A 72,089-nucleotide genomic window follows, 5' to 3' on the forward strand; every position below is an offset into this window, starting at 1 on the left:
ATTTGGCAAAAGGTGTAAAACGAAACTCCCATTCTAGTCAGCAATAGCTCTATGCACTGAGTGCAGTCCTCTGGGATTGTCCATAATGTCTTTTCAAGTCTTCTAAATGTTTATGCTTTGACAATTACCAACAATAAAAAGGTGAATGACCACCAAGAAAGAATAAGATACTACTTTACTTTTGGTTTGGATAGGAGGACAATCCATTCTACTACTGTTGCAGGGACAAATCTGCACAAACAGAACTATGGACACTAAATAGTGCATTGTTTATCAATTATAATAGGTGCAGGTAGACTTTCCACATACCTCAGTGATATCAGACTTTGAAGAACCCCCAATCTCCTTACTGACTAGATAGTGTGGCATAGTCATTTAGCTCCCGAATTCATTGATGATTGATCCCCAATGATGATTATCCAACGCAGGACAAGAGTACGGAGTCAGAGTCCAGAAGTGTCAGAGGCACAGACTCATGCTTGCAAATTGCAAAACCTTTTGCTCATTCACTCATGACCAAAAACCACAGAGTCTATTTAAGTTTTAAAGCTTTATTAAAAGTAAAAATATTTATTAAAATCAAGCTTGTCATAAAACATAAACGGTTGATTAAAAATGGAAAAGTGCTTATAGTCATTTTTTATTTCACACATTTATTGTGGGCGAGCCGAGCCCTCACCTGGTTTGAACTTTCATTTTTCTTTTTGGTGCTGAATCATTGGTCATTCCCTTCGTCCTAATGATTTGTTCTTAGAAGTGAAGCTTCTGTCTGTTACGAGGAAAATGGTGCATGTTAAAAAGCAAGCATTCATCAGTTGTGCCAAAAAGTGCAGCAAGACAACACCCTTCCCTGGAAAAAGGGACATTTTTACTTTAGAGTAGACAGTCACAAATTATTAGATTGGTTTCTGTATTCACATTTCTTCATTCCTAGGCAAAATACTAGTGAGTGGTGTATGTCTATGACATCTAACATTCTTAAATGTACTTTGTAGGTGGAACATCTGGTGCTGGGCCCAGCGCGGAGGTGGAGGGAAGCTCTGGGGAGGAGGCAGAGCAAGTGCCAGACCAAACTGCTGTGCGGGTTGCCACGGTAGTGGCGGGCAGTGGTAAGCTCTTATATTCCTTACTTATTGAGATTGCAGACGGCAGTGGATTGGTCCCCGTGAGAAAACGTAAGGTTTATCCAGATGAGAGACATGAAGAATAATGATTGACATTTAGGGCCCTATTATGATGGTGGATGGACCTGAGTCCGTCCGCCACCACAGAGTAGGAGGGACCGTCCGCAGGGGCAGCGGCGGTCCCTCTTTGGTAATTAGGATGTGACCACCACCCTGGCGGTCACATCCTGTATTTTTATCATTGCGGGGGGTGCTGCTTGAAGCAGCACCCGCCGCAATGATAAAAATGTAAGCTGTGCATTTGCATGCACAAAGCGGCAGGCAAATGTAGGGGGGTACTATAGGTACCCCCCATGTGCACCCCCACCCTGCCCTTCACCCCTGGGGCCCGCAACGGGCCCCCAAACAAAAATCCGTATGCCTTTGTACGGTGGAAATGCCGCCGTGTAAAGGCATGTTCCTCCAGAAATCCTAATATGGCTGGCGGTGTCTGGTAGACACCGCCAGCCATGTTAGTGCTTTTCCGCCGCGGACGGGAGGCGACCGCGGCGGAAAATCTGCGAACTGAAAAACGATCCCCCAGCCATCCTAATCTGGCGGGGGTCTTTTTCAGTCCGCTGCGGATTTCCCGCATCCTCCAGGCTGGCGGTGGATTCCGCTGGCCCGGAGGATGCGGGAAATCCGCAATCCTAATCTACCCCATAGTTTGAATGGATGGATTCCTGGATCATGGTACTATCTGACTCTTAGATAGCATATTTGTATCTAGAGAGAGTAGACGGTCACTGGATGAACTAAGTGTTGCTTTGAAGAGCTTATAACACCGCACACGCATGTCCGTCCCAGTGTAGGAAAGGCAAGGAAAAGAAGTTATAATTTTGTCCGAATACTACCATGAATAGTAGCAGTAGTTTGTATTGCAAGCACAGCATATATCCGGCTATTACGATGGCCACTCACTACTACCTCTGTTAATAAGTTTAGTAGAACTCGGTCATTCATGTGTGGATGTATCACTGTTCACTCAATAAAAAGCAAAGCACCTAAAGTCATCCCATATGTAAGCAAATACATACCATGTGCAGTGATGGATAATCAGAATATTTATCTTCTTCATTTTCCTTTTCTAGTATTCATTGGCACTGTAGGGTGAAAGTTAAATTAATTAAGCAGTAGCCCTTGTAACAGAGTTTTCTCAGTGCCACTCGTAATAGAAAAGTAAGAGCATCACCACCTGCATGTACTGGACTGGTACAGTAACGCAAGTCTGTCTCACTCATCATGGCGGGCGTCTGTTTTTCTCGGGTGCAAGTTGACTGCGCTGGCATTATGCCGGCTTGCAGAAGTTAACGTACCAATTTTGCTAAACAAGAGAGAAGAAGAAGAAGAAGACTGGTGTATACTGTCATAGTCGACTCTAATGGAGTGAGTCCATAGTGCTCATAGAATTGATTCCTTAAACTCCCACTAATGTTAGAGCAAGGGTGAAGAAGTGGGAGGTTAGATAGATACTGGCCACAATAGTTATGTACTGCACTTGCAAGTTGCTAGTTCTCCTGTGACACAACTTTCTGCTGAATCATTTTGTGTTAATCTTAAAAAGCATTGGTTACAGACTATGTCTTTCTTTCTTCATATAGATGCTCCTTCCAAACCAACCCGGAAAGAGCTGGCTAGACGGGCCCGGCAATGGAGGCTGGAGGCCTCTGTCGCTGAATATCGGCGGCTGGTGCCCCAGGAGGAGGGGGACACGCAGTCTACAACAACATCTACCGGCACAGCTGCATCCTCCTCTGCGCTCCCTGGGTCACCCAGTCAGCGCAGCAGGTCTCCAGCGGTACGGAGCCGGGGTACCGCAGCCACCCGCCACCGCCGAGCAGCAAAGAAATCAGCTGCCCCCACAGCAGTTGCAAAAAACGGATGCACCGCCTTTCCCTGAGGGTTTCCTACCTCGAGCAGGAGCTGCTCAACACGAAAACCCTGCTCGAGACCCTCCGCAAGGAGCATTCCGACCTGGCCCGGAAAGTCAACAGCAGCAGCCAGCAGTAGGAGGAGACTGTCCCTTGCCCCTTTTTTAAAGAATTCTGGGGGGTGGGAATTGGGAGTTGGGTTTTTTCACTTTTTTGGACTTTTCACGGACAATCGTTGGGGTTAGGGAGTGGGGGTGGGTTGGGTCTTATGGGAGATTATTTTTGTCAGGGATATAAATATACTTTAAAATTTATCTTAGCATACGTGTTTTTTTACTGCTTTTGAGGCTGGTGGGTGGGGGTTTAACAGTAACTTTGTTTTCGTGAAACCTAAGTGGCATCTTGATGCAAGTTGTGTAATTAATTGCCCAAATGTTTTCAAAACTAAGTGCCTCTCGCAGAGTAAGTGAATTCAATAGTCCTAGGACTTTACTAGTACTAGCGTCAGTCTCTCGTCTCTCCTAATACTCCATTATACTTCCTCCCCCCAAACGCTTATCTTACCTGTAGTTTGTGTTTGGAAACAGGGCTAGGCACAGGGCTGGCTGCACGGCAAATGGCGATTAAGGTTGGCAATCCTGGGTGGATGAAATGTCATCATTGCGTTGGTACTAGTGGTGTTACACAGTGGCAGTTGCAGCATCTGAAAAAAAAGAAAATGAAACCTTGTTTGTCCTTACCGTAGCATTAGAACGGTACGATAGAGAATATAGCAGGTGACAGTACACTAGAACAGTGCCACAATGTAGCCTAACAAATGGTAACGTATTGAAAGTATAACTAGTACTTGCGTTGAATTTCTTTGACATTGGCTACTACTACAAGAAATAGTACCGAAGGTGAAGGACACAGCAGCATTATAATTTGCCACGTCTAGGAGGAGGATGTTCTAATCTTGATGACCTATCAAGTTGATGGTACACATGAAATTCTGCTTTCCTTTGCCAATAGTGACTGAGTATCAAGCTGAGTAAGAATAGAATATATCCTCGGATTCCTTCACCAGCCTGTTGCTATGACCTTATTCTCCCAAGCAAGTGTGTGGAATTATAGCTGTCATTTAGTCACACATCAATCAAAACCACATGCCCGGGGGAAGAGGGTTAGGGTTTAGAAAATGGATGGGAATGGGGGATTTTGGGAAAGTTTTGTTGAGAGAAGAAAAAAAAAGCACAGCATGGACAAACAATAATTGAAGATAAAGAAATCTTTGGGTACAAAGCTAACCATAAATCTTTTAAGTGACATAAAGGAAGTGCATGCACTACTGCATGCATGGTTACTGAAAAGTAAGTAGTACTTTCGACAACCGTGAATGACAGAATGCGACAGTACAGGGCTGCAGCGTTTTCACTTGCCTATCTCTGCACTCAGAGAAACACTTCTTACATTAAATTAGGTTTAAAAAATAGCAGAAGTAAAACCCATAGAATGGCTGTAGGGATGAATTTAAAAGCAAAGATCCAAGAAATGCAGACTCACACTCATAGAAGTTCACAGCAATAACATTACTTTAATTAGAAAAGAACGGATACTGTATCTGTATGTTGTTGTAGTTGTCCTGTAGAATTTGGTAAGTTGCATGCATCAAACCATTCCTCTTATTAGCGGGACTCCTCCATTCCAGCTCACGCTCCGTCCATCAATGTTGATGACCAGAAGACACCCTGTCCACTGCCTGCCTGGTGGATGCTGAATTGCGGCTCGCTAATGTGAAGCCTGACTTCATCCTTTTTTTCCCATTGCACAGACTGAAACCCGGCCTGTAATTATTGATGGAAAAACAGGAAGTGATATTAGAACACCACTGACAAATAAATATAAGGTATGTACGCTGTGTAGTGCAAAAAGTCACACTTTGAGTTTCCTAATAGACAGTGCAATATTTTTGAAAGTGCGTACTCTGTCTGAGTCTCATTTTGAAGGATAAATAAGTATGGGCAAATTAATTTAGCGGATCTTTCCCTTAAGCTAGGTGCACTGTAAACTGTGTTTTAGAACAAAATAAGACCTTCCCATCAGTGCTCCCACCCAGACCCTTACTAAAGCCAGTCGCAAAAATGTTGAAGACCCCCAATCAGATCTCAAAAAACAAGGCCTAGTAGAAAACTGGTGACAAAACGTACTTTGAAAGTAAAAGTAGGCCCAAATACCCTTTCCCACTGTAGATTGTATTCAAACCACTTGCAAGCAAGCAAAAGTATCCATACCCAGCATCGCTCCAAGACTCGCAAACCCCCCCACAAACAGTCCCCCGCCCAAACACATGCAATACAAATACTGCTAACCCTAACGGGTCCTAAGTTAGGAATAGTGGCAAACGCTTTCTTTAACTATGCCAAATCCCCCCTTTCCCACCATGGATTTTCTTCAAATCACTTGCAACCAAAGTTACACATTCCCACGAGTGCTGTAAGACCCCAGAACTCAGTTGCAAAAATGTAGAACACCCCGAAACACATGCAATCCTGCTGCTAGTGCTAACCCTAACGAACCCTAAGTTACAAAAAGTGCCAAAAGGCTTTTCCGCATGGATTTTCTCCAAACCAGTTTTATCAGGTATTAGACCTTCCCAGCAATGCCCCAAGACCCGCCAACCCACCCGCAAAAAAGCACAACACCCCCAAACAGCCAAAAAGCAAAAATGGAAAATCTCATACTTACAATATTTTTCGGCCTTCTTTCAATTCTGTCCAAACGCGCTGTGCAGCTAGGCCATAACTCCCGTTTTATACCATGGATTTTCTGAAAAGCAAATGCAATCAAAATTATACTGTGCCAGCAGTGCTCCCAGACCCCAAAACCCACCCACAAACACCCGGAACCCCCCCCCAAAGAGCACCTCAAAGACAAGCAAGTCAGCAAAAACGCAAAACACATTTTGCCTCCGATTTGGTCCAAAACAGTTTTATCCGGTATTAGACCATCCTAGCAATGGCCACAGAGCCGTCAACCCACCCGCACAAAAGCACTACACCCCCAAACAGCAAAAAAGCAAAAATGGAAAATCTCATACTTACAATATTTTTCGGCCTTCTGTCCAAATGCGCTGTGCAGCTAGGTCATGACTCCACTTTTCCACCATGGATGTCCTAGAAAACAAATGCAAACAACATTAGACTGTGCCAGCAGTGGTCCCAGACAACGAAACCCACCCACAAACACCAGGAAGCCCCCCAAACAGGCCCCAGAAAACATGATAGTGAGCAAAAAGGCAAAAATGTTTTCAAGTCTGATTATGTCCAAACCAGTTTTATCCGGTATTAGACCTTCCCAGCAATGCCCCAAGAACCGCCAACTCACCCTCAAAGAAGTAGAACACCCCACAAGTGCAGAGTATTTCTTCATTGGGCGTAATCCAGCCCTCTGCTTTGAGGGAAATAGGAGTCTGGAGGAGGAGGTTAGAGGTGCATGTTCTTGTGAACTTGTGAACCTGAGGAATGCAGACTGCGGCACCTTCAAATCAATAAGCAAATAAGTGAAGACAGTTCTGCTGATGGGCTTGTTTTTGTGATTAGGTGATTAAAGTTTTAATTATATTAACTGTGCAAAACAAAGAAAGACAGACACACAGGAATAAAAGTGAATAAGGACGAAAAAGAAAGGTATTGATTCATTGGATCATTTTCAGGGCTCGGTGTCAGGGAATAAGAGTTCGTCCTCATACTCTGCGATTTCAAGCAGGAGTAGGTCACCTAACAGAGAAGAAATTCCCTCATCCAAGTTGCTGTCCTCCTCGTCTTCTTCCGGCGTGTATTCTCGTACTTTGTAATCTGGTGGTATGAGGTGCTGATTCATCTTGATCATTGTTAACCTCTCCACATTTTTTGGCGAGAGGCGGGTCCTTTTGCAAGTTACAATGCCACCAGCTGCACTGAAAACACGTTCAGAAGACACGCTTGCGAGTGGGCAAGACAAGTAGTTTATAGCCAGGTTGGAGATCTCTGGCCACAATTCTCTTTTCCCATGCCAAAACGCCAATGGGTCAGCATTAACATAGACCTCTGTTGAGTCATTCAGATAGTCCTGCACCATCGACTCAAGGTTCGCCACTGTTCCTCCACTTTTCTTACTTTTTGCTGAGACCTTTTGAGAAGCAAACCCAAGCTTAGTTAGCCAATCCTCTTCTTCATCCAATGTTTCTGTTGTGTCTGGTGCAGATGATCCGGTTGCCGGTGTCTTTAACGGCTGAGAGGTCACTTCTGCCACAGCCACAGGTGCAGAAGTGGATTCTTTTGACTGGGGATCGCCTGCTGATGCTGATGTACTGCCTTTTCCTTCAATTTTCTGCTGTTCTCTTTCAAACCTCATGGCTGACACAGCTAGCCAATGTATGTACTTTGACACTTTTGAGTCCCCAAAAGCAAAGAATGCTCTGGCTGCCAGTGCCTTTTTGTAGCGTGGATCCAGAATAGTAGCACAAATGTAATGCTGTTCTGAGTGGATCATTTGAAGACGTTCATCGCCAAGTAGGCGCTGTAATAATTTCTCCGCCAAAACAAAAGCTTCTTGCTTTTCTTCATCTTTTTCAAACATAAAAGACACCGCCTTCACTTGGTGCTGTAGCATGCGCAACAATGGGATAGCTTTTCCCAAATTACAGTCCTCCCTGCTGACTGCACGCGTGAAGACCTCAAAAGAACGAAGCATGTCTGTCAGGCTTTTAACTAGCTTCCATTGCGCCGCATCTAGCCTCAGGTCCTTCAGAGCTGTACCCAGTGTTAAGAAATACTGATCGAGTACCGTATACTGCTCATACAGACGCTCAAGCATGTAGAAGGTTGAGTTCTAACGTGTTGGCACCTCCTGGATGAGTGCTTTCACTGGCATTCGACGTTCATGTAGCAGGCCCCTCAGATGCTTCCGGGCCTTGAAAGAATGGCTGAAATGGTTGCACATTCTTCGGCAGGTGGTCACTAACTCGCACACTTGACTTTCTTCACTCAAGAATTTTTTAACAACCAGGTTTATACAGTGCGCCAAACACGGCACTCTGAAATATTTACCCAGCTCCATGGCCTTAACTACATTGGCGCCATTATCCGTGGAAACATAACCAATCATGCGCTTTTTGGGGACAGCCATTGAAAGACCTTTGTGTTAAACTCCTTCAAAATGTTTTCTTCTGTATGACGTGTCTCTATGCCAAACATGGCTAGTGTTGCATGTTTCCGAGCAGCTTTAAAAACGTTGTCCGGGTCAACACCTGCGTTTAGCTTTGCTTTAACCCCTGAAAAAGAGACCCAGTGTGCAGTGATGCACATGTAATCAGTGCCTGCGCCACTGGTCCACATGTCTGTTGTCAGATGTATAGTGTGAACAGCACTCTTCTGCAAAGCTGCCCCAATCACCTCCAGCACATCTTCATGTAATCCTGGAACCGCAACTCTGGCAAAATAGAACCGGCTAGGAACCTTCCATTTAGGGCTGAGCGTTGCCACTAATTCTAGAAAACCAACCCCTTCTACAAAAGAAAAAGGGAGAAGGTCCAGAGCTAGCATTTTAGCCAGCTTAGTGTTATACAGTCGTGCCAGTGGGTGGTTGCGTTCAAATGGCGCTTCTGAAAAGAACATTGTTCTAATGGTGGGCTGGACCATTTTACGGGATGATGATGATGATGACTTCTTCTACCCAGTTACGCTTGATGATGAACTTTTTTGCATTGGTGTCTCACTCTCTCTCACACTCTTAGTGTGGCTCACAAGGGGTGTGCTCCTGACAGGGGTAATGGGTGTAAGTGAAGTGTTTGACGCTTCTTCCTCGTCATCATCAGATGAAACATCAACATGTGCAGTTTGTTGACTTTCAATTCGGGCTTCTTTGATCTCCTTTAGGTGCGCAAGCCATTGGACAGTGTGCTGTCTCTCAAGATGACCTCACTGGCCTCCGGTACCATAGTTGGTACCAAACTTACCACGACTAACTGCAAGCTTACAAATGCTACAAATGGCTATGTATCCCCTTTTTGGGCAAACACTAAAGAAGTCCCAAACTGCGGACTTGAAATGTCTGTGGGGGGCGGAGGAGGCGATACTGGTGGTGGTCATGTTGCTAATGCCAGATGAAGTGGAGGATGCGTGTTGCCGAACTTTACTACGTTGTGCACTTGCACCACCACTAATTGAAGTTGAGGTGGATGGAGGTCCATTCTGGCGAGAAAGAAATATGGAAGCGGTAGGTGGTGGTGTACTAGTTAACTCCAATGATGGTGGTGTTCCCGTTGCCTCCTCGTCGACAACATCATAACGCTCAGCAGCTTTTCGGGCTAGGGCCAAACTGTCTGTTTGCTGCATGCCCGCTGAGGCTGGAGTGAAGTCTATGATGACTGCGTCGTCTTCGTGAGAGTCTTCATCAGCAAAAGTATACGCCACTTCTTGTTCAGCGTCAGGATCACACTCCATAACTATGAGAGTTTCGGGGACCTTCCTTTTACGATTAGCTACCTTTGTCAGATCATGGTGTGCCTCACTCTCAGACGGCAGTGGTGGTTCCCAAGTTTGATCCGTATCATCAGAAGGAGGCGGGCTTGAAGAAGTTGTAGACACCATCCTTGATCTTTTCCTTGCTAGGGATGTGGAAGACAATGAATGATCATCAGGAGGAGTGGCTTCCTCAAATGATACCTCGGCTTGAATGTCGATTTCCTGATGTGCCCCTACTTCGGGAGGAACAACTATTGTGGGTACTTGTGCCCCCCCATGCACCTCTGCTTGCGCATCTCCTTGCGCTGCCTCTCCTTCCACATGTACTTGGGCTTGTACTTGCACATGTGGTTGTTGTTGCGGCTGTGGTTGTTCAACACTCGTCAGATGAGTTACAACAACCTGTGTTGATTGAGGGACATTGCTGCTACTTACTTGCGATGAGCCAACATGACTGGTCGATGGTGATTGAACAAGTAGACTGGCTGCCTCTGCAGCACTCAAGGGCTTGGACTTAAGTTGGCGTGGTGGTGGTGGCACTGAGCCCAATGGAGCGGGGGTGCTGCTCCCAGCTTGGTCCCCAGCAGATCCCGCTGCTGCTGCAGGCGTACTTTTTTTTTATTCCCAAAAAATGTGGCGGGCGGCACACCAGTCTCCTTGGTAACTTGCTTCTTCTGCTCCTTACTGGCAACTTTCTTGCTGGAGGAGCTATGGGGAACTTTTTTTGCGGCCATCTTCTTCAGAGGTCAGAACAGCAGGCCGCAGTTGCACGAGTTGCAGAGTTGTCTGTGGCCAGACGTGATGTCGCGTGACGCAATGCTGCACACACACACTGCTGCAGGACTTCTTCCTGGCACTGGTGGTTCTCTTGAATCTTGTGCACCTAAAAGCAATGGAAGACAGAGGAACATCAGTTCAGTTATACACCCGAAAAACTCGAAAAACACATAAAAATCAGCACAATCCCATGCCATCCATGCCCTCAATCATGTTTAAATTCAAGACACCCCACAGAAAGACTAGACTAGGCCCATGTACCCCTGGGTACCCCTGGGCATAATGGATGAAAGCATGGCAGACTGGGTGCAGGCCTATGGCACAACAAAGCACACTGCCTGGCTTCAAAATGGCCCCTCGACCCCCACCACATGGACAGGCCCGGCCTGCACCAGTCCTCAAAATGGCCCCCACTCACATGGACAGGCCCATGAACACCCCAAAAAATTAAAAAAAACACACAAAATCACCACAATCCAATGCCATCCATGCCCTCCATGATGTTTACATTAAAGAGACCCCACAGAAAGACTCAGTCCATGCACCACTCACTACCCCTGGGCAAAAAGCCCCAATAGCAGCCCAAAAAATTGAAAAACACACAAAAATCACCACAATCCCATGCCATCCATGCCCTCCATGATGTTTACATTAAAGAGACCCCACAGAAAGACTCAGTCCATGCACCACTCACTACCCCTGGGCAAAAGGCCCCAACAGCAGCCCAAAAAATCGAAAAACACACAAAAATCACCACAATCCAATGCCATCCATGCCCTCCATGATGTTTACATTAAAGAGACCCCACAGAAAGACTCAGTCCATGCACCACTCACTACCCCTGGGCAAAAGGCCCCAACAGCAGCCAAAAAAATAAAAAACCACACAAAAATCACCACAATCCCATGCCATCCATGCCCTCAATGATGTTTACATTAAAGAGACCCCACAGAAAGACTCAGTCCATGCACCACTCACTACTCCTGGGAAAAAGGCCCCAACAACAGCCCAAAAATCGAAAATTCCAAAATTGTAGTTGCGGCAACTGTAATGACCCAAACAAACTTACTTGTAAAATTTCTAATCCGAAAGTGATCCAAAGAAAGTCAAAAAGGCCTTAAATCCAAATATCCTGCAGCATCCACAAAAAGTAATACTTCCAGGTCAAGATCCGAATGAAAGTGACCAGCACATGAAGAAAGCACTGGGAGGAGCCTGCTGGACAGGAACAGGCAGTTGGAGACTGTGGGGCACTTCCTTCCTCCCCCCAAAATGGACTCCTTGCAAAAAAAGTGCAGGCAAATGTCAACCTGAGGAGTTATTCTGATAAAAATCATCATTTTCAGAAGGTTTATGCTGCTTGCTAGTGGATTTCTTGTGCAGAATTGCAAATTTTGTAATTTCGCAAGTGCAAGATTGTTGCTGCCCGCCGCATCTACGTGTTCGCAATTGCGAACACCCGTGCAAGGTGGCAAGCCGCAATGATGTAATCGCGGTCGCCAAACTCCCGCGGGATCCCGCAGCAAGATCCAAAATGGTGCAGCACTCGCAAAATATCGAGAAAAACAACTCGCCAAACGCTGAATGACAGTGAGTGAACGCCGCGTACAGCAATATTGTATCACCAAGCAAAAAAATCCGCCGCATGCGAATTTGCGGATTTTCGGCAAATTCGCGAGAGTTCGCGGATTGCGAATTTACGGAAAATCCGCGAAATCCGCGAGCGGAACGGATTTTACGCCCATGCTTAATCTTGGTCTTGGTGTACCATGCCACCCGGTCCCCAGAAGCCATCCCTCTCCAGACTGTGACTGTCCCCATGGTGTCCAACCGTGGTACCACCTTCATATCGAAGTATATGAAGTCCCTGTGGCGGGAGTGTGGTGTAACTTATAAGTTTGCCACTCCTTACCACCCGCAGGGTAATGGGATGTGTTAGACCTGGCACCTTGGCGTGAGTTTCCCTTCCACTTTTTGCTGATGTGCCTCCGATGTTTTGCTGGTTTTCCGATACTCAGGGCACTGCGCCACGGCTGATCCGTGCCGCAGTGCAAGTGCTCCCTACTGTAAAACTGTACATACGATTGGTATCCATGATTGGTGCATTGGATTTACTGTCAGTCCCTAGTAAAGCGCACTAGAGAGTGCCGGGGCTTGTAGATGCCAATACTGCTGGTGGGCCTGCAGCGCTGGTTGCGCCACCCACCGAAGCAGCCATAAAGTTGTGTCTGGGAACTGCGACCGCAGAACCCGCGTGCAGTCTCGTACTGTCACGCTAGCTGGGCAAGTGCACCCACTTGCCAGCCCCTGAACCTTCCCTTGACTACATATTAGTCACCCCTATGGTAGGCCTGCGGGCAGGGTGCGTTGTAGGTGTAAGGTAGGACAAGCCCTGATGTGGGTGGCATGTCCTAGTAGTGACTTACAACCAAGACCGTATTTCACTATTGAAGGCTACCTGCTCCCTTAGGCCAGACTGAGCTGCGAGAATTATTACACCCTATAATTCCCGCAGGCTCAAGGAGCATGGTAGCGAGTCATGTTTAGTATGCCTGAGCTCAGGATGATAAAATATTTCTTGTAGTCAAGTTTATTTTAGTATCCTGGGTTTGCAAATGCTACTTTTAGAAAGTTAGGATTTGCTTGCTTAACCATTTCAGCCCGCCTCTGCTGGTATGTGTATCTGACTGTCTGGGATGTGTGAGTGACAGGGCTGGAGGGATGACAGGTGGTGAATGCGCAGATTACACCTTAGTGGGAGGTAGGAGTGCCTCTTGACTCGAACTGTAGCTGTGCTCGGCCACCACAATGCTGGCTCCACCCTCCTGGGGAGCGGCGGATGACTCTGCCGGCACCTGGCCCAGGAAGGGCGAAGCCCCCATCAACAAGGTACTCTGGCCGCCCCTGTCCGCACAATGCTGGCTCCACCCCCTGTGGGGCGTCTGATGCGCCTGCCCCTCACACTGAAAGCAGAAGCCGGAGTACACCCGCCGGGGTACTCAAGGACTGAGAGTGGCTATGCAAAGGCCCCCCTGGCCTGCGAGAACAAAAGAATTGGCCTATAAAAGAAGGAGCCCTGCTCCTTGAAAGTTAGATCCTGTTTGGGCCACAGAAGGACTCTGCCCTACGAGAAGGACCGTGAGAGACAAGGAAGGGTGCTGACTCTTGCCTGTGTCTGGTGCCTTGCTGCTGAAGGAGAGGAAGAAGAAAAGACTACGAGAAGACTTTTGCTTTACTTTGTGCCAAACTCTGCTAAAGAGATCTCCAAGGGCTTGCTGTGAACTTGCCCCCTGACCAGCGTCCCAGGACCAGTGGACGCTACCCCCTGGAAGAAAGCGACTGCGGGTGCTGACCTTCGCCGCAGCACCGACGGAGGAATCTCCTCCAAGGCAACGACATCCACCTGACCACCGTGACCGGGGCCCAAAGCAACAGCGAGAGCAAAGTAAGGACCAGCCGCTGCTGGCCCGAACACCGTGACCGCACTTGCACCGGGAGCCCGAGAGCAAAGCGAAGGAGGACCCGTCCGGTCCGAGCTCTCGAGGTGACTGCATAACGAGCAACCACTCACCTGCAAAGACGGACAGTTGCCCTGTGAGAATCCGCAAAGTCGGTAACCTGCCCGACAGCCCAGCTGTGAGCGCACAGCTGCACCGGCACTTGGCTGGGTACGTCCTGCACTTGGGGACCGTACTGCCACTTGCCACCACCGCACAGCCGCCGCCGCCAGGGCCGGAGCGGACGACGAGGAGAGGACCCTGCCACCACAGAGCACCGCTGCCCCGGATGACCAGTGACCTGCTCGGCTGAAGAGCCGCAACGATCAGCGACCCCGGGAAGGCAACGCGACGTGGGACAGATCCCCTGGAAGCCGCCGGCTCCACAAGAACTTTGGTTAACACCGGCCTACGGGCCCAAAGAGAACTGCTATAAGAACTGTGGTAACCTGAACTGAGTAACTTGCAACCGTTATCATAAAGTACGTTGACTGTATTCACAAGCCTGCTTAAAATCTATATAAAGATATATATTTTTACAGAATACAGTCTGGTCTCGTTGTGTGGTGGGTTGGTTGTAAAGGTGTACTATTGCAAGTGTTTAACCTTTATGCCCCAAAGATTAGCCTGCAACTGCTTAAGCCACACTACCTAGAGGGTAAGCAGAGGTTGTCTGGAAGGTAACCCTCAGCCCTGACGAGGAAGAGGAGAGTCCCTGCTTGTCGCTAGTGTTGCACTGCGCCAACTAGAGACTCCCCCTTCCTACATTGGATGCAGCGGTGAGGATTTTCGAATTTACACTTGCGATATCTATACCTGAGCTTCTGACCACTACACAAGGATTACGGTCCGGTTACTTAGCTACAGACTTTGCTTTTGAGTTTTGCCGAAAGGAGGATTCCGAGCGCAGAAGCCATGCCGGGCACAAAGAGCCTGGATGGAGTCCACGACCTCCGAGGTGTTGGAGGTAGAGTGGGACGCCGCAAAGCTGGATAAGTACTCCAAAACTGAACTGAAGTTTTTCTGTAGGAAACTCAAGGTTCCGCACGCTGGTTGCAAGTACAAACCAGAGCTCTACAAGGCCCTGAAAGCCTGGGTGGAGTCCAGAAAGACCCCGGAGGATCAAGACGCCCTCGCGGAGCAAGTTGCAACTGAGGAGCAGAATGCACTTGGAGATCTGATCGACCTCGAGAGGCAAGACAGCGTGCACAGCTTTGGTAAAGGCCTGTCGCCAGAGGAGCTGGCGGACAGGAAGGAAACAAGGAATCACGAAAGAAAGCTGGCAGAATTGAAAATCCAACTGGAGCTTGAAACAAAAAGAATGGCGCTGGAAGAGCGAAAGCACCAAATGGATTATGAAGTAAAAATGAGGGAGATAAGTCTCAAGGAGAGAGACTTGGATCGTCCTCCCTCTGGTGGCAGCACATCGTCAGTGCAGGTAGAGTCAAGAGTGCACATCCCGAAGGACGTAGTTAAAGAGTTCTTTAAGGGGGATGACATAGGACAGTGGTTTAGGGCATACGAGGTAGCCATGTCCTCCCACCGGGTCCCTGACAAGGATTGGGGAGCGGGGTTGTGGGGAAGGTTCCTTAGCGAAGGGAGAGATACCTTGCTAGATTTGCCCGTTGAGAATCAGAGATCCTATTCCCACATGAAAGAAGCTTTAATGAACAGGTACGGGCTTACCCCTGAAATGTATAGACAGAAGTTTAGGGGATGTACTAAGCGGCCTGGGAATACGTATGTGGAGTATGTGACTTACTTTTACAGAGCACTGGATGGTTGGGTGAAGGGTAGTAAAGTGAATGATTTTCAAGGTCTCTTTGATTTAATTGCATGGGAGCACTTGTCTGATCACTGTTTTCCTGAGTTACACCAACACCTGATTGATAGCAAGCTGTCCAACCCGAGGAAGCTTGCTGAGGAGGCGGACCGCTGGCTCAGCACCAGGGTCCACAAGGGTCCCGTGGGAGACTCCGCCAAGAGTGGGCAGGGTCCCCAGCAGAAGAGTGGGGGGACAAAGGGGGAAAACAGAAAGGGTTCCAAAAAGGCCCCCAAAGTAGTTCCCAAGGGAGCCCGCAGCAGGGTTCTCAGCCTCCCCCACCTCCGAAGCAGAATGGGGCCCCGACAGGTAAACCTGTTCCAAAGGGGCCCTTCAATTGTTTCAAATGTGGCGAGCCTGGGCACATATCCAGTGACCCCAAGTGTCGCCTGTTTGGAAAACCCGCACCCACTGGTGCTCCGCCCCGTCAAGTGACTAGCGTTCACCTGGGAGAAGAAATGATGGTCCCGGGGGGTGGAGATCCCGTTCACATGACCCTGGTCTCGCTAGGAGACAGCGAGATGATCCCTACGAACTACCTGCCCTCTAACACTAAGAAATATGGGCAGGTGGTGATCATCAATGGTAAGGAAGCTGAGGCTCTTAGAGACACAGGAGCCAGTGTGACTGCAGTGAGGCAGCACCTGGTGTCTCAAGAGCAGGTTGTACCCCATGCCTACTGTAGGGTTATCAACGCTGATAATTCAGAGAGTCAGTGTCCGATGGCTCAAGTTCCCTTCGAGTGGGGGGGGGTCTCTGGTACTCTGCAGGTCTGTGTGAGAAAAACCATGCCTGTTGACTGTTTGCTAGGGAACGACTTGGAGCACTCCCCTTGGGAAAAGGTGGAGAAGACGACTTACCTGCGGATGGTGGGTCTGCCTGACTGGGCGTGCGTGACCACCCGGTCGATGGCAGCCAGTAGGGGTGACCGAGAGGTCCTGGGGCCTGAAGGAGAGGCCCAGGAACCGGCCTTAGGGAGAAGGCGCAGGGGGCGCGGGAAACCGGCTCCTGAAGTTCCCACGGTCCAGGAGGAAGCAGACCTTGAGGGGGATGCCCTGGAGCCTACAGGGGAACAGATCGCCGAACTGGGGGACCTGCCTGAGCTGACCCATTGGCAGCAAGAAGGAGGACCCTCCAGGGAGGAATTCTGCAGGGAGCAGAAAGAATGCCCTTCTCTCGTGGGTATGCGGCAGCAGGCTGCAGACCAGGCCAATGGTGTTCAGGCCAAAACCCATTACGTGTACTGGGAGAACGACCTCCTGTATTCGGAGCCTAAGGCTGCTGAACCTGGGTCAGCCCGTGTGCTGGTGGTACCCCAGAAGTTCAGAGCCTTCCTACTGGGTCTGGCTCATGATGTGCCTTTAGCAGGACATTTGGGGATGGACAAGACCTATGACAGGCTTGTCACCCACTTTTACTGGCCCCAAATGCATACGAGTTCAGATGCTTATTGCAGAACCTGTCCGACTTGCCAGGCAAGTGGGAAGACGGGAGGGAAGAACAAGGCTCCCCTCCAACCCTTCCCTGTGGTCGGTACGCCATTCCAGCGAGTGGGTATTGACATCGTTGGGCTTCTGGACCCCAAGACAGCCATGGGCAACAGGTTCATCCTGGTCTTGGTGGACCATGCCACCCGGTACCCTGAAGCCATCCCTCTGAGGACAGTGACGGCTCCCGTAGTGGGGCGTGCACTGATGGGAATTTTCTCACGAGGCGGATTCCCTCTAGAGGTGGTGAGCGACAGGGGGACCAATTTCATATCGAAGTATATGAAGTCCCTTTGGCAGGAGTGTGGCGTGACGTATAAGTTCACCACGCCCTACCATCCCCAAGGTAACGGGTTGGTTGAAAGATTCAACCGAACCCTAAAAGGCATGATCATGGGCCTGGAAGGTCCGATGAGGCGTAAGTGGGACGTCCTCTTACCATGCCTGCTCTTTGCATATCGCGAGGTGCCACAGAAGTCCCTAGGGTTCAGCCCCTTTGAACTACTGTACGGTCACCCCGTGAGAGGACCGCTGAGTTTGGTAAAGGAAGGCTGGGAGCAATCTCCCAGGAAACCTCCCCAGAATGTATATAGCTACATGCTGGCCTTCAGAAACCAGACCAGACGCTTCAGACAACTTGCCGAGGCAAATCTGGAAGCGAGCCAGGAGGAAATGAAGCGGTGGTACGATCAGAATGCCACTCTGGTCGAGCTTCAGCCTGGACAAGAGGTGTATGTCCTGGCCCCAGTGGAGCCCTGTGCCCTTCAGGATAAGTGGACAGGACCATTTGAGGTTGTGGAGCGCAAGAGCCCCGTGACATACTTGGTGGACATGAAGACGCCCAGGAACCCTTTGCGGGTCCTACATGTCAACCGCCTCAAGCCCCACTTGCGAAGGTCCGAAGTGGGCATGTTGTTGGCAACCGATGACGGAATGGAGGAGGAGTCGGAGCCTCTTCCTGACCTCTTGGTGGCCTGTGAGAAAGATGGGTCAGTGGATGGAGTTAACCTCTCACCCACCCTGACCGCCGAACAACAGGAGGACTGCCGCCAGTTGCTGGGGCAGTTTCCAGACCTGTTCTCCCTGGTTCCGAGTGTCACAGATTGGTGCGTCCATGATGTGGACACTGGAGACAGCTTACCTGTGAAGCATAAGGCTTACAGGGTGACTGACAGGGTCCGGGCCTGCATCAAGGAGGAGGTCTCCAAGATGCTTGCCCTCGGGGTGGTTGAGTCTTCCAGCAGTCCTTGGTCCAGCCCCGTGGTCTTGGTTCCGAAGGCTGCTGCGCCGGGAGCCACACCCGAACTCCGGTTCTGTGTGGACTACAGAGGACTCAATTCAGTCACGAAGACTGACGCGCACCCCATCCCCAGAGCTGACGAGCTTATTGATCGGCTAGGGGCTGCCCGGTTCCTCAGCACGTTTGATTTAACGTCTGGGTACTGGCAGATCGCCTTGACCGATGGGGCAAAGGAGAGGTCGGCATTCTCTACACCAGATGGGCATTTCCAGTTCCGGGTTATGCCATTTGGAATGAAGAATGCCCCTGCCACCTTTCAGAGATTGGTCAACCAGGTGTTGGCTGGACTGGACGAGTTCAGTGCCGCCTACCTGGATGACATCGCAGTGTTCAGCGGTACCTGGCCCGAACACCTGCGACACCTCTGGGAAGTGTTGATGGCCCTGCGCAGAGCAGGCCTCACAATCAAGGCAAGCAAGTGCCAGATTGGGCAGGGTTCCGTGGTGTACTTGGGACACCAAGTTGGGAGTGGCAAGGTAGCCCCCTTGCAGCCCAAAATCGAGACCATCCTGGCTTGGGAACCCCCCAAGACCCAGACTGCAGTGAGAGCCTTCCTGGGGCTCACTGGGTATTACAGGAGGTTTGTCAAGGGCTATGGCACGATCGTGACCCCCTTGACAGAGCTGACTTCGAAGAAGCAGCCCAGGAATGTGATTTGGACTGACACCTGTCAGAAGGCTTTTGACACCCTGAAGACTGCCATGTGCACGGCGCCCGTGCTCCTGGCCCCTGATTTCTCCAAGGAGTTCATTGTGCAAACAGACGCTCCAGAGCATGGTGTAGGGGCTGTTCTTTCACAGATGACTGAGGAGGGCTTTGACCAACCCGTAGCCTTCATAAGTAGGAGGTTACTTCCACGGGAAAGTAGGTGGAGTGCAATAGAGCGTGAAGCATTTGCTGTGGTCTGGGCGCTGAAGAAGCTAAGACCCTACTTGTTTGGGTCTCACTTCCGAGTTCAGACGGACCACAGGCCCCTCAGATGGGTGATGCAAATGAGGGGTGAGAACCCGAAACTGTTGAGGTGGTCCATTTCTCTACAGAGTATGGACTTTACGGTGGAACACCGCCCTGGCACCGATCACGCCAACGCTGACGGTCTGTCCAGATTTTTCCGCCTTAGTGATGTGGAACTCCCTGGGGAAGGGTAGTTCCCCCCACATTTCAGCTGGAGGGGACACATGTTAGACCTGGCACCTTGGCGTGAGTTTCCCTTCCACTTTTTGCTGATGTGCCTCCGATGTTTTGCTGGTTTTCCGATACTCAGGGCACTGCGCCACGGCTGATCCGTGCCGCAGTGCAAGTGCTCCCTACTGTAAAACTGTACATACGATTGGTATCCATGATTGGTGCATTGGATTTACTGTCAGTCCCTAGTAAAGCGCACTAGAGAGTGCCGGGGCTTGTAGATGCCAATACTGCTGGTGGGCCTGCAGAGCTGGTTGCGCCACCCACCGAAGCAGCCATAAAGTTGTGTCTGGGAACTGCGACCGCAGAACCCGCGTGCGGTCTCGTACTGTCACGCTAGCTGGGCAAGTGCACCCACTTGCCAGCCCCTGAACCTTCCCTTGACTACATATTAGTCACCCCTATGGTAGGCCTGCGGCCAGGGTGCGTTGTAGGTGTAAGGTAGGACAAGCCCTGATGTGGGTGGCATGTCCTAGTAGTGACTTACAACCAAGACCGTATTTCACTATTGAAGGCTACCTGCTCCCTTAGGCCAGACTGAGCTGCGAGAATTATTACACCCTATAATTCCCGCAGGCTCAAGGAGCATGGTAGTGAGTCATGTTTAGTATGCCTGAGCTCAGGATGATAAAATATTTCTTGTAGTCAAGTTTATTTTAGTATCCTGGGTTTGCAAATGCTACTTTTAGAAAGTTAGCATTTGCTTGCTTAACCATTTCAGCCCGCCTCTGCTGGTATGTGTATCTGACTGTCTGGGATGTGTGAGTGACAGGGCTGGAGGGATGACAGGTGGTGAATGCGCAGATTACACCTTAGTGGGAGGTAGGAGTGCCTCTTGACTCGAACTGTAGCTGTGCTCGGCCACCACAATGCTGGCTCCACCCTCCTGGGGAGCGGCGGATGACTCTGCCGGCACCTGGCCCAGGAAGGGCGAAGCCCCCATCAACAAGGTACTCTGGCCGCCCCTGTCCGCACAATGCTGGCTCCACCCCCTGTGGGGCGTCTGATGCGCCTGCCCCTCACACTGAAAGCAGAAGCCGGAGTACACCCGCCGGGGTACTCAAGGACGTAGAGTGGCTATGCAAAGGCCCCCCTGGCCTGCGAGAACAAAAGAATTGGCCTATAAAAGAAGGAGCCCTGCTCCTTGAAAGTTAGATCCTGTTTGGGCCACAGAAGGACTCTGCCCTACGAGAAGGACCGTGAGAGACAAGGAAGGGTGCTGACTCTTGCCTGTGTCTGGTGCCTTGCTGCTGAAGGAGAGGAAGAAGAAAAGACTACGAGAAGACTTTTGCTTTACTTTGTGCCAAACTCTGCTAAAGAGATCTCCAAGGGCTTGCTGTGAACTTGCCCCCTGACCAGCGTCCCAGGACCAGTGGACGCTACCCCCTGGAAGAAAGCGACTGCGGGTGCTGACCATCGCCGCAGCACCGACGGAGGAATCTCCTCCAAGGCAACGACATCCACCTGACCACCGTGACCGGGGCCCAAAGCAACAGCGAGAGCAAAGTAAGGACCAGCCGCTGCTGGCCCGAACACCGTGACCGCACTTGCACCGGGAGCCCGAGAGCAAAGCGAAGGAGGACCCGTCCGGTCCAAGCTCTCGAGGTGACTGCATAACGAGCAACCACTCACCTGCAAAGACGGACAGTTGCCCTGTGAGAATCCGCAAAGTCGGTAACCTGCCCGACAGCCCAGCTGTGAGCGCACAGCTGCACCGGCACTTGGCTGGGTACGTCCTGCACTTGGGGACCGTACTGCCACTTGCCACCACCGCACAGCCGCCGCCGCCAGGGCCGGAGCGGACGACGAGGAGAGGACCCTGCCGCCACAGAGCACCGCTGCCCCGGATGACCAGTGACCTGCTCGGCTGAAGAGCCGCAACGATCAGCGACCCCGGGAAGGCAACGCGACGTGGGACAGATCCCCTGGAAGCCGCCGGCTCCACAAGAACTTTGGTTAACACCGGCCTACGGGCCCAAAGAGAACTGCTATAAGAACTGTGGTAACCTGAACTGAGTAACTTGCAACCGTTATCATAAAGTACGTTGACTGTATTCACAAGCCTGCTTAAAATCTATATAAAGATATATATTTTTACAGAATACAGTCTGGTCTCGTTGTGTGGTGGGTTGGTTGTAAAGGTGTACTATTGCAAGTGTTTAACCTATATGCCCCAAAGATTAGCCTGCGACTGCTTAAGCCACACTACCTAGAGGGTAAGCAGAGGTTGTCTGGAAGGTAACCCTCAGCCCTGACGAGGAAGAGGAGAGTCCCTGCTTGTCGCTAGTGTTGCACTGCGCCAACTAGAGACTCCCCCTTCCTACAGGATGGTTGCGAGATTCAACCGGACCCTCAAAGGCATGTTTATGGGATTTCATGAACCCATGAGGCATAAGTGGGACGTCCTCGTGCCATGCCTGCTGTTTGCCTTCAGAGAGGTGTCCCAGAAGTCCTTAGGGTTCAGTCCCTTTGAGCTGCTGTATGGCCATCTTGTAAGAGGACCTCTGAGTTTGGTGAAAGAAGGCTGGGAGAAATCTCCCAGTAAACCTCCCCAGGATGTATATAGCTACATGCAGACTTTCAGAAACCAGACTAAGCGCTTCAGGGAATTTGCTTAGGTGAACCTGAAAGCCAGCCAGGAGGAAATTAAACGCTGGTATGATCAGAATGCCACTCTGATCAAGTTTCAACCTGGACAAAAAGTTTGGGTAATGGCCCCAGTGGAGCCTTGTGCGCTCCAGGATAAGTGGACAGGACCATTTGAGGTGGTGGAGCGCAAGTGCAACGTCACCTACTTGGTAGACTTTCAGTCTTCTAGGAACCCTTTGCAGGTCCTACATGTGAACTGCCTGAAGCTCCACTTGGAGAGGTCTGAAGTGGGCATGCTCCTAGCAACAGATGCTGGAATGGAAGAGGAGATTGAGCTTCTTCCTGACCTCCTGTCTGCAGAGGAACTAGATGAGTCAGTGGACAGTGTGAACTTCTCAACAGTTCTGACCTCTGAGCAGCAGAGTGACAGTCACCAACTGTTGGGAGAGTTTTCTAACCTGTTCTCCCTGACCCCCGGTGCCACTCAGTGGTACGTCCATGAAGTGGACACTGGGGACAGTCCTCCAGTAAGACATACAATTTACTGAGTGACTAACATGGTCAGAGCTTGCATCAAGGAGGAGGTCTCCAAGATGTTAGCGCTAGGGGCGATTGTGCCCTCAGACAGCCCTTGGGCCAGCCCAGTGGTCTAGGTCCTGAAGGCTGCCGCACCCTGTGCCACACCAGAACCCCGGTTCTGTCTGGACTACAGAGGGCTCAATTCAGTCACCAGGACTGATGCGCACCCCATCCCCAGAGCTGATAAGCTCATCGATCAGTTGGGGGCCTCCCAGTACCTGAGTACATTTGACTTAACGTCTAGGTACTCGCAGATCGCCTTGACTGATGGGGCAAGAGAGAGGTCAGCATTTTCCACCCCAGATGAGCACTACCAACTCCGGGTGATGCCCTTTGGGATGAAGAATGCCCCTGCCACCTTTCAGAGGTTGGTCAACCTGGTGTTGGTTGGGCTGGAAGATTACAGTGAAGCCTACCTGGATGACATTGCAGTGTTCTTTTTTTTATATTGTTTTTTATTTGGAGCGAGTATACAAAATAATAATTTTTTTCTTGAATACAGATAAATAAAGTCTCTGCTGATATCTACTTCCAGGATTTTATACAATGTCCACATTTCATATATATACAATACCAGAAGAATCTACAGCCAACTAATACACATAATGTGAAAGAAAAAGACAATAGAAAAAGAAATAGAAAATGTAGGAGAAGAGAAAAACAGAGGAGCACTGCCCAATTCCATGTATTCTCCAGCCTAAGCCAGCCAATCCCTCCCTGCATTTTGCCTTGTGAGCCATTTGTTCATCAAAGCCCAGATTTTCCTTCCTCTACTGCTAGTGCACCGGGCTTTACAATTATACAACGACCTTTCTACATTATATATGGCCAACAGATGACCCAATCAGGAGTAATACATAGGTGGATCTGCATCTTTTCATTGTGTAGCAATAGGTAGAGGAGTCACAGCTACTGTGACAAAGACAAACGTATTCTTCCGTGCATCATATTGTGCCTTTTCGTCGTATCCTAACAACATCAATGTAGAGGTTAAGCAGAATATGCTCCCTGGTGCTGCTGAAAGAAATTCCTCCATTCCCTCTTATAAAGGTCCTAACTTCTCACACCCATATAACATGTGTATTGAGTCCGCTGGCCCTTGATCACATCGAGTATACTTGCCATCCCCTCTTTATCCCCAGCGGCAAAGTTTTGCGGATGTAAAATAGAGATCAAAAATGGTTTAATATTGTTGGGCTTTTAGGTTAGCTGAGAGAAATGTTCCCTTACCTAGTGTGATTGCCTGGCAGAGATCAGCATCAAGGTTTCACAATTTGATGGCTTACTTGGTTTCTACTGCTTCCAGATCATCGGGAAGTGTGTCTATTAATATGTTATATATATGTTAAATTCTTATCTGAGAGTGAGACATGGCCTGAATTAGAGGGATTCTGTTTGTGGAGATCTTTTCCCTGCTTATTTGATTAAAAAAAACTGGTGATCTGGTTATATTTAAAATACATCCCAACCATTATGCCATATCTTTTGCTGCAATTTAATGAATGAAAACCTCTGATCAGTTGAGACTAGATCGCCAATCTTAGAGATACCCTTTTCCTCCCATTGCCTACCGAAATTGTCAAACATTGATGTGGGAAATAGAGAGGTGTATATCTATTATACTTCTGAATTTGCATGAGTCCTACCATTTTGCTCCAGATTTTCCAGATTGCTATTACCACCTTAAACAGCGTCTTCTTGTAGTAGCTGGCCTCCACTTGTCGGAGGACAACTCCCTGCGCTATGTTCCCCATGGCCAGCTTGTATATGGAGGGAATGCCCATATTTGCCTCTTGGTGCCTATCTGTCATATATGCGTTTCATGAGGTTACAAAAGTCATCTATTTCAAGAAGGTGGCAAAGTATTAAAATCTAAGATTAGGGGCTGACCAGCCACAGCAATCTTGTGGTAGAGTTAAAAGTTTAAGGGAGCGTTGAATTTTAGTGCATCTCCAGATAAAGTTGCTAAAAATACCGTCCAGTTTCCTTAAAGGTAGGTCTTAAATTTCTAGCGGGCTAGATCTCAACATATGTAGAATCTTAGGAAAAATGGCCATTTTGAGTACATTACATCTTCCTATGAGTGAAAGATAAAGGCATCCAGACTGAACTCAGTCTGTAGTGAATGGTTGCTGCTATCCCATTTCATGGCAACATTAGGCAGAAAAACGCCTCTCTTCTGAATCCTTCTAATCATTTTAAACAAAAGAGGAAGATAAGAGAAAAAGAGCCCAAGATAGATGCCAGTTTAAATTTGACAGGATGAGATCCACATGTGTGGGGTGAACGGATTAATTAGCCTTCCTTGCCCTTGAATTTTCATATTTCATATTCATCCCAATTATTACATTTGTCAATCTAAGATCCCAGACCTCCAGATACTCCTCAGCCTTCACCTTAATTACCTTCAAACGAGCAGGATACAACAAGAAGGCTTGGCCCCCCTGATCTTGAAAAGGTTAAAATCATCTGCCGTAAACGCCATTGTCGCTCTACCGCGAAGTGGCAGAAGTCCAGCTGAATAGAAAAAAAATAGCCACCCGCATTTTGCTTTGCTATTGGCGTGGCCTTTTTATAAATAGACTTTCCTGAGAGAAAATTACCAAAATAAACCAAAATAGCACGGGGTTTTGCATATGATACCAGTGGTTGCTTAAGGTTGAATGGAACCTGGGGTGCCCTCTGCACTTCTAGTGCCCAGTTCCATCCGTCCAGGTCCAGGAATGCCTTGGCCAACATATCAACCATATATAAACGGGCATCTGACCCTTCATTTCTCTACGGTACACCTAGTACCTGCAGATTATTTTGGCGTTGGTTTTCTAGCTTCCATTGTATGTCAGTCAGTTGTGCATCGTGTGCGATAGTGTTTCTTCGTGTGTCTGCCAGGTCATTTCAAGAGTTGTCAGGCGCTCATTAAATATAGTACACAACTTTGCGACTTTCCTAACAGCCCCCTTTATCTTCTGCATGGCTGTCTGTGCACGCCTACTATCCTGGTGAGTCTCTTCGCAGTGGGAGAGTATACATTGCAGAACAGTGTCTAGGGTTGGGGTTATTGAGGGAGGTGTGCTGTCACCTTGATGGAATGGTGTTGTAATGCCACTAAGTAGCTCAACACATGAATGATCCCATTTTTTTATTTTCTTAATGCATGTTAGGGTGGCTTGCTATTCCCACCGCTTTGTGCATTGTGACTGCCTGGTCTCTTTGTCAATGTCTGAAGCCTCCTCACTCGAGTCACCTAGTGAGTCTGACCCTGAACCTGACCCCTACCATACCCCGTCTGAAAGGGAGAAGAAGCAGTCATTGCCTTCCATATCTTGCTCGCTATGATTTGAGGAGGCGGTTTGATTTTCGATTAGTGTTTCCATGTTGGGGGTTTAGCGGGTAGTTTCCGATATTGTTTCCTTAAGAACTGCTTCAGTACCCCCTATCTGCTTCAACTGAGGTCCCCCAGACCCTTCTGTCATGCTCCCACAGTTAGACCCTCAGACAGATTGCAAACAGGGGGCAACTGTTTCCTTGCTTATTTTCAGTTCAGTTCTGGTCCGTTACGAGTATCGTCCACCCTTGCCTCATTGCTGCCCCCTTGAATCTGCTCACCTGCTCCTGCTTCTCCTTGCGGTTTCTGTACTATGGCATGCTTTGCTCCTGGTGCCGCTCTCAGCAGTTCCAAGATGGAGAGCTTGTTTGCGTTTGATTTTCCTTTCGTATGCCTTCTCCGTCCAGGTCATGGAGATCTCTGCAGGCTGCTTCTTTGCTCCTCCTGTTTTTGCCTGACTTCCTGGCTCCATGGTTCCACGCAAGTCCGACGATGTCAAGGATTTTGGAGAGAGAGCGGCAGCCATACTGAAGCGCGTCTTCCCATTCGTGCCTCCTCCAACAAGAACCTTTGGTGCCATTGTTTCCTGGGAACACGTCGGGTGGTGCCCCAGGCACCCATAGCAGCCTACTCGCTACTCATTATATACCAATGCCGATAAGCAGAGCAGTGCCTTGATGAGCTCTGCGTGGCAGATGGCGATTCCACACTTGCTTGGACCAGGGCAGAGCTGTATGTCAGGTTCCAGAACGTGAAGCGCCTGCCTAGAACTACAATCCCCATGTTTCTAGGGAGTAGAACTACTGGTCCCATGATCCTTTGCGACGCTAGGATAAGGCGGGGCAGGACCAGGAAACAGTGCTTGCGATTTTGAAGGATTCAGAGAGCCTGTGTTTGTTCCGGACGTGTCTGCGTTGGATCGCTTCCACACTTGTCCTAGGATTTTCGTTGGGGAAGACTTACAACCCGGTAACGTGTTCGCGCTGTATGCGCTGCTGTTAAGACTGCTCCGCTTCCTAAGTTCATGGCAGTCGGAGTAATCATCAATCCTTTGCGGCTGCAAGGGGTTCTTTTCTCCGCATGACTTGGTTAGTGCGGTACTGCCTAAAGACAATTCCTCCTTCGGAAGGGGGTCATTAAGTGACGGATTGCAGGGGGAGGAGGTTCTCCGTAATACCGGCACGAAGGGTAAAGTTGATGGCACATTTGACACTAGACTGTAAATGCCTAAGCGGATGTTGGTAGTGATAGGAACTACAACATACCGTGTTAGGTGGTTTGTTTAGCACTGATTTCGTATGGATTACAAGTGCCTAAGCGGATGTTGGTAGTGATAGGAACTACAACATACCGTGTTAGGTGGTTTGATTAGCGCTGATTCCCTATTCGGATTACAATTGCCTAAGCGGATGTTGGTAGTGACTGTAACTACAACATACCGTGTTAGGATCTTCTGGTGACCAGTTTTTCTTTCGAACTTGTTTGGTATCTTCATGCTGCAGTGCCTTGCCTGTTGAAGGGGTTCTTAGTACTGTTGCACCTTCCATGCCTCCATAAGTGTTCTGCTTATGACAGCTCTGCATTACAGAATACAGGGTTATTCTTAAAGCTTTAGTTATTCTATTGTGTGGGTAGGTATCAAGAGTAGTGTATATATTTAGAAGGTCAGGGTACTTGTTCTGTAGGCTGATGTTTATGCTTTTTGTGTTATGCAGGTAGGAGGGGCTCATGAAGACAGCTGTGTGAAGAGGCTAGGAAAGAGAGTAACTCAGGTGAACTTAAGAAATGTTTATTTAGCGAGAATTAAATGAGAGTAGCCTTAGAAATCTACTAATGCTTGTGTGCTTTGTATTTACAGCTTTTTGTCCCCCGCTGACCCTTCCCCTTCTATCTTTTCTTTTGGGTTTTTCCCCTTTTGGGGTTTGTTCCCTCACCGTATCTCCTGAATACCCTGTGATATTATTTCGGGGTGTTTGGGGGGTCCGGAGGTGGAGCATTTCTTCTGCATGCGGATCCTGCGGAGTGTGATCTTGACAGAATCGCAAGCCCACGAATTTCACTCTGCCCGATCCGTGTGTAGGAGTAATGGCGTCCATGGAGGATGTGCTACATGCCTTAGTACTGGTACAACAGGAGCTGGCTGCCTCTAAGGCAGAAACGGCCGCTTTGAGAGAAAAAGTGGATAGGTTGGGGAGTAATCCATTTAATGCTTCTGCCCCAGCTTCCAATGTACAGGTCACCGTACCTCCTCCCATCCCTTTGGCTAATCCTGAAAGGTTTTCTGGGGACCCCCGAAAGGTACAGGTGTTCCTGACCCAGGTTCTTATGCATTTTTCATGCAAGCCGTCTGCGTTCCCTACCAATCATTCTAGGGTGGCGTTCACTATTTCTTACTTGGTTGGAGACGCTGCTAACTGGGCAGTGCCTCTAGTAAAAAAAGATGACCCTATACTGTCGGATTGGTCCGCTTTCAGAACTGAATTCGAGAGGGTATTTGATCTGAGGGCTACTTCATGTAGTGTCGATAGGGAACTTTTGGAACTACGACAGGGTAAGGGAGAACTTGTTCCATATTTGACAGCGTTTAACCGGTTAGTGGCTGAAGCTGAATGGCCAGAGGAGAAAAGAATGTCCCTCTTTTATTTAGGGTTGAAAGAGGAATTGAAAGATGTGGTGGCCCAGGTGGATCCACAACCCACCTCTTATGTGGACATGGTGAATTTAGCATTGAGGTTGGATAGCCGTCTCACTGAGAGAGGGGGTGGTAGGAGACGTTGGGATAAAGGAACTTATAGCTACGACAGAACACCTCGCAGAAGTGTAGGCGGAGCGGAATCCGCACCTCAGCCCATGGAGATTGGTGCTGTTAGGGCTCCTTTGTCAAGAGAAGAGAGGGAGACTAGACGAGTACAAGGTTTGTGTATGTACTGCGGAAAGAAGGGACACTACGTTAGGGAGTGTCCCTCCAAACCCAAAACCTCTGGTAGTGTTAACAGGTTTAAGAGGGTGGCTGTTTCATCTAATATGTCAGATTTAACAACAAACGATGACAGCAAAACCAAGAAGGACGGAGGGCAGGAATGGAAACTCACCTCTTTGTCCTCTGCAGGACCAGAGGAAAACGAATCACATCTTGTAGTTGTTATGACTATTGAAAGCAATCATGTACAACATCAGGTGATGGTGATGGTGGATTCTGGAGCCACTGGCAATTTCATTGATGAAGGCTTAGTAACACGTTTAGCTTTAGGTCGTGTCATAAGAGAAAGTCCTGAAGATGTGTTGGCAGTTGATGGTAAACCTTTAACTTCAGGCCAGATAACTGAAAGAACCAGCGAAATAGATTTGTCATTGGTGTTGCATGGTTATGTGCATTCAGAGTTAATATCTTTGAACATCATCGCTGCCCCTCAATATGAGGTTATCCTGGGCATGCCTTGGTTGCATAGACACAATCCTGTGGTGGATTGGAAAACAAAGACATTCCGTTTTTTACCCGAATTTTGTCAGGATCATTTAGTGCCATGTGTTCCTGCTCATGTCGCTGTGTTAACAACCCCGTTTTTAGCGGCCACAGCGGCTGAAAAGGACGTCCAATTACCCAATGAATACAGGGAGTATAGCGATGTTTTCTGTGAAAAGAAGGCTGAATCCCTACCCCCACACAGGGAGTATGATTGCCGCATAGACCTGGTAGAGGGAGCCACGATACCAACCTGTAGGGTTTATGCTCTGTCTGTACCTGAAACCACCCATTTGAGGGAGTATATAGATCATTACGAACGTTTGGGGTTTATAAGGCCTTCCCGTTCTCCCGCGGCTTCTCCTCTTTTCTTTATAGCGAAAGCTAATGGGGATTTGAGAGCGTGTGTAGATTACAGAGTGCTGAATAAGAACACCATACGCAATCGCTACCCTCTTCCCCTTATCTCGGTATTACTCGACCAGGTGAGAGAGGCCAAAATCTACACCCGCTTGGACCTGCGTGGGGCTTACCACCTGGTTCGAGTAAGAGAGGGGGACGAGTGGAAAACAGCGTTCAAGACAAGATTCGGACTTTACGAATACCTGGTGATGCCGTTCGGGCTTTGTAATGCCCCAGCGGCTTTTCAATACTTTATAAACGATGTGTTGAAGGAGTATGTAGACAAATTTGTAGTCATGTATATTGACGATATTTTGATATACTCTCAGGATGTCTCATGTCATACAGCCCAGGTGTGTAGGGTTTTGGACAAATTGAGAGAACACAGTCTATTCGTCAAGTTGAGCAAATGCGAGTTTGGGGTTCAGGAAGTGGAATTTCTGGGAGTAAACCTTAGCCCGTATGGTCTACAAATGTCCGAGAGAAAAGTTAAGGCAGTCCAGGAATGGCCAGCCCCAAGAAACGTGAGAGAGGTGCAGAGCTTCCTAGGTTTTGCGAATTACTATCGCAGATTCATACTGCACTTCTCTCAAACTGCGGTTCCCATCACGAGATTGTTAAGAAAGGGGTCGTCTTTTGTATGGACTCCTGAGGCAAACGAAGCTTTTCGGGTATTGAAAAGAGCCTTTACAACTGCTCCAGTGTTGGCACATCCTGTACTGGAGGCACCTTTCATAGTTGAAGCTGATGCTTCTGATGAAGCCATAGGGGCAATACTATCTCAGAGAGACGCGAACAATGGACAGCTACATCCTGTCGCATTTTTGTCAAGAAAATTAAGCCCTGCGGAGGTTAACTATACTGTTGCCGAGAAGGAACTACTGGCTATTAAGAGAGCATTCCAAGAATGGAGGCCCTACCTCTGGGGGTCTAGTCAAGCGGTGACAGTATACACCGATCACCGGAATCTCCAGTACATGACATCTGCAAGACACCTAACACAGAGACAAATGAGGTGGATGTTGTTCTTTTCCGAATATAACTTTGTGGTGACTTTCCGTCCTGGTGTAGAGAACAGAAAGGCAGATGCTCTATCTAGGCAGGACATGGGTACGGAACGTTCGGAAGAGGTACAACACTCCATTCTCCCTCATGATAAAGTAGTGTGTGTGGTCCACGCTGAGAAGTTTCTGGGGGAGATCAAAGGAGCCAGGTCTTTGGGTTCTTGGGAACGTTGGGCGGCGAAGAAGCCAGGAAGGAAGGTGAGACAGGGACTGCCTTTTCAGGGAGAGTGTTTGTTTTTACCGACGGAGGAACTACATATGAAAGCTTACAGCTGGTGTCATGAAGTGCCATCGGCAGGACATCCAGGGGTTACCAAGACTGTGAGATTGCTTAGAAGGCATTTCTGGTGGGAATCTTTGACATTGGATGTGACCAGATGGGTAGGGAAGTGTGACAGCTGTGCCAGAGCCAAGGGAGAGAACACCAAAAAGAAAGGTCTGTTAATGCCTATGCCAACCCCCGCTCGCCCTTGGCAGAATATAAGTCTAGACTTCATAACAGGGTTACCTTTGGATCAGGGGAAGTCAGCAGTGTTGGTGGTAGTTGATAATTTGACAAAAATGGGACATTTCATCCCTTGTGTTAATCTACCTACTGCAGGTCAGACCGCTCAATTGCTGGCATCACAGGTCATAAGATTACATGGTATTCCGAGAGTAATTGTATCCGACAGAGGACCACAGTTCATAGCTCGCTTTTGGCAAACGTGGTGCAAGGCTTTGGGCATAGAGGCGGCTCTATCCACAAGCTTCCATCCTCAAACCGATGGACAAACTGAGCGCCTAAATCAGACATTGAAGAAATACATGCGCTGTTACTCCGAGGCGGCCCATGACTCCTGGGTGGACCTCCTATGGATGGCTGAGTTGTCGTACAACAACACCTGGCATAGCTCAACAGGCATGTCTCCTTTTAAGGCTAACTTTGGATATGACGCAAACACTTTGCCAGTAAACATCCCCTCGGAATTGAACAATCAACCCACTGTGAGAGAGCGGGTGGTGACACTCAGAAAGGTGCATAGGTGGGTCCAGAAACATCTCTTGAAAGCCAAGGAAGCGTATAAAAGATGGGAGGACACACACCGTTCTCAGGGTCCTGTATTTCAGGTGGGAGACCGGGTGTGGTTGTCCACACGGTACATCCGGTTCAAGATGAGGAGTATCTTTCATCCACGGTTCATTGGTCCGTACCCCATAGTGAGACAAGTGAATCCTGTGGCTTACAAGTTGAAGCTGCCTGCGTCATTGAGAATACATCCAGTGTTCCATGTACAGCTGTTGAAAAAGGCAGTTTCCGCACGCCGGAAGGCACCTCCCCCAGTACTTTGTGACGGTGGTCTGGAGTACGAGGTAAAATCTATCCGTGACTCCGATTACCGTAGAAGGGTGCTCTGGTATCTGGTTTCATGGAAGGGATATACGGCAGAGGATGATTCCTGGGAACCTTGGAACAACGTCCATGCCCCCAGGGCGGTCAAGTCTTTTCATACACGATTTCCTGGCAAACCCGGTCCTAGGAGGCGCCTGTGAGGAGGGCGTACTGTCAGGTTCCAGAACGTGAAGCGCCTGCCTAGAACTACAATCCCCATGTTTCTAGGGAGTAGAACTACTGGTCCCATGATCCTTTGCGACGCTAGGATAAGGCGGGGCAGGACCAGGAAACAGTGCTTGCGATTTTGAAGGATTCAGAGAGCCTGTGTTTGTTCCGGACGTGTCTGCGTTGGATCGCTTCCACACTTGTCCTAGGATTTTCGTTGGGGAAGACTTACAACCCGGTAACGTGTTCGCGCTGTATGCACTGCTGTTAAGACTGCTCCGCTTCCTAAGTTCATGGCAGTCGGAGTAGTCATCAATCCTTTGCGGCTGCAAGGGGTTCTTTTCTCCGCATGACTTGGTTAGTGCGGTACTGCCTAAAGACAATTCCTCCTTCGGAAGGGGGTCATTAAGTGACGGATTGCAGGGGGAGGAGGTTCTCCGTAATACCGGCACGAAGGGTAAAGTTGATGGCACATTTGACACTAGACTGTAAATGCCTAAGCGGATGTTGGTAGTGATAGGAACTACAACATACCGTGTTAGGTGGTTTGTTTAGCACTGATTTCGTATGGATTACAAGTGCCTAAGCGGATGTTGGTAGTGATAGGAACTACAACATACCGTGTTAGGTGGTTTGATTAGCGCTGATTCCCTATTCGGATTACAATTGCCTAAGCGGATGTTGGTAGTGACTGTAACTACAACATACCGCGTTAGGATCTTCTGGTGACCAGTTTTTCTTTCGAACTTGTTTGGTATCTTCATGCTGCAGTGCCTTGCCTGTTGAAGGGGTTCTTAGTACTGTTGCACCTTCCATGCCTCCATAAGTGTTCTGCTTATGACAGCTCTGCATTACAGAATACAGGGTTATTCTTAAAGCTTTAGTTATTCTATTGTGTGGGTAGGTATCAAGAGTAGTGTATATATTTAGAAGGTCAGGGTACTTGTTCTGTAGGCTGATGTTTATGCTTTTTGTGTTATGCAGGTAGGAGGGGCTCATGAAGACAGCTGTGTGAAGAGGCTAGGAAAGAGAGTAACTCAGGTGAACTTAAGAAATGTTTATTTAGCGAGAATTAAATGAGAGTAGCCTTAGAAATCTACTAATGCTTGTGTGCTTTGTATTTACAGCTTCTTGTCCCCCGCTGACCCTTCCCCTTCTATCTTTTCTTTTGGGTTTTTCCCCTTTTGGGGTTTTTTCCCTCACCGTATCTCCTGAATACCCTGTGATATTATTTCGGGGTGTTTGGGGGGTCCGGAGGTGGAGCATTTCTTCTGCATGCGGATCCTGCGGAGTGTGATCTTGACACTGTAGGTAGGAAGACACAGTTTCCATTCAGTCTTTCCTTTCTGATTTACTGTTTTTACTTATTATCTCCTCTCGCAGGCTTCAAAAATGTTATATGCCGGTATCACGCCGTCATGCTGTAATGCTATCATCCGGTACGTCAAATGTCCTTCAGTGATCAGGGAGCTGCTGTGCGACCGATTCAAGAAGTCGCCATCTTGCCTCCCCTCCGTCTGTCGCAGTCAACCTCATAGACATTGCAGTGTTCAGTGCCACTTGGGAGGAACATCTGCCCCACCTCTGGGAAGTGTTCAAGGTGCTGCGGAGGGCAGACCTCACGATCAAGGCAAGCAAGTGCCAGATCGGGCATGGTTCAGTGATGCACTTGGGACACCAGGTAGGGAGTGGCCAGGTGCGCCCCTGCAGCCAAAGATTGATACAGTTCTGGCTTGGGAACCCCCCAAGACTCAGACAGAGGTGAGAGCCTTTTTAGGACTCACAGTGAATTACAGCAGATTTGTCAAGGGCTATGGCACCATTGTTGCCCCCTTGACAAAGCTGACTTACAGGAAGCAGCCCAGGAAAGTGAACTGGACTGATTGGCCTGCCAGAAGGCTTTTGAAGCCCTGAAATCTTCCATGTGCACAGAGCACGTGCTTAAGGCACCCAACTTCTCAAGAGAATTCATCGTGCAGACAGATGCTTCAGAGCATGGTGTGGGGGCTGTACTCTCACAGCTAAATGAGGAGGGCCTAGACCAGTGGTTCCCAAACTTCCTAGACCAGCGGCTCCCATGACTCATTGCCCGTTGGCCGGGGCTCCCCATTATGTTACTTGTTTTTCGTGGGTGGGGTGGGTGTAAGCTCGGCCTTAGGAGACTTCCATTTTTCTCCCCTGAAAATTATTGAGAGGAAGGTATTATAATCGTAGATGTCATCCTATTAGGTTTAGTGTCTGAAAGGGAGGGTAGGTTAGACAGTTTGCTAGATGGATTTGTGCTCCATATGGGAATTACAAATATTTTGTTTGATCATTTACATGTGTTTTTCTGTAGGATTCAGTGAGTCTGACATTTGTATTTGTGCATTTAAAAAGTCCTTCAAACAGCCTGTGATAGCTGCTGTGGTGCTATCCACGACTCTGTCTGAAGGGACAATCAAATGCCACAGGAATAGCAGGACGACACGGAGGGAAAGCCAGAGTGTGATTTATCTAGACGTGGCGATACCGGTAAGAGGCATGTACATCTCATGCATCAGTGCACACCGTTGCTGCCAAGCAAACAGTGTTAGACAATGAGAAATATGTCAAGTACAGTTCACTCGTGGAGCCCCAGAGCGTAAACAGCGCCGCTTTAAAAAAAAGGCTTCTTGTACATACTGTGTGCCAGACAGGCTAGTAGCCTTTGAGTAAAATATGGCCACTCTCTGCTTGGCCCTGCTTCAAAGGCATTTATAATCTACTTTCCCCTGAACTCTAGCACATGTGTGCACTCTTCAAATAGCTTGCACGTCCTTATTTCTGTTATTGAAGCAAAGCTTCAGTATCCTATGTTGCCCATTTACCTTACAAGCATTTGTCACCGGAATTTGGATGACCTCATTGGACGAGTGAATCATGCCTTTCAACATAAAAATTACCCCTAAAGGCTTAAACTGAGCAGCTCTTCCCACTAGCAGAGCCATCGAAGCAACTACTATCTGTGGAGAATGCGGCTTTGTTCGCCGGCTGATTTAGTTTCTTACTTACACTGATACCTCAAGGGCATGTGTCAAGCGTGAGGGTCTCCCTTTCAACTGGCACCATGAGAGGAGGGAGCCCCTGTGCATTGCCACCACTGCTGTGGTAGCTGCTACATGCAGGGTGTCTCTGCAAGTCAATGAGCAGATTCTATGTATGTGGCCTCGTCGGATGAGAAGACGACTGAACGATTTTCCTGGTCCTGAAATTCAGAGTATGTGTGCTGGCTCCAGGCACACAGTCCTTTCCTGTGGTCGTATTATGAGTTTTGAGTTGCTGCAGTCTCAGAACTGTTGCTGTCCCATTTCATTTTATTCATGCACGCGCCTCAATTTCCCCTTCAAAGCACCAAACTCCCTTTAGTGCTTGCGGTGCTCCAGGCTAGATTTGATGGTGCACTGGGGTGATGCGGCGTACAGATTGGGAACCACTTGGCCTAGACCAACCTGTAGCCTTCATTAGTAGGCGGTTATTTCCACGTGGAACAGAGGTGGTGTGCGATTGAGCGTGAGGCATTTGCTGTGGTGTGGGCGCTGAAGAAGCTGAGACCATACTTGTTTGGGACTCATTTCCGGGTTCAGACAGACCACGGGCCCCTGAGATGGTAGATACAAATGAGGGGTGAGAATCCAAAACTGTTGAGGTGGTTTATTTTCCTAAAGGGGATGGGCTTTATGGTGGAACACCGCCCTGGTATAGAACACGCATATGCTGATGGTCTGTCCAGATTTTTCCGCCTTAGGGAAGAGAGCTCCCAGGAGGGTGGGTAGTTCTCCCCACATTTCAGCTGAAGGGGAAACGTGTTAGACCTGGAATCATTGGCGAGGGTGCCCCTTCCATTTTGCATCTACCTCCTGTGTTTTGCTGTGTGTTGGACTCCATTTTTGCTGGTGTAGATGTTTTGGGCACTTTGCCACTTCTGTTCAGTGCCAAAGTGCAAGTGCTCCCTTTGTAAATTATTGTTATGGATTAGTGATTCCATGATTGGCCTATTTGATTTACTTATCAGACCCTAGTACAGTGCACTATGTGTGCCCAGGGCCTGTAAATCAAATGCTGCTGGTGGGCCTGCAGCACTGATTGTGCCACCCACAGAAACAGCTTGTAAAATGTGACTCAGACCTGCCATTGCAGAGCCTGTGCGCAGTCTGGGACTGCCATGTCGACTTAGCAAGTGCACACACTTGCCAGTCCCTAAACCTTCCTTTTTCTACATATAGTCACCCTTAAGGTAGGCCCAAGGTACACCTGTGGGCAGGATGCATTGTCTGTGACAGGTAGGATATGCTGTGATGTGTGTGGTATTTTCTGACGTCGCCTTCCTCACGGAAACCTGGATGAACGCCACCTCAGCCCCCGACATTGCCATAGCCATCCGGACGGCTACAAGATCACCCGGATGGACTGCGTCAATTAAACTGGAGGCGGCATCGCCATTGTCCACAGAAACACCATCTGCATCACGATTAACACCAATGACACCCTCACCGCCGCAGAGCACCTTCATTTCCAGATACACACCGACCCCAAGACCACCCTCAGAGGGACCCTTATCTACAGACCCCCGGGACCACGCCCACATTTCAGCGAAACCATCGCAGACTTCATCAGCCCGCTCGCCTCCGCCTCCCCCGACTACATCCTCCTAGGAGACCTCAACTTCCACCTGGAGAACTCAAAGGACAACAACACCACCACCCTACTAGACAACCTCGCCAACATTGGACTCAAGTATCTGGTGAACACCCCCACCCACTACGCCGGCAACACACTCGACCCCGTCTTCTCCTCCAGCAACCACATCTCCTTCAGCCACACCACTGAGCTCCACTAGACCGATCACAGCTGCGTACATTTCAACTTCAGAAAAACAACGACCCACCACCGCCCGCAACAAACCCCCCAAAGATGCTGGAGCAAGATCACCACCGACCAACTCACCACCTCCTTGAGCCAAAACCCAGCCTCCAACACCACGGGCCCCAACGAAGCAGCCCGCAACCTCACACAATGGATCACCGATTGCGCGGATGCCCTTGCTCCACTGAAGAACCCTCCAAGCAATCCTGACAGCAAAAAAAGTTGCATGGTTCACCAGCGATCTCAAAGACTCCAAGAAATCTTGCCGTGACCTCGAGAAAGCCTGGCGCCACAACCAGTCATCGGAAAACATGAAAGCCCTCAAGAACGCCACCTGCAAACACCACCAGCTGATCAGCACCACCAAAAGGACAGCATTTAGAGAACCACTGGACAACAACAACCACAACAGCAAGGAACTCTTCAACATCGTGAAAGAGCTCTCCAACCCCAACGCCAGCAACGACGACATCACGCCATCGCAAGACCTCTGCAACTCTCTCGCCATGCTTTTCCACCGTAAGATCATCAACATACACGACAGCTTCGGCGCCCAGAACCCTTACCCTGCCACCGAACCTATGCCCCCCCAACACTTCCCTTTGCGCCTGGACCCAGGACAGCATGGAAGACATCACCCACACGATGAACTCCATCCACTCGGGCACCCCAACCGACCCCTGCCCACACACAATCTTCAACAAGGCCGACTCCCTCACTGCACCAAAACTCCGGGACATCATCAACAACTCCTTTGCATCCGCCACCTTCCCAGAGAGCTGGAAGCATGCAGAGATCAGCGCCCTCCTGAAGAAATCCACTGCAGACCCCATAGACCTCAAGAACTTCCGCCCCATCTTGCTTCTCCCCTTCCCCACTAAAGTCATAGAGAAAACCGTCAACACACAGCTGACAGCCTTCCTCGAGATGACTGGCTCCCTCGACCCATCGCAATCCGGATTCCGAGGGAACCACAGCACCGAGACCGCCCTCATCGCAGCCACCGACGACATCAGGACCCTGCTTGACAACGGAGAAACTGCGCCCTCATCCTCCTCGACCTCTTGGCTGCTTTCGACGCGGTCTGCCACGGTACCCAAGCAACCCGCCTCCACCACGCCGGGATCCAAGGAAAGGCCCTGGAATGGATCACCTGCTTCCTCGCCGACAGAACCCAAAGAGTCCGTCTCACGCCCTTCCTCGCAAGCGCACCAAGATCATCTGCGGCGTATCGCAAGGCTCCTCGCTCAGCCCCACCCTCTTCAATGTCTGCATGAGCCCCCTCGCAGCCATCGCACGTAAGCACAACCTCAACATCATCTCCTACGCCGATGATACCCAGCTGATCCTCTCCCTCACCAACGACCCCGCCTCCGCCAAAGCCAGCTTTCAGGACGGCATGAAAGACATCGCGGACTGGATGAAGCTCAACCGTCTGAAACTGAACTCAGACAAGATGGAAGTCCTCATCCTCGGCCTGTCCACCTCTGCCTGGGACGACTCCTGGGGGGCCCATGCCCTGGGCTCCCCACCCAGCCCACGGACCATGCACGCAACCTGGGCTTCATCCTTGACTCCTCCCTCACGATGGCCAGACAAGTTTCAAGCACCAATGCACCATGGGTGTTTTCACACATTCGTCGCTTTGGACATAAATTTTTTGTGAGCCCCCTACTGATATTTTTAAAATCTCCCTTCTTTCTTGTTTTACAGAAATGCAGGGACTTTAACTTGAGATTAATACCATATGTTGATTGTGTGATTTTGCATGGTTTGGAACTCAATACGCTCCTGAAGAGCCAATAGGGGCAGGGTTCCAAACATGGTGACCAGTAAGGAATGGATTAAATGAAATTCTTTTTCTTTTTTCCCCTGATTTTTAATCTTACAGTCTAAAGGCAGGAATAAAAGACGGTGACCTGCTAGTCAGGTATTTTTTAATTTGTATACCACCTTTACTCCACTCGACTCCCCTCCCACAACTCCGTCTTCAACATAGACAACACCAAGAAGTGCTCCTGCATATCTCGTCTGGTCACAGCACGCCTCGATCTGCAGCGGATCGAGAAGGACCTCAATGATGAAGCATGCCACCAAAGGGCAACCCTAGTGGGTGAGGGATCTTTAAGAAAAACAGAGTTTCTTTCTCATTGTGGAGGGTATGTCCAACGCTATCTTTCTAAATTTACTGGGTTCCTAGTTTTGCTAAAGTTATACATTTGAGCAGGGTGAACCCAGTTATTCCTCTTTCTCCCCCCACCTACTTTTGATACTATCCTAGGGATGACATAAAGATTAAAAAAGAAGGTGTAGGCCTGGCAAAAGGTTTATTTTGCCAGGTCAAAATGACAGTATAAAAACTGCACACACAGGCTGCAATGACTGGCCTGAGCTATGTTTTAGTGGCACTATCAGTGTTGCAAGCTCACTAATAAAATTTAATTTACAGGTCTTGGGTACACATAGTACCACTTTACTGGTGTATAGACAGGCTTTTTGGCCCTAGTGGGCAGTGATATAGACTTTAATCTTGCTCACATCTAGGATATGTATTCCTAGCTTGTGTTGGCCCTTTTAAGCCCTTTCTTCCAGACCTAGAAGAGGCCATCTATTGCCTATTGGCTTTGGCCTGTCATTTTTGCTTATAGTAGAGGTTGGATCCTGTGGTCCTGACTTTATATTACACATTGGTATGGTTTATGTAGGTACTCTGACAGAGCTAAGGGTTATTTCATCCTTCTCAGGCGTACAGGCCCAGAACTAGAGGGACTCCATTTTGATGGAGCTGAGAAGCTTCAGGGGTAAAGGTAAAGTTTATAGTTAAGGCTGTTGACTGCTAGAGGAAAACCAGTCAGGACTGCTTCTTATCCGAGGAATGTGTTTGTCTCTTGGGCCCAGACGTAACATGCAGATGCGCACTGCGGTTGCGTGGAAGCCTTGGAGCTAGCACAGGAATTCGGTGGGAGGCAGCCCTCTGTTGGAAATTTCCATGAGGGGAGAGGAATCCATAATAGCGAGCTGCAGGAGATGAGGAGTGGTCAGTGCAGTCTGGAGTCAGAGCAGTTTGGTTCTTGCAGAAGAGAGAGCAGGATGTCTGCTGGAGCTGCAGAATGCAGTGCAGTTCTGGAATGGAGAAAGAAGGCAGATGATTGCTGAAGCTGAAGAGAGAGCAGTGCAGAGAGCATTAAAGCAGATGAGGAGCTGAGGCTGTCAGCTGGAGTAATTGAACCAGAGACGTGGTGTTGTGGTGACGGAGGCAGAGACAGAGAGAGAGCCCTGATCCCACAAGAGACAGAGAGAGAGAGAGCCTGATCCCACCAGAGTCAGAGAGAAATCTTCCTTCTAATAGGTGAGGTAGTCTAAACTAGTCCCCTTTACAATTACACCTTAATCTTGTCCTTATTCCCTAGGCTATTGTATGTCTAATCCTTTTCTTTCAGCAGTGTGTTAAAAGTTCCTGTTTCCCCGCAGATAACCTTGTACTGTATGTCTAATCCTTTTCTTTCAGCGGTGTGTTAAAGTTACTGTTAGTCATAGAGACCCCACAGATTTGTGTATGTTTATTTCATCATTGTTAAAATAAAACTTCCCCAGTTCTTAGTGAACCGACATGTGCCTTGTATTCTTGTTCAATCAGGGTAACCTGTCTTCTAGTCAGACATTGTTTGCATGAACGGATGCGAATCTCGATCAGGTAAGGAGTGACTGAGCAAGTAGGGAGAGAGGGAACATTTGATGCCAAGAGCAGAAGGTACATACTTCAATTTGGAAAGCTGTTCTAACTCCTAATATTGTAGTAGCAAACCGTTAGTGAATAGAGAGAGAGACTTCCCAACATAGAGAGACAGAGAGCTGAAGGTATTCATAGGAAAGTGGTCGTCATTGGTAAGTGGCGTTAGTGAGAGCACTGATTGTGGTCAGTGTGTAGGTCTGCCGGATTGCGGACCGTGTGTAAATGAGAGCACCTAAGACAGAGGGGTGTGTAGGTCTGCCGGATTGCGGACCGTGTGTAAATGAGAGCACCTAAGACAGAGGGGTGTGTAGGTCTGCCGGATTGCGGACCGTGTGTAAATGAGAGCACTGGGACTGCAGGCCCATGTGTGTATACCCGCAAGATTGCGGCTTGAGTGAGCACTGAGGGTAATCAATGTGTAATGGTAGATAATCAGAACTGCCCCAGGGTAGATTAGTCTGGACCCATGAGGTCGCGAGACTATGAGGTATGAGTGTGGTGTAGGGCATGGATGTCCTTAGTAATCAGTGAGTATTCTTAGTATCCCTATAGATTTAGTGGTGTTTCTGATAATATGAGCTTGTATATTGCGAGTTCCCCATCCTCAGGTAGGTACCCAGGTGCCTGGATAGATGGTCCTGAGGAGGGAGGTGGTTACGTTCCGACTGGGTTAGAGGGGCTCTCAGGAGCTGATCCCATCTGGTCCAAAAATCCTGTCGGTACATCTGGCGTAGTCGTCCGTTTACGAAGCCTGTGTGACCTATTGGCTTGAACAGCTGAGTTTCCCATAAGTTGTGGAGGAGTGCCCTGATCCCCAGTTCCATCTGGCGTAGTCGTCCGTTTACGAAGCCTGTGTGACCTGGCCATGTGCTTGGAGAGTTTCCCATATGTTGTGGAGGAGTGCCCTGATCGCCAGTTCCATCTGGCGTAGTCGTCCGTTTACGAAGCCTGTGTGACCTGGCCATGTGCTTGGAGAGTTTCCCATAAGTTGTGGGGGAGTGCCCTGAGCGCCAGTTCCATCTGGTGTAGTCTTGCAGTTTGTGAAGCCTGTGTGACCTATGGGCTTGAACAGTTGCAGTGTGGGGAGATTGCAGTACATCATGGCATTTGGCTTATGCAGGGTGGAAGAAATGGTTTTCATCTTGGTGTTTGACCTGTCAGGGTTGAAGGATGACATTACATGAGGGAGCCAGTAACATCTTTGTGATGATCTAATTGTACAAATGTGTGTGAATAATGCTTTTAAATTGCCCATTAAATTGCTTGCTGCATCTGCTTATGATGTGCAATGTGAAATGTGCTCAATGTAATATGACTTGTGGAGTTCTCCTTGTAAATATGGCTTGTGAATAGCGCCATGTAATTGTGGCTTGTGAGGAGCATGTTCTCATTTTGACTTGCTGTGTTCCTTGTGAATTGCGCCTTGGATATATTCCTTGTGAGGAGCATGTCATTTTTTGAACTTGTTGACTTTCTTGTAAATATGGCTTGTGAATAGCGCCATGTGGTTATGGCTTGGACAGGGCATGTTATCATTACGTTAGGCAGGAGAGAGCTGGATCTCTTTCAGGTGCTTGGGGATAACGTTTTGAAGATGTGCGTACGTGTTATGTGAAAACGTGGAGTGATAAGTTCTTGAATTTCCCATGTACTGCGGACATTGGGGAATGGTTGTGCTTGAGCTGCCAAAGGGTTAATATCTTGAATTGAGATGGCAGTATTTATTTTAACATGCTGTTTAACATGCATGGTTATTTGAGCTGACATTAAAAGTCAGTGAGTGTTTAGGTGAATGATGGTTTGATTTGACTTTCATTGGTTGCTGAATCTGCCTATGTGCTTTGTCAGCGTGGGTTTGCCTTGGAGCTGATGTTTCATGTGTCTGACTCTTAGAGGTCGGTAAGTTATAACTCAACCAGTCGGATTGAGATAAGGGTTTGCACGGAGGGAGCGGTGTTCTTTTAAATGTGCTACTTGATATGCATCCACAGAAGTGTGGAGAATTATTTTTGAATGCATGATTTAAAATGAGTGAATGATTAAAAAGATGGCCCAGTTAGAGTATACGTTACGGGCTGTTTTCATTAATTATTTCGTTGAGGGTTTTCCAACTAGAAAGAAATATGTCAACCGGTGTTTTGGAATGATCACAGATTGTGAATTATTACTCTTGCCCAACAGTGCATGGTAACATGTGCTTTTAATTAGTGAAATGCAACCGTGTGCTATTAAAACAAATGTGTTCTCATTATTATTTTTCCAAATGCAAGCTGAACCTTTTTCAAATGCAAATGTTTCTGATATGTAGCAGACCATTGTGTGTTTTTACCCAGTCAGTTAGAAAAAATGACTATTTGAAAAAACTGATGAATCTGGCCTGCAATTCAGAATTATGGTGTTTCACATGTTATTTTCCAAAACTACGATGTAATGAGTCTGCTAATATTTTTTCCTTTGCAGCTGGGAGCAGTACTGTACTATTTTTGAAATGCTTGCATGTCACTTAATTACAAAAAATATATGCCCTTATTACTTCTTAATATTTGAATGCTTTTCGTAACGTTTTAATTTAATTTAGTTACTTTCAGAACAGTGGTTCTGCATGGGAACTGAGTTGTTTTGGCTTCTAAAGAATGTGTTTTTTGACCTTGCTCAGAGACAAGCTGTTTTGTGAAGGGAGGGCCTTTCCCTCTGGGAGAGCCGAGCAGTGCCTGTCTTGTTATCATTGGCCAACTTCCAATTTCGGTCCGCGGAAGAAATGTTTATGTAAGGGAGGGGTCAACTCGCTCTTCCTTGCTGTCGGCGCAGACAGCTTCATTGCCTTCAGATAAGGGATCCTTGTACATGCAGAATAGTTGGCAGACTCTTGGCCCTTAGAGTTGCATAGATACAGTAGGCCTGGGTATGCTTCCTTGATTAGAGACTAGAGATGCTTGAACCGAGTGCTTGGCAGTGCCTTGCTCCTGCAATGAGATCAGCACTTGGCAGTGATTCAAATTACTTCACACTGTAGCCTGGCTTCGGCGTATGTTTTGGAGCGGATTCAAAACTCTGAGCACGAACATCTTTCTGAAGGGAGGGGCTGTCTCACAGAGGATTAGGGTATTATTAGGCCCCAGCCCTTCTGGCTGTGTATGTAAAAATTAGATTTTGCCCAAACAAATTTAAAAGTATATGATTTTAATTATTTCTTGAATTCAGAATAATGTTTTTTTATTGATTAGGATGTTTTTTTTTCAACAATGAAAAGCACTTGGGGTGCTTTTTAAATGGAAAATGTATTCTTGCTAGATTAATGATACTGGTTTTCTCGTTCTAGGTTGCTGGGTTGTGGTGTTTGGTGTGTGCATCGGCCCACCCCCCTCCCACTCCCTTTATTATTTTACTTTTTTGTTTTCATTTTTTTGATGTTAGTTTGTTATTTTTGGAAGATGGAACCAGACCAGACCGGAATGGTGGTGGATGAACGGCGGAGGAAGTGCTTTCTTGGTACCGGATGAAGATGCAGGGTGGTGACCTACACTGATGTCCCAAAATTGACTGCCTTGAACTCTAAATTATAATAATATTGCACGAGTCATGTGCTATAATCCCTAATGTTGGAATGCGGAACAGTATTTCCTTGACTGCATAATTGGGCCTTGCATTTTTCCCATACTTCTTTTTTCCAGATGGACATTATCACAAACAGGCCCCAGTTTTATGTTTTTGATGTTTATGCAGTGCCAATATATTTTGCTCTTACTGTGTTCACCTATTATAGTTTTCCTGTTTTCTGCAAAACAGTTTTTGCCAATGAAAGATCGATACAGAAAAATTTTACTTTTTTAAATGGTGGTACACACATGTGTTCCACAGTGTGATAAACTAGGTGCTAACTGTTTTATGATATTGTGTCTTTTAGATATGCACCACATTTACATAAATTTCTTTGATTCATTACCTAATATGCATAATGCTACACCAGCTATTTTGTAGGAATGGGGTTATCTTTATTTTCCTGTTATTACACTTTCACTTTTATTGATCCAAGGGTGGTTACCCTAGACTTTCAGTTGTCCTGGGAGGTGTGTCTTTTAGTATGATTATGTCCTACATTTCTTATTAATGTTTGCCCAGACCTTGAGGACCGTTTGTCATGTTTATTTCTCGGATTTCACCAAATTTTTTCCTTAAGTTGACCAAAGTAGGTAGGCCTCATTTAGGCCCATTGTTGTTTTTATTCCACAAACATGGCCCTACACCAATTGATTTCATGAGTTATCATTAGCTTAAGTTGACCATAGTAGGTAGGCCTCATTTAGGCCCTTTGTTGTTTTTTCATTAGAAGTTGAAGCACATTTAGTTCTTAAGTTGTCCGAAGTAGGTAGGCCCCATTTAGGCCCCTTGCTGTTTTCATTCAACAAATAAGTCCCTATATCACTATGTTTCATCAGTTATCACTAGAAGTTGAGGCACATTTAGTTTGAGGATGCTTTGGATAGTTTCTGTTGTTATCAGATCAAATCTTGGATATGTTTCAGCATTCAAGTCAAGGGTGCTTTGATTTGTTTTCAGTTGGTTATTAGATTTGTATTCCCTACATTAAATTTCAGGTGGATTTTCCTTAAGTTGTCATTCATTTTAGAGAGTCTTTTTGGTTTTTGGTTTGTTGATAGATTATGTTGATGTTTGTTTATATGGATGTTATTGTTTATAGATGTTCGCGAGATAAAGTCTAAGGGTGGAATGTATAGACAGGCTTTTTGGCCCTAGTGGGCAGTGATATAGACTTTAATCTTGCTCACATCTAGGATATGTATTCCTAGCTTGTGTTGGCCCTTTTAAGCCCTTTCTTCCAGACCTAGAAGAGGCCATCTATTGCCTATTGGCTTTGGCTTGTCATTTTTGCTTATAGTAGAGGTTGAATCCTGTGGTCCTGACTTTATATTACACATTGGTATGGTTTATGTAGGTACTCTGACAGAGCTAAGGGTTATTTCATCCTTCTCAGGCGTACAGGCCCAGAACTAGAGGGACTCCATTTTGATGGAGCTGAGAGGCTTCAGGGGTAAAGGTAAAGTTTATAGTTAAGGCTGTTGACTGCTAGAGGAAAACCAGTCAGGACTGCTTCTTATCCGAGGAATGTGTTTGTCTCTTGGGCCCAGACGTAACATGCAGATGCGCACTGTGGTTGCGTGGAAGCCTTGGAGCTAGCACAGGAATTCGGTGGGAGGCAGCCCTCTGTTGGAAATTTCCATGAGGGGAGAGGAATCCATAATAGCGAGCTGCAGGAGAGGAGGAGTGGTCAGTGCAGTCTGGAGTCAGAGCAGTTTGGTTCTTGCAGAAGAGAGAGAAGGATGTCTGCTGGAGCTGCAGAATGCAGTGCAGTTCTGGAATGGAGAAAGAAGGCAGATGATTGCTGAAGCTGAAGAGAGAGCAGTGCAGAGAGCATCAAAGCAGATGAGGAGCTGAGGCTGTCAGCTGGAGTAATTGAACCAGAGACGTGGTGTTGTGGTGACGGAGGCAGAGACAGAGAGAGAGCTCTGATCCCACCAGAGACAGAGAGAGAGAGAGCCTGATCCCACCAGAGTCAGAGAGAAATCTTCCTTCTAATAGGTGAGGTAGTCTAAACTAGTCCCCTTTACAATTACACCTTAATCTTGTCCTTATTCCCTAGGCTATTGTATGTCTGATCCTTTTCTTTCAGCGGTGTGTTAAAAGTTCCTGTTACCCCGCAGATAACCTTGTACTGTATGTCTAATCCTTTTCTTTCAGCGGTGTGTTAAAGTTACTGTTAGTCATAGAGACCCCACAGATTTGTGTATGTTTATTTCATCATTGTTAAAATAAAACTTCCCCAGTTCTTAGTGAACCGACATGTGCCTTGTATTCTTGTTCAATCAGGGTAACCCATGAGGTCGCGAGACTATGAGGTATGAGTTTGGTGTAGGGCATGGATGTCCTTAGTAATCAGTGAGTATTCTTAGTATCCCTATAGATTTAGTGGTGTTTCTGATAATATGAGCTTGTATATTGCGAGTTCCCCATCCTCAGGTAGGTACCCAGGTGCCTGGATAGATGGTCCTGAGGAGGGAGGTGGTTACGTTCCGACTGGGTTAGAGGGGCTCTCATGAGCTGATCCCATCTGGTCCAAAAATCCTGTCGGTACAACTGGCTACTTATAAGTAGAATAAATGTGCCAATAGGATGTTTGCCAAATCTGTCAGGGTTTAAAGGAGAGAGCACAAGCACTCCAGCACTGGTGGTAAAATGTGCAGAGTCCTAAAGCCAGCAGAAGCGAAGTCAGCAAAACAGAAAGTTGGAGGGAACACCACATCAAGGACGTCACTTCTAATAAATATCAAACATATTTGTGATATTTATGGCAATGCTGTAATGTTAGTTGCCCAATATACACACATCAACAGAGTTGGATTTAGGGCTGCTTTGTCGGGCAAATTGTAAATGGAATGACACATTATAATCTAGTAGAGTGCTACAGTATGGATAATATATTGTCATTTACTTTGCACAGACATTGTAAAGAGCCATGTGGGATATGTTAGCATTGTAGAGAGGCTGAATTTGATGTAGATGAGCTTACATTAATTATGTTACTCGTTTATTCCAATTCCTCCTACACAAGTATATTGCAAGCATATCTACAGACATGTAAACATTGCCATATTGTAGGTAAATGTCACCAGTAAGAGCATGTGGAATGGTTTCTCAACCTCATTTTGTACTATAGCATTGTTGATATGTAGGTGCAACAATGTAATTTGTTGACACACATATTCGGTATGAATACACCTCAGTATATAGATCAAATTTAAGGACTGAACAATGTTCAAATACAAAACTTGTAGAGATCAATTTTTATACAAACTGGGGCCTGAATTGACTAAAATATTGCACTGCCCTTGTGTCATGCTAGGGGAGTCAAGGGCAATGCAATCTTCACGTCAGATTTATTAGGCCATGCACATCTGCCTTCCGTGGATCTGTGTGGCTTGGTGAATCCAGAGAAATACAGGTAGCACAAGTCGCTGGCTTGCACTACTCTGCACCAGGGTGCTCTTATATGTTTGGAGCGTGAGTGTTCCCACACATCCACCTAGGCTTTTTGGTGCATTCCTGGTTTTATCAAGACTAGTTATCCTGGGAATATGTCAAATTGTTACGATTTCCCAATGGAGCCACAGCAAGGAGAACTATTGTTATTTCTCCTCATTGTTTCCTTTCTAAGTGTACTGCATCCTGCAGCACACGTACAAAGAGCAAAATGTCTCTAAGAATAGTTTTTCTGCTGGAGATGTCCTTTCCTGTTCAAAAACAGTCCTGCCTGCAACACAATCCACCTTGCACCATGGTGCAAGGGTGCCAGCATTGCAGCTAGGCAGCACACGGTGCACCAGCACTGACAGAGATCAGAATTGCGCCATATGTTAATTGATATACCCCATTCCTGCTCGCTACATTTAACGCAGCTAGTTGCAACAATTTGTCTTGCTGCTTTATGCTGCATCAAATATTGATACATCTGGGCCTAAGTGTCATGATGATTACAGAATGAAGTTGAAAGCTTCAAGCAGATGTAACACTTTACACAACATTAAGATCAGATTTAATTAAGATGCATAGGGATTCTGCTTAAAGTTCATGTATTTGAGGTAAATAGAGAGGCCATGTTACCTCACTTGCCATTTATGCAAACAGCATAATATTTTAATAATAAACATGTCAAGCAGTGCGTTTGGTCTTGAAAGCTCATCAATACTTGTGGCATTGTGGACGTGTGACACATATGCATGGACTAAAGTATTCTGTGTCATGCTTGAAGATAATCAAAAAGGAAGGAGTTAGGTCCGTAATTGGGGCTGAGGGAGGGCTGGACCATATAACAATGTATCAACAAAAGAAGGGCCCTCTTCTCATCTTATTCAAAGTCTATCTTTAAACGAGACTGAATATTCACATTTATCAAATCCAGTCAGGTATCTTTATTTATACCCTTTACTTGTTTATTTTTTAGAAAAAAGTTTTAAATTGGCAAAAAGGGATACACATGTCAGACCATGATTATATTCATATTCGACAAAATACATTCAAAAAATGCAAAAAATAAATTATATTAAACAAACAACTCAAAAAGACATAAATACATCCAACAAAACATAACAATTCATCATTTTGTGATTTACACAGTACAAAAGTTACACAGTACAAAAGTTCAGTTGAATTTGAAGCAAGAGCGACAAATGACCATTATAGTCAATCAAAAAGAACGGCACAGAATGTGACAATTTGCTCTTGGTGAATATGCCGACGCGTTTCAGGTTCGGGTCGTGAATCCCCAAACCCTCATCAGGGCTCTGTTAGTTATCTGTTAAGGATGCAAAAAAACATAAAGTTTTAATGACCCTTGACCATATCTCCTTTCTCCATTAATCCGTTTGGCCATTCTATATATGTACCTGTTTATTCCAGTAGTTCAACGTCAAATAATTGCTGCGGATAACTGAGCTTCATCCATCAATAATAAGGGGGTGTCTAGGGATTAACAACAACAAGTTGTCTTTGTAAACACTCTTGTTAGATAAGGTTATAAGCAATTTTCTTTAAAACAAAAGAGTGTCAATGTTTTTTCGTACCTCTATGCAGGCTGACTTGACCAAAAGAGTGGAGGGATTCCTATCCTGTAGTCGTCCTGTTGATGAAAGGACATATTGTTTGTAGCCACATCCCGTTTCTTAAATTACCTACTAATGGCGTACCTGTATATGGCGAGGCTCCTACCTTTATTATACTCCAATTAGGCCAGTGTAGTTTATGCCTCTTCTGTTGTGCCTCATGGGTCACTTGCACCTAGTTTGGACAAAACAAACGTCAAGTCCAGTGCACACGACGGTGGGTCTTATTACATGAAACCAACCCGTGATACGAGTGCGCGTTTTATTGAATCAGTCCCTACCTTTCTTTTCTCTGTCAATGCTGAGAAAGGTGCAGGGGCATGTCCATGTCCTGGAGCACCCAGCCGGGTCTTCCTGAATGTCTAGTCAATCTGAAAAACGGGAGCACGGTAGAGTGTTACTCGCGTGCACCCGCTAATCTTGCACAAAGTATTGACAAATCTGTCTTCGCGCGATGCGCTTACCCGATTGCTTTTTCCGCTGCACTCGACCCACACTACTGACTCTTCAGCCGATGCTTTGCTTCTGGCTTCTTTACCGATTGCGTCTTGTTGCGATCGCCATATTGGATTGGTAGAAATTAAGATTGAGGCATTATGGGGGCTGTAGTTTGAAATTACCCAATTTTGATTCTTCCTGACAAATTCAAAGTCTGGCTTGTAGATTCAGGCCGCTTACTGAAAAATGGACCTGCCGCACTATCTTCTAAAGTGATTGTGTGGCATAACATGATATATTGCTTGCATGGGCAATAACAATTCGACAGTGTAACACCAAGATTCAAATTCTTGATAACTCCGACATGCTGTTCAAGCCGGACATTGTACAATTAAATTTTAGGATCAAGTAGGCTTCCTTTTCCAGGAACATTTTGTCGATATCAACAAGGCGTTGTACGTTGTTTAATGTGTGCAAAACCGACCATTTGAAGTCTTTCTCGTTGTGGGACATTTCGACAAAGTGCTCAACTATTGGGGCAGTCAATACTTTTTTCTTGATTCTAGACCTGTGCTGGGAAATGCGGAGGTTGACCTGCTGATTTGTCTTACCTATATAGATCTTATTGCATGGGCAGATTATTACGTAGATGGCATTCTTTGTCCTACAATTCGAGAAACTCGAATGTTTCCATACCACTCCTTGGTGTTCAAACTCACTTCCTTCGATGGTGTTACTACATGAAACACAATTGCCACGTTTATGGTGTCCTTCAATTGGTTTCAAATTCCACAGCGCAAGAAGATCATGGTTTTGTTTGGGTTTAGGCAGATCAGCTTTCACTATCTGTTGGCCCACACTTTTGTTCTTCCTGTACGCAAAAATGGGACGCGGGAAGGGGCATTCAAGTTCTTCCAGGAGGTGCCAGTTTTTTTAGACGGCTTGCCTCAGTTTGTGTGTGTCTGGACCAAAAGTGGTAACGCGCACTATTCGATCCAATTCTTTCTTGTCTTTGGTTTGCAGAAGTGATTCACGTGGGGTGTATCTGGCTCTTTTGTAAGAATGCTTCAACATCTTCTTTGGGTACCCTCGGTGGAGCATTTCTTTGCAGAATGACTGTGGATGTTGGTCAAAATCACCTAACTCGGTGCAATTTCTACGAATACGTAGCATTTGCCCATACGGTAAATTAGCCTTCAGGCTTCTTGGATGGTAACTCTTGTGGTGCAAGATTGTATTTTTGTCCGTAGACTTTTTGTATAAAGATGCTTGAAGTGCACCATCAATGCAGGACAATTCCACATCTAGAAACGTCATTTTGTTGGTACTTGTCTCGATGGAAAATTGAATGTCTCTATGTCTGGAATTAATCCATTCATGGAACGCCAATAGTTCGGTGTGGCTCCCCTGACAGAGCCCTGATGAGGGTTTGGGGATTCACGACCCGAACCTGAAATGCGTCGGCATATTCACCAAGAGCAAATTGTCACATTCTGTGCCGTTCTTTTTGATTGACTATAATGGTCATTTGTCGCTCTTGCTTCAAATTCAACTGAACTTTTGTACTGTGTAACTTTTGTACTGTGTAAATCACAAAATGATGAATTGTTATGTTTTGTTGGATGTATTTATGTCTTTTTGAGTCGTTAGTTTAATATAATTTTTTTTTGCATTTTTTGAATGTATTTTGTCGAATATGAATATAATCATGGTCTGACATGTGTATCCCTTTTTGCCAATGTAAAGCTTTTTTCTAAAAAATAAACAAGTAAAGGGTATAAATAAAGATACCTGACTGGATTTGATAAATGTGAATATTCAGTCTCGTTTAAAGATAGACTTCAAATAAGATGAAAAGAGGGCCCTTCTTTTGTTGATACATGCTTGAAGATAAGGCAAGCCAACAGTTGAATGCTAGTATCACGGGCTCTGTGTTGGTTTTCTACATGTGGCTTTAGTGAAGATATAACACTCCCTGCACATACATACAAGCCTGCAGAGCAGGCATCCTTCCTATTCATTTGTGGTTTGTAAGACGTGTAGCCAAGCAGCAAACAGTGCACCATAGGTAACTGGTACATTGATTGTGGGTCTTTATCATCAATTTTTATGTGGTATTGTTCACCCCAGGCCACATTTATACAAGGCTTGTATTGGTCTTGCATCACACAAGGTGACACAAGAATAACACAAGCCTGTAAGGGATGGAGTCATTCCTTACTCCAAGGGAGGTGATGCGTTGATTCCTTACTGCCACACAGGTTCATTACTGAAGGAGACGTGATACATCGGGTTCCTGCTGCATGGGAAGGTGATGCATTGGTTTCTAAACTGTGTCCCGGTGTCATTGTAGATTTGGTGCCCCAGTGCGATGCGTGAGGTTTGGGAATGCATTCGTTCTTGATGCGGCATAAACAGCGCTGTGATAGTCTTTCCAGCCACGGTCGCATGATGCGTTGGTTCTTGTGGCCACAAAGCAGGGCCCGCATCGGAACCGGTGCATTGATCTCAGGCTTCGTAGATTGGTGCCCCGGACGCAGCCAGCCTGCAGCGATTTCCCCACCTGCATGCAAGCGTTGCATCGGTTTCATCAGCGGTACAATGGCAATGCATGGAAATTCTTCCTGCACAGCGGTGATGCGGCAGAAACAGGTGTGGATGCATTGCTCATCTCATAATTGCATCTCTTTTGCATCTCCCAACAGCAGGAACAACCTCCAGAGGCCCAACTCAGTAATAGGCACCTCTTGTCAGGTCAGAACTCCCAGCAAGAAAGTTCAGGGGAACTGGTGGTGAAGTCTTTGTGTACCAGAGACTTCAGAGCAGGAGGCAAGCCTTTGGAGATCTTCCTCAAGCAGGTGACACAGTATACAGCAAAGTCCTTGTCCTTTCCTTGGCAGAAACAGCCACTGCAGGCCAACCTCAGATAGCAAACAGCAAAGGGGCAGTACTTCTCCGTCAGTTTCTCCTGCTCTTCTCCTTGGCAAAGATTCCTTTTGAATTCCAGAAATGATCTAAAGCCCCGGGGTCTTCTCCCAATATGTATACTCAATTACTCTTTGTCCTCTTCTGGCAGAGAGGCTCTGTGCTCAGTCAAAAGCAGTTCTGTCCTCTCTAGCCCAGCTTACTGGCATGAGTTGGAGATAGCATTGTGCACTTCAGACAGGGTCTATTCAGGTGCAAAGAATCTCCTCCCACTACTTTAAATCCAGCCCAAGTCTATCCAACTCAGCTCTGAGTCATCCAGGGAAGGTAGGACACATCCCAACCCCCCCAGTGGCCGTCTGAGAGAATGCACATCCCCAGCCACTGTTACTCCTAAGCCAGACAGTCAATACTCAACCCAGCAAAGACATACAGGGTGGCTAAGCAAGACACTACCTACTTTCTAAAAGTGGTATTTCAAACACGCAATATTAAAATCATATTAACTGGAAGATGCATTTTTAGGTCTCGCATAGGCAGCGCATGCGCTGCCGCTCCGAGGCATCAAGTAATCAGTATTAGTGGTGAAACTCCACCCATTGCGGTTCTATTTGTTTTGTCGCTTGCCATTGGTTACATCTCTTCTTATCTCACTCATTGATAGGCTGGTAGTCCGATACGTCACTTCCGTTTTGCAGGAAGCAGTACCGACCAAATACAGTTTTGTTCCGCTGCTGGGCTGTTATCTTTTTATTTAGGGACTACTTCCTTGTTTTGTACTGCTGCTCTTCCCTGCACTACAAGCCAATCTCGTGTGTTAGTTGCCCTTGCTCATCAGCACCTAATTGCGCCTTTGCTGGTCCTATCCACATGGCTGCAGCTGCGTGTCTTAGTGCCCCTGTTTGCCGCTCCGTGTGTTGCACTCCACCACCATCTCCCGTCACAGTGCCTATCCCCATCAGCTGTGCGCTGCACTCACTGCTGCTTTATGTGGCTTATCATTATGGTGAAGGAAGTAACTTTAGAATAGCTTCAATTCCAACTCAATCAAACATAGCTCACCATAAATAAAGCCCTTTAGATGGACACAACGTTTTCAAGGCAGTTTTATCAACTGGTCCTGTAGCGTGAATCGTAGGTGAGTTCCTGTCACTTTAATGCTGTTCTCTCCATTGTTAGAGGATGTGCTACACCCAGTGGCCGTTGCTAACTTTTATTGAATGCTGGTGTTCAATATAACACCGCACCTTGATAATATTGAAAAGAAGCCGATTCTTGCACAGTCATGTTGATCATGGCATTTAAATAATATTGTTGTGAAAGAATATTGAGGACCCGGTTCTGTCAATGAGATATCTGGTGCCCAGACAGAATGACAAACATACATTTTTCATGGTAGCAGCGCCCCCCGGGGCACAAGGTCTTGGTCATGCAAAGGCTGCAATGAGTCCCTGAGATGCTCCACGCAGGTACCGTGCACCGGTATGCAGGATTTTATTGACTGAAATAGCAGTGCCTGCTCCGTGGAGCCTGAGCGGTGACAAGATTGTTGTACACTGCATGGTATGTCCTCGCTCTAGTGTTCACACTCTCTCCCTCTGCACCTTGTATCTGTGGTACTTGGAAGTATCTGCCTCGAAGTGTGTGGTATGGTGGCTTATCTTCCCGCCCCCATGATCCTCCTTTGTCTGTGCCCATGATGTCTGTGGTTAGTCGCGGCCTCTGCTAGTGGGCTTTCTTACCACCTCTCATCTTTTGCTCTGTCTCATCCAGTAGCTATATTTAATTAGGCCAGGAGTTTTCTGTGTTGTACTAATTCATTCCACTCCATGCTCATCCTTTCGCTTGCCATTGCCTGTGTCTGGTCAGCCAGTTGCTGCTCTTAAACACCCCCACCCACCTTGGTGGCCTGTGTTCACTTTCTCTACTGTATAGTTCTTGATTCATTCTGCCTGCCTGTTCAGCCTCCGAGTCTCTTATGGCCCTCTACACCCTTTACCTCCCATCTCTGCCTGGGTCCCCATGGTTGCTCCTTTAGCTCTATCTCTGGACATGCTCTGCTGAGTACTTCAGTCTGCATTCAACTCTGACCCTGCATGCGAATGTGGCTCTCTGTGTCGCCTCAGTGCCTCCCCAGGGCTTCTAGCAGCACCAAGTGTGCACAATGAATACTGTCACCAATATTCTAATGTCGGTCAGTGCAAACTATTTGCTAATATGGCATATAATTGCAAATCAATTGCAGATTGCAAATGTCTGTCAACAAGACCACACTATTTTATTTAAGAAAAGTATGTTACAGTAGGCTAGATTTATTTGATAGTAAATTGTTGTGTTGCTGCATTTTCATAGCACTTCACACTCCTGTTGAGGTTGTAAAGCACTTTGATGATGAAAGTGTAGCTGTAGAGACCTTCTTACGGGCCTCATTAGAAGGGTGTGATCTCTTTGAGAAGTGCTGGGTGTAGCTTGTGAGAGTCACAGACATGCGTCACACATGTAGCCCCTTTTAAACATGTGGAAAGGTGTGGGAAATGGTGCAGTCATCTTAACCGGTACATATCTTTCTTTTAGGATTCGCCCTTGTCATAAGCATCATGTGCATTAAATACAAATCATAACTAGAAATATATACATAGTTAAATATATAGACGGGTTTTAAATCGTCCTCTTCATTCACTGGTCTGTGACATTCCCAATGACATCTTGCTTCTACATACTTCTTCATAAAGCATTGAGCAATGGGCCACCCTGCTTCAGCCATTGTATCTGCACCATTTTAACAGATTACAAGTGAGAAGTAGTGCACATCAGGGCTTTAGGGCTAGTTTCTCCTTTAATTGTGTCACTATTTTTTGTATACTTTTCTTTTCTTTTGCATAACTTTGCAAAAATGCATGTTCGCTAATGTTTGTTTTGAACCCAGTCATTTCTAAATAACATGTTCAAAATACAGGTATCCTTTTGTCAGAGAACATTCTCTAAAACATGCAAAAAGATACAATTATAAACACTATTTTCGTGAAGGTTGTGCCTTTTTTTACTATAATTTGGTATAGCGTTCACTTTTTTTCTACATGATCACTCCACTGCAAACAAAATATGTAAAACACATTGTCCTGAACAATGCCAATAGCTCTAACTTTCACAAATGCGTGACCCATTGCATTGCAAATGCTTGTTATATTCTGAGTTCAGGCATACTAAATCCAACTTTCAACCTTGTCCAAATGGAAAGTTAAACTTATAAGATGTTGTAAATATACTCCCATTCTATCCTATGGGACAGATAGCCTTTCCATTGTGAAAAACGAAACGCATTGTATTTCACTATCAGGACATATCACACAAACCAGTACATGTTCTACCTTTCACATACACTGCACCCTGCCCACAGGGGTACCTTTGGCCTACCTTAGGGGTGACTCACATGTAAAAAATGGGAATGTTAGGGCCTGTGGGTGCACTTGCCAGGTCGATATGGCAGTCACAATTGCGCGCAGACACGGCAGTGGCAGGTCTGTGAACGCTTTTGAAGGGCGGCTTGTGTGGGTGGCACCACCAGTGCTGCAGGCCCACTAGCAGCATTTGAACTGCAGACCCTAGGCCCCAACAGTGCACTGTGCTATGGACCTAGTAGAAAATCAAATAAGCCATTCATGGAAAAGCCAATTAATAAACACAATTTAAAGGGAGAGCATATGCACTTTAGCACTGATCTGTAGTAGTAAAGTGCCCAGAGTCATAAAATCAACAAAAACAGGTCAGAAACAGGAGTCCAAAAATGCAAAAGATTTCAAGGTAAACCCGATGGAAAAACCAGATCCGACAAAGCCCTTATGTAAGATTTCCTGTGCCACACAGAGCCACCTTGCGTAGCTCTGTGTAACATAGTAAATGTGGGGTAACGAAAGGCAGCACGGGTCGCTGCCTTGCCTTTCTGTGCCCTGGGAAGGGGTGTCATGGGTCCCTCCCACACATCCATCCAGGATTTGCGGGGCATTGGTAGATTTATTAACACTTGTAAACTTAGGAATGCGTCAATATGGTACACCATCCCATGTGAGGCATCACAAGGACATATATCTTAATTTCTCCTCTTAATTTCATCTTTCCACGTGTGCTGAATTCTGCAGCACATATAAAAAGAGCAAAATGGCTTTAAGGATTATTTTTGTGCAGGAAGATTGCACAAAAATCCATTGCAACCAACATTAATCATGCTCTTAACACAGACACCCTTGCACTATGGAGCAAGGGTGTCTGTGCTGTTACTAACTTGCGCAGAGTGCACCAGCGCAAGAGACAGAAGAAATGTCCCATATCTTTGCAAATATGGCGCATTTCTACTCTCTCCCTTTCATGCAATGCGACAACACAACCATGCGTGCTGCCCTGCGCAAAGTTTGGTAATGGTGCCCCTATGTTTGTAAGTCTTCATTTTGCAAACTTAAGCATATCTATTACATGCATTATGGTATCGTGCACCTTGTAGATCGTGATAGTCCTCTATTTGAGCACTGTCATGCCACCTCCTCGTCCAATGGGTTCAACTCCTGGACATCCGGTCCTCCTCCGGTGCTCATTGCAACCTTAAGTTTTCCTGCCCACTTTTTATTTTATCCTGCGTTTGTGGTCATGCCATATTTATTTACGTTCCAGTAAAGTTCTTCTTGCTGGTGCCAAACAGTTAACCTTGTCCACTATTGCTTTCCATTAAGCATTCTTCTTGCCTAATGGCAATTTAGTGGTGGCAAACAAAAGATTTTCCCTTTTGGTCATCTCATTTAGCAATAGTTGGATTTCCTCCTCGGTGACATTCAGCTTCCTCCTCCATTTGGCCTGGGTTTCAGGAACATCTTCAGGGTTGGGGCCCTCCTGTCTTCCTGACACTCCTTTATGGTGCAAAAAGGTGGGGTCGCACTGCATGGGTTTTTCAACTTTTACACCATGCATTGCACTTCTGTGTGGCACAATGCTGACTTGTGGCATGTAAAGGTGCATCATGCATCTCTCTGCCCTGCATCATGGTGCGCTGCATAGCAATTACAACTCATCCATGATGCAAGAAAGTGGCGTAACGCAGAGCAACGCATTCTCACACAACGCATCGCTGCATAAGTCTTGATATATCTGGCCCCAAATGTATAAATGTCTGGCCCTGATGCCTTTTGTTCACCTGCATGAAGCAGTATGCTTTAAGGCCAAGCAGTGACAGGATGAAGTGCTTACAATGCTGATACTCTACAGTGAGATTGGTCACTGAGTAAATTAGAAAGGCCTGGAAATTGGTGGGGAGATTCAAAACACGATCGTTACATTAGCTTGAGAAGCTTTTGAGTCGTTTTAACTTGTCATCTTTTGATAAAATCAGCAGTAGCTGTAGTGCCTGATAGGTTTGTTCCGGGAGATTGTTTTACTGCATTTACCTGGGCTGCATAATCACTGCAGTCCAGGGATCTTGTCTCTGTTGGTCGCATAAGAAATGTCCACCTGGTGTCTGGGGCCAGAGGGAAGTCTGTAGCAGGAGAAAACCGATTTTCTCATCAATTCTGCTCACCGTCTCCCCATGGGAAAGAGTCCCTATGCTCATTCCGTTCATTTGAGAAAACAACATTCTCAAAATAATTTTAAAAAATTGTATTCCGGAAAATGAACTGGAATCACACGAGTGAAGGGGGTGGGGATCGAGCTCTTTAAATTCTGCATCAGCATCTATTAACTTCATCAGTGGCTAGACTAGGCCCAAGTGTAGATACTGGAGGCAGAATAATGTGTGATGAATGCCTGAGTGTACTATACTGTGTAGAGTGAAGCAGTTGATGAGAGTTTAAAAAGGCAGGATTGTGCAGAAACTGGGTTTGCCGTTACAGTCTGCGGGCGAGCGGACTATCCGATTTGTTCAGGTTTTACTACGGATGCAACTGCTGCCAATCTTCAGGAATTGTATTTCCCACTGAAAGCAAACGAGGGTGTTTCTTTGCCTTCAAGTGTGTGGAAGCTTCCATTAGGATATGCGGATACAATTGTGAGCCTCCCTTTTAGGGTCCCATCAATTTGAGTGATACAACATAGGTTTCGTGGATTCATTCGTGGGACTCCATCTTTTGGCAACTTTCAGTGGGAATGAGATGCAGGGCTAGAGATGGGGTAATTCGTCACAGGGATAAATAGAATCCATTGTCGTGTGAGACAAGAGACGCTTTTTTTTGTAAATTTGCTTCTGGAATGGGGAATGTTCCTGATTCAAAAAGATGCTTCCGGGGGAAAGGAAATACTTTTATCAATGAATTTATCACAGGACTGTCTCTTAGGATCCTTGCTAGTTTATAAGGACTTCAAACTGTTCGTTAACTAGAGAGATGTATAATATTACATATAAATAAGATGATTCACTGACTTCTATGATTGTCTAGAAATATGCTTTTCTTCTATGAGTCTTTATACGTAAAGACTATTTCAGGACTTTTGGAAATAGGCTATTTTAGGTTTGTGCAAAGGAAGGTCATTACTTGCAGCCGCAAGAGTTTTAGGGACTGTGGAATATGTCCATGTAAGGAAATGATTTTGTAAAAGGTATAAGGATATGATTTGGGAGATAGTATTCTTGTAGCAGTTTTACGGTATGAATGGGCAGTGTGAGTTACGGAGAGATTGTTCTTAAACGCAACCATTCTCATCAACATTCTGTATCCTAAAGGAATAGACAAACCTTCCCTTTTATCACAAGACGTGATGATGATGATGATGCTGCTGGTGATTCGCCCTGGGAGGTTGCAGATCGCCCTCCTAGCTGCAGCCAGCTGTTTGTACCTTCTCATTCTTAGAGGTTCCTTTGCGCACGGCTGGCCGTGCATGGATCGGAGCTTGACTACAGATGTCTACTCTCGCGATGGAGATATTATCATCGGGGGTCTCTTTCCAATCCACTACCAAAGAAACGCTCCAGACACCGGCTTCAGGGAGCCCCCGGACCCTGCACCGTGTGGAAGGTAGGACAACTCTCTGGCTATTGCTCAACTTGTCTTTCAGCTCTATCATCCTGTTTGAGGTAGCGTTAAAGAACGTTAATGGAAAGGACTAATCACTGAACGTCCTCATGAATCCGTAGAATAGATTGAATCTGTACAGGTCACTGGCCTTTCATTGCATACGAGCCAGAATGCCTTGATCTCATTGTCTCCAAGAAGTCAAAAAAGCAACCTCAGTAGTAGCCACCCTAGTCATCATCTTTGTACGTAGGGTCAGGTCTCCGTCAAAGGCAGACTGCCACTCCCTGTAACCTCCATGAGCTCTTACAAGTGACCAAAATCATGTTACTAGAGACCATGCTGTTTATTCACCAATCCTTGTAGACCGTACCCCCCTTACATGTCAGCCTAATGAAGTGGTTTCTTCTCCACTCATGGTTGGTAAAGGTTGAAACTTGACTACTATTTCATATTCATCCATGATTTGCACGTTAAATAAAAGCGGTGTCCAAAACTCTTTTTCTTTTCCCAAATTTTTTTTATTGAGCAGAACATAGTTAAGGTACAATTCATGAATGAACAATTTGAGCAATGGAAATGGATACAAAATTTTAAAATTTTAAAAGCTTCTTCTAATAGAGTAAAACAGGGTAGGAAACCAAGTTGAAAAGGGGGATGTTTAAAATACTTAAAACTCATAAGCAGTCATTATTACAGTCATTATCACAAAAAAATATTAATTTTCAAATACAAGCAATTTGCAACACCCGCAAGCTTTGATCATAAAGTGCAAGTGCAATACAGTGCAATCCAACCTAGAATAAAGTGCTATTGCTAAGAAATTTACTTGTTGATTGAGTCTACCAATATTTCATGACTGCTTTAAGAATTATATAAATTTTGTTTTAGTATTCAATCTCATTTCTAGCTTAACCCCCCCTTTATTACCTCCAGATTCTCAAAATACTTCCAATTTCTTTCAGAACTCCTGACTGCTCCCACTCTACAAGCATAGACTTTTTCGAAATTCCGAGATCTCCTCATTTTGTTAAGCCATTTTAGATGGGATGGAAGTTCCTTAGATTTCCAATTTTGGAGTATCAGGGAGCGAGCAACTGTAAAAGAAATAAACACACATATTTTCTCATCATATTTGAGAGTACCTCTATCTTTGTATATACCAAAGAGGGCCAATTCGGCAGAGGGTATTAGTGTTTTCCCTATAGCCGCCTCAATGTCTGTGAGTGTGGCCTCCCAAAAAGATTCCAGTTGGGGACAAAAAAAAAAGTGTGAAGCCAACCCCCCTGGCCAGCGGCCTGGCATCTAAAGCATTTATTCTTGACCTCTGGGAACCTTTTCTCAAGTGCTTCCGGAGTCCAGTACGCTAGCCAACGGGACAAGAAGGCCATCCTCTTGAAGTTGGCGGCATGTCATGATTTATATCCTAGCAAACTTATGGTTTCCCATTCCTTATGTGTTAAATTGCATTGTGTCAGACTAAATATTTTATCAAGGTGGCTGTCCACCATGTCTAATTGCCCGGCATAATGGAGCCTCTTGTACCAATTTCCTTTGCCGCTAGTTTTGGCCTCATAAAGGAGTGTTATCAACTCACCCATTGAGGGGAGAAGTCCGCCAATAGTTCTTCTCAGGAAGTGGGCAATTTGTAGATATTCAAAAAGCGTTGGTGGCCCGGAAGTGGTTATTCTAGCCAGCACTTCTTGCCACGAAATAATTCTATTCAGAACAAAGAAGTGTCTTAACTGCCGAAATCCCAAATTCTCCCAATTCAATATTCGGCTATTACTAATTTGGAGGCCCAGACATAAACACTCTCGTGAGCTTAAAAACTGGGAAGCTGAAGAACAAAGATTTTTCTTAAAAAAAGACTGTAATCTGGATAGATGTTCTTTCAAGGTCTTGTATCTCGTCCTTTTAGGGAGTTTTGCAATCTTTAAAAATACCTGGGTTTGAGAATCGGACTCTTGTAGCATTTTTACTAAGAAGAAGCTATCTCGTTTGTTTTTTAAACCTATCAGACCTGCCACTAAATCAAGAAATGCTGCCTCATAGTATGTTTTTAAGTGTGGAAGAGCAAGCCCCCCCTGCCCAACTGGAAGTTGAATCACGGATAGCTTTACCCTTGAGGTTTTTCCCCCCCAAACAACACTTCTGATCACGGATTCAATGTATTTAAAAAAAATGGAATTCAGTTTAATAGGAACATTACAAAACAAAAATATTAATAAAGGTAAAATCGACATCTTGATCAGAGATACCCTACCAATCAAAGTGAGAGGGATTAAAAGCCATTGGGAGAGAAGATTCTTGATTTTATTCTTCATTCTCACATAGTTAAGGAGATAGAGCTGATAATAATCGCAGGTCACATATATGCCTAGAAATCTAATAGGGTTTCGGCTTGCAGCCTGGACACGCAAACACAATGGGAGATGGCTGAGACTGGTGTTTAAAGTGAGAACCTCCGTTTTTTTTCATTAATTTTGTAACCTCCTATTTGTTCATATGCTTCAAATTCTTTTAATATGATTTCTATATTCTCTTTGTTTGGCTTTACGTAGAGGATAATATCATCTGCGAAAAGAATGAGCTTCGCCATCAAATTCGGGGCTGTTTCTAATTTTCATAACCAAGGGTTCAATAAAAAAAGTGAAAAGAAGAGGAGGTAAAGGGCAGCCCTGCCTGGTCCTGCGATTAACTTGGATTGAACCAGCCTTTTCGGAGTTTATCATAATATGCGCTGAAGCACCTTGATAGATGTTCTGGAGCATCTTAATCACTTGTTCTGGGAACCCGAATTTGGTAAGAGAATAGAACAGGGTTGCCCAGTTAACTAGGTCGAACGCTTTTCCCGCGTCGACCATTAGGATACAGGCAGGGGTTGAATTAACATTAAAATAGTCTAATGCTTGAATTAAGAATTCAGTGTTAGAAGCCATAACACGGCCTGCTATGAATCCTGACTGATCGTTATGTATGACTTCTTGCGCAGCATACATAAAACGATGGGCCTAGATTTTCATTAGGATTTTATAGTCAGAATTCAGAAGACTTATCGGCCTATAAGAATTAACATCTTCTGGACTTTTGTCTTTTTTAACAAAAGATATTATTGTTGCTTCTTTAAAGGACGAGGGTACCACTCCTCCTAGCTTGATGTAGTTAAATAGATTCATTAGGGGGGTTACTAGTTCTTTTATGAAGATTTTATAAAATTCGATTGGGAACCCGTCTTGCCCACAGGCTTTCGCCACTGGTGTTGCCTTAATAGCATCTGCTATTTCCCCTGTATTATTTCAAGCCCAAATTGTAAAGCCCGATTGGGCGTAATCTTTGGAATATCTAAGTTCATAAAATAGTCCTGTATCTGACCTTCCCCTACTTGATAGGTCAGCAGAGGGCGGGGGGGCGAATGTGGTCAGCGTGGGAGGAATGGAAGGTGCCACATTTCAGGGGAGGGTGGGGGTTCGCCTGGGGAGGGAGAGGGGGGGTCGGGTGAAAGCAGTAAAAAAGAGCTGAAGTTGTAGGCAGGGTGTGTATCAAATTTTGAATGATGGACTTAATGATGTGAGAATTTTATTATGGAAATGAACAAATGTAGTATCCTATCAGTTAATGCCAATGGTGTTTTAAATAAACAAAAATATGGTGGCCTCATAAAATGGGCAGTCTCTCAGAATCCCCACGTGATATTTCTCCAGGAGACCCACCTAAAAACTAATACCCCCAATTTATTCATCCCGAAATATTTCTCTCACGTGTTTTTCGCTTCAGCTGGGGTAGCCCAGAGAGGCGTTGCAATTTACTTTTCAGGAGACTATCCGGGGAAATTTTAAAAATAATAAGGGATCCCAAGGGGAGATGGTTATGGGTTGCAACTAAAATCCAAGGGAAAGTAATGAATTTTGTAAACCATTACGGGCAAATATCTGACGAGGTGTCTAGTATTTTAGAAATCAACGATCTTCTAAGGGGGGCCCCTGGACAGATAATCATGGGAAGAGATTTCAACTACATACAAGATTTAAAAAAAGACACCTCTAATAAAAATAAGAAACAACTAAAGCCTAATACTAAAAAAGTAGTGGGCGCCTTTATCGTAGAATACCAACTTATAGATCCATGGCGTGCAGTAAACCCAGAAGGGGCCTCCTTCACCTGCTATTCACACCGCTTCCAGACGGCATCAAGAATCGATTACTTTTTGATATCTAGATCGATTCAGATTTTAAGTTTATCTATTGGATGTAATCCCTTTTCCGATCATGGGGACCAATCCAGGTGGCAGCTGGACTGCACCCTGCTCCAGAACCAGGACTGGGTGGTTGGTTTTGGAGAATGGATCTCGGAATACTTTAAAATCAACAATGACACAACGGAACCATTGTCGGTTTGTGAGGGATTTAAGGCGGCAGCACGCGGTCAGATAGTATCTTTTACATCTGCTGAGGCCAAAAAGAGGAGACAAAAGATATCTACGCTCCAAAAGGCTGTAGTTAAAGAATATGTTTTACAGTTCCTCCTTCGCTCGAATCACTTGGAGCAAGCAAAGGCAGAGTTAAGGGACTTCTTTGTACTGGAAGAGATTAACAGTTCTAGGACCTTCCAACAAAGTCTATATACAAGGATAGCCATTTGGTAGGAAAGCTCTTGGCGAACTCTGGAGAAAAAAACAAGAGTCTGCTGCGATAGTTAAAATAAGTGACCCGTTAAATGACGAAGAGATAGTAGATAACAGTCTGATCCAAAGGGCTTTTCTGGAGCATTTTAGTCGGATATGCGGTGTCCAAAACTCATCCATTCCAGTGTCTACATCTACTAAATTTCTTCAAGTTCAGTGAGTCATTAAAAACTCAACTCTTCTCCCTGGCATTTAGCAAACCCAATCCTCTTCAGGCTATTAATCCTTAGTTGTTCTGGCTGGTCAGATCATTATTCCGGACATGCCTTATGCACCCTTGGAGGGAGCAGGGAGTATAAATCAAGGGCGTGGGTCTCAGTGTGGGAGACTTGGAAATGGTAGACTGATAGAAGGAAGCCAGAACGATCCAGGCAGCCATGTCAACACATCAACATAAATAGACTTACACACATAGAAAGCCAACATATAGGCATATATTTACAGAAAGTCACACAGCACAGAAACAAGCACACATTAATGGACAGGGGGTGGACGGGTGGATGTATATTTGCAGGTTTCACATCAAGGTTTTGTTTCATCTCTTGGCTGACTAAAACAATTAAGTGGTAGATTAAAGATTGGCGTAAATGCCTAATTAATTATTCGCCTTACATTGTAGAAATCACTTCCATTGTGCAATGCAATTCTTCACTCTCCATGACTACCAATGACTGCCCTCTGGCATGGTCACTTGTTGGTGACAAGTCAGTACTCTGTGAATCCCTATTTCATTCTTTGACTCTTCTATAATGAAACATCCGTAGCACTGCAGTTCAGTACATTATGTTTTATTAGTAAAATGGGACAAAAATACAATTACCAGCTCATTTCATCTACATCATCCATTCTGTTTCCAGTATTGGACCTTCACTTTGGAAATCCTGAATGCAATTGCAAAATAATGCGCTTGGTATCAAATGCATTAGTTAATTGAGGCAACTCAAAATGTTCTACTTTGTTGAATGACCATTGCATAAACATGGGGACCAGCATTCAGGGCAATACAGATGAAAATGTATTTATTTTCGTATTCTTGAGTTCTAGTTCAATGAAATGAACTAGATGAAAAAACACAAGAAAAGTATACACGTTCATTGAGTTCTTTGTTTTACTTAAACATGCGGTGTTTGACATCTTATTTTCGTGTTCCATTTGTGACTGCTTCATCACTTCTTTATAATTGTTTTACAACGCCCATCAGTCTGCATCTTGGTGTTGTAGTTGCTGACAAGTACTTTCAGACAGATGATCGCAATTGACAGAGCCAGAGACTTGCCCCGAATATTAGACCTTACCATTTTCAAGATCTACCTTGATAAATAGGCAATTTTCGTAATTATTTATAAAGGTTTTAGAGGGCAGAGAGGTACCGATGAACATACTGGCACCAACACAAAAGAGAGAAGCAGAGGAAACAAACATTTGTAAGGTCAATAGGGCTGGCTTACATATTGAATTAAATACAAGCCAAACTAAACAAAAATCAATTGCTTTATGCACACAATGCTTCTAAGTGATAAATAGTTATTGTGTGATGATTAAGTGTTCTTTTGAGATGTAAAATAGTCTCTCAGGCATTGGAATGCAGGCGCTCCATAGGCAGTGGTAATAATCACTAAACAGTCAACAGCATGAGGCAGAAGAAAAATACTCCGCTGGATGGAGCCAACGCCTACTGCATAGTTTTAAAGAAGTGGAAACAATACGTCTGGACGACAGATGTCAAGTCAAGTCAAGTCAAAGAATTTATATAGCGCACTACATACCCAGAGGGTCTCAAGGCGCTTAGGAGGGGGAGGAGGATTATTTGTCAAATATCCACGTTTTAAGTTGCTTTCTGAATGCTAGGTGGTTCTGGGTAAGGCGAAGGTAAGTAGGGAGTGAGTTCCATGTTTTAGCAGCCAGGTATGAGAAGGATCTGCCTCCCATGGTGGTCTTGCTGATGCGAGGTACAGTGGCGAGGGCTTGGCTGGAAGAACGTAGTTGGCGGGAGGGGGTGTAGAAGGACAGTCGTGAGTTGAGGCATTCTGGTCCGATGTCGTAGAGTGATTTATGTGCGTGGGTTAGCAGTCGGAAAGTGATTCTCTTATTGACGGGTAGCCAGTGGAGGTCTTTCAGGTGACCAGAGATGTGTTCGTTGCGCGGGATGTCTAATATGATCCTGGCTGAGGCGTTTTGGATTCGTTGGAGTTTCTTCTGGAGTTTAGCGGTAGTGCCGGCGTAGAGGGTGTTTCCGTAGTCCAGTCGGCTCATTACCAGAGCATGGGTGACTGTTTTCCTGGTTTCGGTGGGGATCCAGCGAAATGTTTTTTTGAGCATGCGAAGAATGTTGAAGCAGGATGAGGATACGGCGCTGACTTGTCTGTTCATTGAGAGTGAAGAATCCAGGATGACGCCTAGGTTCCGTGCATGGTCTGTCGGGATGGGTGCTTTTCCAAGGGCTTCCGGCCACCAAGAGTCGTCCCATGCAGAGGGGGATGTACCTAATATGAGGACTTCTGTTTTATCTGAGTTCAGTTTCAGACGGCTGTTTTTCATCCATTCGGCAACTTCTTTCATTCCTTCGTGTAGGTTAGTTTTGGCGGTGCTGGGGTCATTGGTGAGAGAAAGGATTAGTTGAGTGTCATCCGCGTAAGAGATGATGTTGAGGTTGTGTTGGCGGGCGATGGTCTCGAGGGGGCTCATGTATACGTTGAAGAGGGTGGGGCTGAGTGAGGATCCTTGTGGTACGCCACAGATGACTTTAGTGGCCTCGGACTTGAATGGTGGAAGGCGGACTCTCTGGGTTCTTCCGGTGAGGAACGAGGTGATCCATTCAAGTGCTTTTCCTTGTATTCCGATGTTACTGAGGCGTTGTAAAAGGGTGCTGTGGCAGACTGTGTCGAAGGCTGCAGAGAGGTCGAGGAGGATGAGGGCGACTGTGTCTCCATTGTCCAGTAGAGTTCGAATGTCGTCTGTTGCTGCGATGAGGGCGGTCTCAGTGCTGTGTTTAGCTCGGAAGCCAGATTGTGAGGAGTCGAGGGATTTGTTTGCTTCGAGGACAGCGGCGAGCTGGTTGTTGACAGCTTTCTCGATGACTTTGGCCGGGAATGGAAGGAGCGAGATGGGGCGGTAATTTTTGAGTTCGGTGGGGTCCGCTGTGGGTTTTTTCAGAAAGGCGGTGAGTTCAGCGTGTTTCCAGCTCTCCGGGAAGGTTGCGGAGTTGAAGGAGCAGTTGATGACGTCTCGGAGGTGCGGTGCTATGACGGAGTCTGCTTTGTTGAAGATGTGGTGAGGACATGGGTCTGATGCTGTCAAGGCAGACCTTGTCAAATAAGGGCAGCAGAGAACTTCACCCAATAACATGCCCATGGTAGTGGGCATATAAATAAACTTTCAAGTGGCTAGGCTCCATGCTTTTGCTGAGCAAAAAGGGAGTTCTCAGCTCCTCCAAAACAGGTAGTAGGTATCAATTAACCCTTTAATTGCTGCCGTCGGCCAATGGCCGATGGCAGCACTACCTGCCCAGTGCTGCCGTCGGCCATTGGCCGACGGCGCCCCACCCGCGCACAAAAACGCCCACACCGCAGCGGAATTACAGCCGCGGTTAACAGGTTAAAGATGAGTATGTGATGTACAAAGAAAGCATTTTTGAACATATTTATAGAAAAAATTCTAAAGGTAACAGGTTCTTGAGATTGTATAGCTTTCTGTTTGGTGCACATGCATTTAAAAAAGGATCTATTTATAAATAGGAGCCAATGTAATATGGGGAAGCAATACACAGCCAGGCCAAGCTGAGATTTCATTAATTTGGTGGGATATCATAGGAGATCAATATACAAATTATGCTCTCATGGCTGTCTGCCCGAGTGTTTGGAAGGTTTTTCCTCAAGGTATTGAGATTTAACAAGCACGTTGACACCAGTTTCATAATCGGTGGCTTGAATGCAGACATGTAGTATAAACAACAAAAGAGTGTAACTTCTAACAAGAAGAGTGATCTAGAAGAATCTTTCAAGATTCTTTAAGAAGGCCCTCACTCACCAACCTAGTTGGTGACATGCTTCATCATGGGGCTCCAAGGGGAGAGGCCGAGTGCCTCCCCGGTGTGCTGCGACGTCAGAATTACTGCAGAGCTGGATTTTGTGATGACAAGTGAAGGTGTAATGAAGTGTTTAAAAATGTCTGGATTGTGTCCAAAAAAACAACTTTATTAAATGGCCAATCAGACACACTAAAAACAGAGTGTGGGAAAAAGCCTGAATAAATTGTTCAGCTATTTGCCATGGAGTGGGGTCAACATCTTTCTGCGCTGGTGGTATAATATATCGGACATTCATCAGGACCAGAGAAAACTATACTTCATTCTTGAATAACAGTACAGTCAGCTTGATTAACGTGACCGGTAACTTCAAAATAGCAATATTGCACCTGCACGCCTACTACAGCGTTTAGCGGTATCTCGTATTAGGTGGGGTGAATTTATGTTGATCATAATCAGTGAGCCTTGTCGGCGTGGCAAGTACCCACACAAACACATGCAACTGTTTAAAACCATATTTACAAAATATATAAAATCTGTCTCACGATAGGTGTGAGAAATCTCCACACCATGGGTCTTGGGAGGGGGTGGTGGTGAGAATGGCACACCCTATGGGAGAAAAGAGAACCAAGGGTGAGTTCAAGACTCAAAATCAGCATGGTTTACTTATCTGAGAAGGCGCAGGGGAGACTCACGCCGACGGCGCCAGGTACCCACTTGGAACCTGCGAGTATCCCTCTTGAACCGGACCAGGTCGATGGGAGTTTCCGGTTCAGTGTTGGTATTTAAAGTGGAAGGGAGACTAGGCATTCTGGCGCGTTCCTGGAGAGGTCGTGGGCGTGGCCACATACGTCATGTCGTGTGGGCGTGCTCACTTGGCCAATCACAGGACGCGTCTAGCTGGATGGACGTCAGTGACTTCAAACCTCGCTAGGAAGTTGGGTAGAGCAAGAAGAGGAAAACTAGAGTGCTAACTCACCCGAAATTACTTTCAAATAAACTTTATTGGTACAAGGCTTTATCGCAGATATGGCTTACGCTGTGTTTTTAAGGGATATTCAAGTGCTGGTTCCTGCTGCTCAGAAGAGCTGGGGCAAATGGAACAGATACGGGCTTAATGGACCTAGAGGTTGTATAATGACCAATTTAAGGTGGCACTCACCTCAAATGTTTGTACTAGGCTCAGATGGTTCAAAGCACCTTGTGGGTTGGGTTATGGCTACAGAGGCAAAAAAAAAAGGGAGAAGCTAGAGTTCTAACTCGCTCAGGGTATATTTTCAAAACAATTATAATAGTGCAAGGCTAAGTCACAGACATGTTGCGCGCCTTTTAAAGGAATACCCGAGTGCTGGAGCCCCCGACTCCGAAGAGCAGGGGCAAAAGGCACAGGTACTGATCAGTTTATAGTGGCACTCAACTCAAAAGTTTATACTTAGCTCGGATGGTTCAAAGAGCCTTGTGGGTTGGTAATTGGCTACAGAGGCACCAGTGGGAGCTCTCAAAATAAAAACCTCAAATCAAATTGTAACACATATACTTGTGTTAACTATCAATGACTCACCATGCTAAGTGTGTATGTTTATAGAAACCTCGAAAGAATATTAGAAGTATGACAAAATCTCCTAGTGGTAACCATCAATGATTCCCCATATTCAGTATGTGTGTAGAGTATCTCAGCTTGGTTAACATCTGAGAGGCTAAGTACGAAGGAAAGAGGTTACAAGTTCACAGAAAGGCCATCGGGATCTCTGTACTGTTTCCCAAGGGATACTAGCACCTTAGTACTGTGCCCCAGGGAATATCATCGTTCTGGCCTTGTTTATGTGTCCCTAGGTGGTAGACCCACCTCTGTTCCTTCTCAAACAATAGCTGTGGTATGTTTATCCCAGAGTTCACCTGCCCTATGATAGTCTATTTCAGGTCGTTGATAGGGTGGTTGCTCTGTAGGAAATGTTCACTTATCTTGGTTGTAACTTTCTGGCCAATGAACACAACAAGTCCTAGTTCTCAATGCAATGCTATTTAGTGATATAGCAATTGATTGAGATGTCATGAGTATCCCTAGATTAAGGAACTCCCTGGTGTGAATTACTAGCGACCAGTGACGTCTATGTATCACTAAATAGCATTGCATTGAGAACTAGGACTTGTTGTGTTCATTGACTCTGTGAGTGGGGGGCGTCCTAGGTCTGTCTTTCCCTCTAGACTCCTTTTTTGTATGTAACTTTCTGGCACCTGATGTTACTTCTATGTTCACATTGTCTTTGTTTGATCTTACTTGAGGTCATACCCACATACCGCAGCTGGCACGGGCATGTGATGAGGCACACCACATTGGTGGAGTTACAATTAGTGTGGACACGTTGTGTCCATGTTTTTCCAGGTTCGAGATTGAAACCCTTTGTGTGTGATGTCAGGTGGCAGACGCTACAATTGGAGCAGGGGAAATGGCTCACCACTTTCTGAAGGCCCCATGTGTCATGGACGAACATGTCAGTGCTTTGGTGAAGGTGGAGGCCAAAGGTTTTGTCGAGGCGGTGTTGATTTCATAAGTTGCATCATGTCATTTTAGGTAACAAATACATTGGGTAAAGGGAAACTACAGTATTTGGCACCCACTAGTGGTGTTGCAGCGATAGCTACATCATGAAGGAACAGGTCAGGTCTGCTTTTAATTTTAGAATTACATGTTGTAATACAAGATTGGGGCCCTCAGTAAGTGTGGAGTGTGAAGCGAAGACCCCTGGCTGCCCTCCACTAGTGAATATCCTGCTTGAGTACCAAGTTATAATTAAATATGGAGCCTAAATTTACCAACAGGATTTAAGGGGGCATGCCCATATATTTGGGCTAGCAGGTAAGTAACTAGCTGCTAGGTTACTACTGCCTACTACGACCTCTGTGTTGCTGACAAAGTGTTAAAAAGCATTAAGACCTAACCATTCTGCTACAGCCAGCATGCACATTTGCAACCACTGCTGAGTTGACTGAAACTTGTCCTCCAGCCAAGTAATCATGCAAGGTTCATCTGCATGTCTTTAAAAAAGTAAAGCCAAAGAAGTGAGTACAAGTTTCTAATGGTCTTATGTACAGATTAAATAACGTTTAAGTGAGTGTTGAGCACGGTTATACAGCACAGCACAATAACTTTGAATGTGATCTGCAAGAAAATAGTGAAACTGAGTGGGTAT

This window comes from Lissotriton vulgaris, chromosome 7 (assembly GCF_964263255.1).
Source record: "Lissotriton vulgaris chromosome 7, aLisVul1.2, whole genome shotgun sequence".
NCBI lineage: Eukaryota > Metazoa > Chordata > Amphibia > Caudata > Salamandridae > Lissotriton > Lissotriton vulgaris.